Source organism: Equus caballus, chromosome 8, assembly GCF_041296265.1.
Source record: "Equus caballus isolate H_3958 breed thoroughbred chromosome 8, TB-T2T, whole genome shotgun sequence".
Taxonomy (NCBI): domain Eukaryota; kingdom Metazoa; phylum Chordata; class Mammalia; order Perissodactyla; family Equidae; genus Equus; species Equus caballus.
The window spans coordinates 47775249-47847337 of record NC_091691.1 but is presented as its reverse complement, the minus strand read 5'-3'; the positions used below and the strand labels follow the sequence as shown (position 1 = coordinate 47847337).

The 72089-nt window shown below is 41.0% G+C and overlaps 1 long non-coding RNA gene across 1 annotated transcript; it reads right to left on the bottom strand.

Annotated features, from left to right (window-relative positions):
- Nucleotides 1–43728: 43728 nt before the first annotated feature.
- On the bottom strand, nt 43729–53821 carry LOC138915261 (uncharacterized). Its single transcript, XR_011420950.1, has 3 exons — nt 53433–53821; nt 45905–45963; nt 43729–44011 (listed from the first exon to the last, which is right to left on the bottom strand). It is a non-coding gene; the product is annotated as an uncharacterized lncRNA (long non-coding RNA).
- Between the last annotated feature and the right edge of the window lie 18268 nt (nt 53822–72089).

The window sequence follows — 72089 nt, the reverse complement described above, 5'->3', positions numbered from 1 at the left end:
TAGGCAAAAGGTTTCTAGATACAGCTCTAAGATCATGATCAATAAGGAAAAAGATTGATAATACGGACTTCATCAAAATTAAAATCTTTTGCTTTGAGAAAGTCACTGCTAATAGAATAAAAAGACAAGCTACTGACTGGGTGAAAATATTTGAAAATCACATATCTGATGAAGGACTTGCATCTAGAATATATAAAGAGCTCTCAAAACTCAATAATTAGGAAAGAAACACTCAATTATATAAACTGGCAAAAAAATTTTAACACTTCACTAAACAAGATATGTGGGCAGCAAATAAGTACACAGAAGGAAGTTCAATTTCAGTAGTCAGAGGGAAATGCAAATTAAAGCCATAACGAGACACTGCTACATACTTAGTAGAATGGCTAAAAAACAAACAAACCTGACAATGCCAAGTGCTGGTGAGCATTCAGAACAACTGGAACTATTATATATTGCTGCTGGGAGGCAAACTGGTACAGCCATTCTGGAAAAACTGGCAATTTCTTATAAAGCTATATATACATTTACCATGTGACCCAGCAGTTTAACCTAGAGAAATGAAAGGTTATATTCACACAAAAACCTGTACGTGAATATTTATAGCAGCACTATTCACAACGACCAAAACCTGGAAACAAGCCAAATGTCCTTTACTGGGTGAATGGATAAACAAATTGTGGTACCTCCATACAATTGAAATACTTACTCAGCAATAAAGATAATGAACTATTGACACATGTAACAACACGGATGAAGCTCGATGATGCTAAGTTAGAAAAGCCAGACTCAAAAGGCTGCCGGCTGCAGGATTCCATTTATATGACATTCTAGAAGAGGCCAAGCTGTAGACATGGAAGACAGATGAGAAGGGTTCTAGGCAAGATGATCGATGTCCGTGATTGCCTGGGATGTTCTGGTTTATATCTGTTATCCTGTCTGTATGCCGGAGTCTATGTCTTCTTACTTTCTCTATTTATATATTTATCTATCTTCTTCCCTTTAAGTCTTTGAAATTTTGTTTGAATCCCCCGTTCACGCAGGATAAACATACCCACTCCTTGAATGTCCCGAGAGAAACAACTCACGTGTGTCTGGTAGACTCTACTAAATATTTTGGGCGTATGGGGAGTAGGGAAGAGTTTACTCTGTAGCAATACAGATTACTTAAAACAGAATATTAGATAGCCCTCTAACGCAGTGGTTCTCAACTAGGGGTGATGTTGCCTCCTAGGGACATTTGGCAGTGACTGGAGACATTTTTGACTGTCACACATTTTTGGTTGTCACAAGCGCTACTAGCATCCGAGTAGAGACCAAAGATGCTGCTAAACGTCCTACAGTGTGCAGGATAGCCCTGCTCCTCAACAATGAGGTATCCAACCCAAAATTTCGATAGTGCCTTTGTTGGGAAACCCTGCTTTAAGATATCTAAAAGTCCTTGGGCCGTATTCCATGATGCTTAACAATTCCCTCTGATTCCTTTCTACTATTCCCTCTTCATTGCTCACTCTTATCCCAAATTCCCATTTATTTCTAATATGGGACACTTTGGCTATTCCCTTTTTTTCTCATTATCCAACAGATTATGTTTTCAGGCTCATACGTCCACCCTAAGAAGTTTAATAAGATATCTTCCTAACTAAAAACAATACAATCTCTAAGAATTTTGTTGCCATTTGTTAAGATAATAATCATTTTCGGTTTGTTACACACCCACAGAGTTATACTTGGGTTAATACAGTGGATATTCTTTAGCCACATGCTTTTTTCACTTAATAGAGTATCATGAATATTTTCCCATTGCTTACCTAATATGATGCTGTCTGCCAAATATTTCTGGTTCTCCCTCCTTCTAAGCACATATTAGGACCACACCTTCTGACACCCTTGTGATGAGTGGGGCCATGTGCCTAGTTTTGGTCAATGAGTTGAGAGTGGAGGTGACACAACTTCCAGGCCAGAGTGTTTACTTGCTTATTTGACACCCCTCAGAGCTCTTCATTTCCTTGTGGTGAGGTGAGTAGCAGTGTTTGAGATGGGGCTCCTCCATCAGCCTGACTATCTGAGAGACCATGATGAAAAGAGACCCTTGTTGATGTGATGTACATGTGGCATGAGAAGGAAATAGGCTCTTAATTAATTAATTAATATATTTTATTTTTTTCTTAAAATGCCCAAAATGCCTTTTTTTCACTTGTGGGAAGGATTTGACCTGAGCTAACATCTGTTGCCAATCTTCCACTTATCCTTCTAGTTCTTCTGTGTGAGCTGCCACCAGAGCATGGCTACTGACAGACGAGTGGTGTGCTTCCACGCCCAGGAACTGAACCTGGACTGCCAAAGCGGAGTGCCAAAGCGGCTATCAGGGCTGGATGACTACTTTTGCTATTTTAAACCATTAGGAGTTGGGAGCTATTTGTTTCTGCAGTGTAGTATGGCCTATCCTGATTGATACATCTGATACCCAATCATCACTTCTGTTCAGAGGCTTACTCCTCATCATCAGATGCAGGTAACTATATCCAAGACCAAGGGGGTTCATCCTCATTGGTCTACACCAATACTCTCCAATGATTACTTTAGGGGTAGCCATATGATTCACTTCTGAGATGTAATGGGAGGTCTGCTGGGGGCTCCTGAGAAGGAACTTCACAGCCATCTTCAAACAGTGAAGGAGAGCGCCCTGAGGCAAATCTGACACACCAAGGAGGGCAGAGCAGAGTGGTGGGAAGAAACTGGTCCTGGCTGACATTACTGAGGTTTGGGACCAGCCAACCCTGAAACTTTCCCTCCCTCTGGACTTCCTGATATGTGTGTTAATAAAAGTCCTTATTTTAAAAAGTCAATTTCAGTCAGTGTTTTATGTTACTTGAAACTGAAATCATCCTAAGTGATATATCGTTAGGTTGACTTCAGTAATGTTATTTTAATTGTCTGTAGGGCATGTCTAGACTGTAATATATTTAATTAATGTCCTGTGACTTAACAGTTAGGTAGTTTTCCATTTCCAGCCACTGTAGCATAAAGAGGGTCCCTTTCTGCAAATAGTGTCAAATGAATGTTGCAAGCATTTTTTTGCTTTCTAAGAGAAGGAGGCCTGCCTCCCTTTGAACCAGATCTTCATTCTTCCACTCATTTATATTTATTGAATACCTACCATGCTGGAGGCATGGGATAGCACAGCAATTTAACACTGGCAGGATCCTAGTCCTCTCATAGCTCATGAGAGCTTGTATTCCTTTGATTTGGTAAAACCAGCCAACAGTCCTTTGGTTACACAGTTGTGAATCTAATTCCCACCCACTGGTTCTGGGAGAAAGGATGACAGAAAGTGTAGTGGGCTGAGAGAGTAAGTGTTTTGATTAGTAATATAAGGTAAACATATGTTTTAGTGTGAAGAGTTATGGCTCCAGACTCTAACTTCTTAGGGAAATCCACAATTTTGCATGAATGAATTTAAATTACCTGTTTCTTTAAATTATTTCTTTGTTTTTAAAACCACTTTATTGAGATCTAATTGACATACAAAAAACTGTAGATATTTAATGTATTCAACTTGATGCGTCTAGAGATAAGTATACACCCATGAAACCATCATCACGATCAATGCCGTAAACTTATCCATCACCTCCATAAGTTTCCTCTCACCCCACAAATCAAAACCACAGTGAGATATCACCTCACACCTGTTAGGGTGGCTATTATGAAAAAATTTTTTAAAAGGACAAGCACTGATGAGGATGCAGTGAAAAGGGAACCCTCTTACACTGTTGGCGGGAATGCACAATGGTGCAGCCACTATGGAAAACCATATGGAAGTTCCTCAAAAAATTAAAAATAAAATTACTATGTGATCTAGTAATCCTACTTCTGGGTATATTTCCAAAGGAATTGAAATCTGGATCCTGAAGAGATATCTGCACGCCCATGTTCACTGCAATATTATTGACAACAGCCAAGATGTGGAAACAACCTAATTGCCTATCAACAGATGAATGGATAAAGAAAATGTGATGTAGCATATATATAACATGGAGAACCTGGATATCTGGGAATGGTTTGCAGTTCACCTTCTTGTTTGCTGTATGGTGTTGGACAAGCCACTACCCGACTCTGAGTCCCAATATCCTCATTAACCAAATGTAGAGATAAAAATGGAATCATTTACTTCATTGGGTTATTTTGAAAAACGGCATCATAATGTATGTGAAAGAGCATTATTAACCGGGAGACATATCAATTTTACTTTTTGTTTGTTTTCTGCAGTTAGTTAAGGGGAAAATACTTTGAAAGTTGAGTTTCCAGACATTAGTTGTAAAAAACAACAAATTTCTATTTTTAATACACAATAATACATAATCAGTGTTGAAAAATGAAAACACCAAACACACGCATGCTCGCTCGCACACACATACCCCCCCAGTGTCAGAGTGTCTGCCCAGGGTCTCACTGACACCACGCTGCCCTCGGCTCTAGTCAATGGAAGTCAGTGACACTGCACATGCTCTCTTTCTATGGAGAATAATCTATCGTCATTATCCTTTAGGCGTTCTTTCCTTCTGATTGTTCTTAGGAAATCCTTCTCTACTCAGGTTGTATAGTCACCCATATTTTATTTAGAAGTTTGGGGATTTCTTTTACAAACATTTAGTTATTAGTCCATCTGGAATTAATTTGCTATAGGATGGGAGAGATGTATCATATTTTTGCAAATCGTGATTCGTTTGCAAAATCAATATCTTTGCAAATGACACTCAACACCATTTACCGAATGACCCAGCCTTTCATCACTGATTTGAGTTGCAAACTTTCCCATGTTCTAAGCTCCTAAATATATCTGGGGATGTTTCTAGATGAGCTATATATTCCACTGAATTGTCTCTCCTTTGCTCAATCACTATCGCATATTTTAATTAACTTTATAGAAGGTTTTAACGTCTAATAAGTGAGGCCCTTCTCCAATATCAGTTGAGTTTCTAGCACACGTGTTGTTTCTGAAGATCTTTACAATCCTCTTATTCTCATATTCTAGACACCCACGAAAATGTAGAAAAATCTCCAAACTTTCAACAGTATAAAAATTTAAAGTGACAGACAATATAATGCCAGAAGCAGGATCTAAAATTTCTAAATTCTAAGGAAATTGGAGCTGGATTTAGAAAATCTCCCGAAGATTCCACTTGAAAGATTGCCTGGCTTTGCTGCCTCTGAGCATCCTCTGAATATGCACACCCCTATTATTGCAGTTAGTTTGCATTTTATTTTTTTTTAAATATTGGCTTCCCCAGCAGAGTATGCACTCACTTAGGGCAGGGGCTGTTTCTTAGATATCTTTTGTCCCTGTGCCCAGTGATCAAGACTGTGAATGTTTAAAAAACGTTTAGTGAATTAATTAGCAGTACACAAAACTCTTCTGTTCTGCAATTTCATGGCTGTGCTTTTCCTCTGTCTTTGCTGCAGTACAGGGTCCAAGGACACCTGAGGCTCCACCGGCCCGCCTAGCTGTGCCTACGCGTTGCGTAATGAGGTTTTATATTTGCACGACCCCACGCTGTCGCAGGCTTTCACAGGCCTTTGCTCATGGGTTCTCTGCTGGTTTCCTTCTTCCGTGTCTTTCTTCTTGACATTCTAGCATGTTGGAATTGTATAGTATCCCTAAAATAATATGTGTCTTGACCAAGGGTAGCCACTCCTTGACCTTATCTCTGTCCTTCCCCTGATTCTGAATTCTCCTGGTAGACTGGTGGGCAGGTGGGCAGGTTAGCAGGTAAAGCTAATCCAATTCCGTTTCATCAGGGGTCTCCCACAGTCCAGCTTCTTTTCCTCCATTTCAGAAAGATGCCTTGGGGCTGGCCCCGTGGCTGAGTTGTTTGCTTTGGCGGCCTAGGGTTTCATGGGTTCAGATCCTGGGTGTGGACATGGCACCGATCATCAGGCCATTGTGAGTTGGCATCCCACATGCCACAACTAGAAGGACCCACGACTAAAATATACAACTATGTCCTGGGGAGATTTGGGGAGAAAAAGCAGAAAGAAAAAAAAAAGATGCCTCTCCTCTGCCACCTGGCACACAGTAGGCCCTCAACACGTGTTGAATTCTTCCATTTCCACACCCTCTATTCAGCTTCCCTCTCCCAATGATAGAGTATGAAAAACAAAAGGCCTCGTGTAGTCTGTTAACATTTTCAAAAGAAAACTCCAGTGCTGCTATGGGGCCATGAGTTCAAGGGAAAAAATGGTCACAAGCTGCTTCAGCTTCTATGCTCAGGTGGGATTGATGCCCTGAAATGACCTTATCTAGGCCAGCGTGCCCACCCTGCTTTTTGTAGAAGGTACAGGATGGGACCTTCATAATGACTAAAGTTCGCAGGCTCTGGCAGAGATCAGGAAGTTGGTGTGAGTTGATGCCCATGGTGAGGAGGCCAGGAATAATATGCTTTTCTTTTGAAGTTGATCTCCCTGGGCTTACTTTAAAATGTCATTGGCAGCTCACCTCTTATAGTTTCTGGGTACCCACATATGTGAAATGAAGAACCAAGGTTTTCTCTGGAACCACAGGACTAACTGGTCAGACGGGTCGTGGAAACCCTCTGATTATGGATGGATGGCTGCAGGATGCCCCGATGGAGAGTGACTTAGCCCCATGTCGGTACAGGCTGCTCATTGTGGTCAGCTGAACTCTGGGATTACCATGCTTTTAAAGAAAGTAAAGCGGTGTGTTTGAGTTCTCTCTCTACTGCCTTTCTCAGTTTTTTCATAGCAGTTTCATTTGGCTGAAAGTGGAACTTAAGAGAATTCCTAAACCTACCAGCATGAGACCACCTTGAGGCTGCAGATAGTTTCGGGGCCTCTTGTGCTCATGCTGATGACACCTCTGTCGGGACGCAGCCACCAGCCCGCCTGGAGATCTTGGAACCTCTGCCTCCCGCCTCCTGGGCCTGCTAATTCTCGTCCTCCCTTCAGGTGCTCCCTCCCTGAAGTGCTTCCAAGCATTCCCTGCTCCTCGTTAGATGAAGAGGCCGGGCCGGACCCGACTGGATCGTCATCTGCCCAGAGTGAGCCAGGAGACTGGGCCACCTTTTTGTTGTGTCCAGTTTCCTGCTTTGCTAGTTTTCCTGGCTTTTGTTTGCAATGGAAACCTTGGGTTGCTCAGCCTCTGGGGGAGTATTCTCTCTGGCCCTCACACCCTATTGGTTGTATTAAGAAGGAGCGGCATGGTGCATCACTTCCTCTTGGGCACATGGAGCAAGGCTTTTGACTGGGACAGGTACAGAGGGCTCAGGGGCCTGGGCTCAGTGACCTGGGGCTCACGTGCTGCCTTCTATTTAGGTATTGACCTTGGACCTCAGATCTTAGGAGGGTGCACCTGCTGTCTGAAGAGTGGTCCCACCTCAGACTGGGCAGGTCATCTTGTACCGAGCCCGCAGCTTTGCAGCAGAGGAGGAAGAGGGGGCACTGTGCTCTGGATGCCAGATTAATTTGGGCCGTCAGTGGGGTGACATGTTGTAGCCAGAGCTCCCTCTCTCTCACATGGGGACGGATAAGCGTTGAACGTGATGTGGTAGACACAGGCGTTTGTCCCTTCTTGCCCTGTAGGTAAGTTAGGAATCAATGTCCAAGAGCTTTTCATGATTCCCTGCTTGGGTCTGATTGTGTTCCCACTCTCCACAGATAAAAACAATGGGGCTCACCCGGTGCCCACCATCGTGTGCCATGGTCTCAGGTATTACCTTGTTTCCATATTGCAAACCATATCGTCTTACAAAACTTACAGCTCTGTAACTTGGGTAGTACTATTGCTCATTTTCCCTTTCCTTTCCTTTTTTAAATTTTTGCCATTAAAGAAACAGGCTCAGAGAGGTGCAGCAACTTGTCCATGGTCACAGAGCAGAACTTGGATCATATCACATACCTAGATCGTGGTCTATAAATACTTGCTGGTGATGAAATTTAATTTAAAGAAAAGTAAAAGACAGGTGACTTTGTGCTTTTATTCATTTGTTATTTATTTGTTTACTACCTTTCAGGAGCAAAGCATCAAGTTTTAGCATCATTCTAATTCATCATTCCTTGTAAGAGTTCTGTCTGTTTTAGCTTTTAATTTTTCTCTATCATCTCCCATCTCCATTTCTTTCTTCCCTAGAGGTACCACACTACTCTGTTTGGTACATGTTCTTGGGGGGGGTGTGTGTGTGCATATATATATATATTCTACATATTATATATATATATAATCTCCTTGAAAATATATATAGCTTTATTTTACATAGGGGTGCGTGTGAAATTGTATGCATAGCATTGTGCTATACACTTTATTCTATTTCCTTCTTTTTGCTCAATGGTTTTAAGTTCTCCATATGTTGCTTTATCTCCATCTAGCCCATTGCTTCTGAGCGCTGTGTTGTATTCCACAGAAAACATCCACATTCCCCTGATGATGGGTACCTGGACCACCCCTACCTCTCTGCTACACAAATAATGTAACGTTGGGCAACCTTGAACATGTGAGTTTCTCAGGGGGAAACATCAAGTCTCTGTACTTTCTGTGGCAGGTCAAAGCATGAAAGGAGAGCTGGGCAGCTGGAGATGGTGTAATATTTATTTTAAATGCAACCAATAGGAACTGGAGGACATCCCCCATTAAAGGGACTGCTCTACAAAGAGAACCATTAAAATGAATGTAAATCACAGTAGCTTCGGGGACAGTTTAATAACAATCTGCTTTTTTATTGGGTGAGCAGGAGATGTGCCAGCTTTCTCCTTACAGAGTCTTCTGGGTCTTTAGCAGAGAGATTCTATCTGAACCGCTACAGAGATTACCAAGGGCAGAGGGCTGCTCTGGGAGTAATGGCCATAAATCCAATTAGGAACTCACTTTCTCTTTTGCCATGGGCTCCATTTCCCCCAAACACAGAAGATAATTCACCACTCTGAAACCGGGTAAATCCTGGGGGCTCCCTGATATCATGCCACCAGGACACAAAGGTTTCTTGCACGGGAAAGGACTGGTTGACACACATTACACTAGTGACAGTGAAACCTCCAGGGCAGGGTGTGGACGGGGTGCCGGGTGGGTGGGCAGTGGCCTCGACAAACCTTATTCCGTCTACTTGAGATTCACTCTGAATAAAAATGTGTACCTGTCTTACTTGTGAAATAAGGAAATGGAAAAAAAAATTAGGGATCTCTAGAGAATTTTAGCAAGATTAGAGACCATAAGAATCCTACTTTTTACGGATGAGGAAACTAAGGCAGCGAGAGCACCAGGGAGCCTCCGAGATCCTGCTCCAGCGAGGAGGGCTGGTGCCGGGCTGGTGCCTGCGTCTGCGCACTCCTTGCCTGCGGTCCGGCCCTGCGGGTGTGGCCACAGGGGCTCCGGAGGCCCAGGGCTGAGCCAGAGGAGAAGGGTCTTGGATTCCAGACCCCTACTTGTTTGAGAACTTGCGTACTTAAGAAGATGGATTCTTTAATGCCTAGTCTTTATGATCCAAAGTAAAAAATTGAGATACCTGGGATAAAAATAAAATATGGGTCAGCTTAAGTTTGATTTTTTAAAATATTGCATTACTGCGTTACTTTTGTTTCCTCTGAGATTGAAAAGATGCACGTTGAGCACAGCTTATCTGAAGGATGGAAGCAGTCACACAGGGTTCTTTCTTTCTCTTCAAAGAGAGATATTTCTTGTGGGTGAGTAGTTCTGTTAAAATTAAGATGGAAATAAAATGCGAATGAATAAACCACACTTTGGCATGAGCTTATAGGAAAAAACACGAAGGATTTGGGTTTGAATCCAGACCTGTCATTTACTAGTAACCTTGAGTAAGTGATCTGACCCTTTTGAAGCTCTAGTTTTATCTTTAAAATAATATGAATAATATGTATTAACCAAGATATGATTAAATAAGATACCGTAAGTAGAGCTTTCACTACAATGCCTGGCACGCAGTAAGCTCTCAATGATGCCTGTTAGCATTTGCACAAGCGCATATTTATTGTTCCTGTTCTCTCTTGGATGACTCCAGGGATCAATGAGATGTTTGCTAGGTGCACGAATATCTTGAATTATTCAAAAGCAGAGCCTGAGACAAAGATTTGTGTACAGGATGTTTATTCAGAAGGAGATCCCAGGAAGTGCAGTGAGGAAGCGAGTCAGGGAAGAGAAGAAACCCAATAAATGTACCTCTGTGGGCAACCGGACACGATCCTGGGGACCTTCTGATGGACTGTGTGGAATACACTTTGAACAGCACAGGACGGGCACCAACAACGTCTCCTGTAACCACGTAAATGCAGTCTCTGATTAGGTTTTGAGTATGTGTTGCCAATGTGCTTAGAAAAATTTGTTGTTGCTGAGACTCAGACAACTGTCTCCATTAGCCGACTTTCTCTTTCTTTGGACAGAGCCTCTTGAGTACTGCATCTGCATTGCCAGCTCCTTCTCCGTGACCTGATGTAGGGCATGGTTTATGCTGCAAAATGTTTCAGCATGGTAAACACATCTGTGACACTAAGTTTGAATTCACACGTTTATCATTCCATTTAGAATTGAGGTAGGTTGTCTCTTAGACTCTAAGATTTACATGAAGGAGCTTCTGGAAATCATGGTCCTCTTTACAGAGAAGACCACTCATTGCAGAACACCACACAATTCTGATGTTTAATTCTTTTTTTTCCCCTCCCTGAAGCCCCAGTACATTGTTATATATCCTAGTTGTAGATCATTCTAATTCTTCTATGTGGGATGCTGCCACAGCATGGTTTGATGAGCAGTGTGTAGGTCCACACCCAGGATCCAAACTGACTAACCCTAGGCTGCTGAAGCAGAGCACACGAACTTAACTACTATGCCACTGGGCCAGCCCCTGATATATTTAATTCCAAAATGCAAATTGAAAAAATGATTGCAAGAAACATGACTATGTTATAAAATTATTAACATAGACATGCAAACACACATACATATCAATTAAATGTAATTGACTCTTTACGAGTTTCCACTAATACTTGTTTGCTAATTGATCATTGACTGGTTATCTGCTGGAATTTGCTAGCAGGTAAGCAATAATAGGCACCACAGGTGTAAGAAAAATATGTGGAGAGAAACGTTAAAGATCGATAAAATTTTACCCATTTTTATGTTAATCTGAGAATCCCTCATTCCCTTTCAGGGACAAAACCTTCCTGCCTAATTTATCAAACACTGGCATTTGAGACTCCATTTAAAAGGTCAGTTAGGGGGCTGGCCCTATGGTTGAGTAGTTAAGTTCGTGCGCTCTGCTTCGGCGGCCCAGGGTTTCACTGGTTCAAATCCTGGGCGCGGACATGGCACTGCTCATCAGGCCATGCTGAGACGGTGTCCCACATGCCACAACTGGAAGGACCCACAACTAAAAATACACAACTATGTAGCGAAGGGCTTTGGGGAGAAAAAGGAAAAATAAAAATCTTAAAAAAAAAGATCAGTTAAATCACTACAAAGCCAGTTTGGGGCAACGTTCCCATTATTCCAGGCTGTTTGGAAGTTTCCATGAGTGGCAGATCACATAGATTCTACCTTATAGCTGCTGTAAGAGCAAAAGGTGAGCTTCTGACCAGACTAGTGGGAAGATGCTTGACTCTTCTCTTGGGTCACTTGAAACTCTCTCTCTATGTGTACACACACACACGTGCATATTTTGTGTGTATATACACTGATTTATGTGTATATACCTGTATACATATACATATCCGTTCATATATATGCATACATATACATATAAAATATATTGTTTGTATTAGGAAAGTCTTATTTTAATATTTTGCTCTACATTAGGCAGTAAACAACTGAATATAACTAACACAACTACCTCTTTTGCTTACAATATTCCTTACTTCCAGATATCCATTTCTTAAAACTGGAATGCCTCCCACCATCTTTACCTAATGCCTAACTCAAATCTCATGTCCCCACAAAACCAGACCATCTTAGCCATCTGCGACTAAGCCCTCTCTTGAATTTTTTTTTTTTAAAGATTTTTTTTTTTCCTTTTTCTCCCCAAAGCCCCCCGGTACATAGTTGTATATTGTTCGTTGTGGGTCCTTCTAGTTGCGGCATGTGAGACGCTGCCTCAGCGTGGTCTGATGAGCAGTGCCATGTCCGCACCCAGGATTCGAACCAACGAAACACTGGGCCGCCTGCAGCGGAGCGTGCGAACTTAACCACTCGGCCATGGGGCCAGCCCCCCTCTCTTGAATTTTTATGATTCTTTTTATACTGCTCATTTGATGCTTAGTGCCACTTTATATTGTTAGTGATGGCTCTTTCACTCACACACACACAGACACACTCACATCCCTCCTGTCTTCCCTAACTAGACATTGTTTGAATTTTATCATTGTTTGTGCCCAACAAATGCCCCAAACGTAATGAACATTTGCAAATATATTAGAATCATGTAATCAGGCATTGCCCCCAATATTATTTTGTAGCCCGGCTCTACGAAACATCAGTGTTTCTCGAAATTGAATAATGTAAAGATCCCTTAAAGGAAAATAAATTTGTGCCTCTCTAGTGTTGCCTTAAAAATTTTAAATATTAGTTAAATGGGTTTAAGTATAAAACAAAGCATAAACTTCTTATAACTCTAATACAACCTTGAAACTAAAACAGTTTACAATTAGATGCAAATAAGCACAATATATTCAAATTCCCGTTAATTTGATGTGACAGATGATGCATTTTGCTGAAACTAAATTGCTGTTTGGAATGTGAATATGGTGCTGACTGCTATGTGGACGCTCTTTACAATTCAGCACGCCTGCACTGAGGTTTGCTGTGTGGCCATTCCATTTCCCCAGCCATTTTCTCTATTTGATTTGTACAATAACACACCATGTCATTTGAGCTTCATTTGGCACAAATACATCATTTACATCACAAATTTACATTACAAATACATCACAAATACATCATTATTAATTCCAACCTTTTGTCTTTTCTCGTTTACCTATAACAATGAATGTACTTTCTGGCATCAACATGGTCTTAAATACAGATTGTATGAAATCATGTGACAGTACTTTGTAATAAGGTGGTCATCCAAATGATAATGAGGATAATAATATTAATAGCTAATATTTACAGACTATTTACTATGTGCCAAACATTTTTCTGTATCTAGATTATCTCATGTAATTTTTGCATTAATCTCCTGAGAAAGATGCTATTATTAGCACTATTTTATAGATGGGAACCAGGGGCTCAGAGACATTCAATAGCATTCTTTTTTTTAATTTTATTTTTTACTTTTCCTTTTCCTCCCAAAGCCCCCAGTACATAGTTGTGTATTTTTAGTTATGGGTCTTTCTAGTTGTGACGTGTGGGATGCTGCCTCAGCATGGCTTGATGAGTGGTGCCATGTGCACGCCCAGCATTTGAACTGGCAAATCCCTGGGCCACCAAAGCAGAGCACGGGAACTTAACCACTCGGCCATGGGGCCGGCCCTCAATAGCATTCTTAAATCCATGCTGCTCATAAAGAATTTAAACCCATAAAGTCTGACTTCAGAATTTGAACATGATATTTATATTAACTTTATCACTAAAATGAACATGAAGTTAAAATTTGTTGTACAGAATCAACGAACTCCAATATTTGATATTCCCATAAACTCATAATACTTGATATTCTCATATAGCCATAATTCATCATATGCTCAGTAATCGTGTCTGTAGAATTTGTTTTAACCGCTAAGTACAAGTACAGTCATAACTAGCCAAAAGAGGAAAGAACTCAGCCTCATGTTCACAATCAGTGAAGTGCTTTTCTGATAAAAATGTGTAACTTAACTGTAGTGCTCAATAAATGTAATATAGTCAAAAGAATTGAACGATATGTGTTTCATACACTTCTGTTATACTGCCCAAACAATATCTTCATTCAGAAGCTCATTGATTCTCCCAATAATTAGCTTGAGTGCAAGCTCTTGAGGATAGCAGACAGTGGAGTTGACACACAAGCCAGAAAAAAACCTGTGAATCCACAGTTTAACCTGCAGTAGCTAAGTTCTTCTGAAATTGGAGTCTGAACTTTGCTTTCAGCTTATTGATTCAAGTTCTCCAAAATTCAGGATGTCCTCACCCAATTTGGGAAATATGCAGCCTGTTTTATTCCTTCTGATTGCCAAACCAAACCAAACAAACTCTTAAATATGATTTATTACTGGTGTCCTTCCTTGTTGAATTGACTGGTCCAGTCAGGAAAATGTTTGGATAAGAAAAGGATGTACCGTTAGTTTCACCCTCCACCCATTCCCACCCCAAATTCAGCAACATAGTACACGTGTGGTCAAATCTTTTGCTATACTTTAAAGAAATAATAGTGTGATTAACTTCTTAGTTTCCGTTTCTCAATTAAATAGGCAACTTAGGAAGGAGAAATAAGCCTGTGTTTTAGACCTGTCAGGAATAACGATCAATTTCCTCATAATACTACAAAAGATGTTGATTTCTCTGATCTATCAGTCATCTACTGCATTCCCAGCACATTGCATTGGCCAAGGTTGGACCCGATGAAGGACAAACAAGGTCTTTACCCTTAAGAATATCATACGCTTAATAGCATATATTGGAGTCATGCACGTCAACAAAAACAGCTACATTCGGAGTCTGGTTACTCTTCCTTCCATCTGAAAACAACTTGGTTAGGTAGAATTTGAGTTATTTCCCTCATGTAGACGAGGCTGTTAGGGAGGTGAACTCCAAGGTCATGTAGATGAGGCCATACAGGAGGTGAAGTCCAAGGTCACACAACTAATTACTGACTGAGCCAAATCTAAAAGTCGGGTTTCCGTGTCTCCAGTTCCTCCCACTAGACCAAGTTGTTTCTTCAGAGCAAGGCAGAAACAGCATTCTAGAAGGTATTTAGATTTATTTCTAAAGTTGATCTGGCTCCATCATGAATATTAAAAAAACACCTGATTTGTAATTGGAGCCTGCAGTATCACCCACAGCCTGAAGTTGATGATTTTGTTACCAGCTGCTGAAAACACTTCACTGGGAAGACGTGAAATTCCTGCAGGAAATGACTCCAGGCAGCTCTGAATAAGTAAGGAAATTAAATGACTAACTTCAATGTTTCCTGGTTTTTGTCTATCTTAATTAACAATTTATTTTGGTAAAGGAAAAATTGAACAAATTTCTAATAGTCAACATGTAAAACTTAATATTTGTTTAGAGTAAAAACATGACTCCCAGGTCTGCTTTTATTTAAAGAAGAGAAAAGCAGACTTTTGAATAATTTTCAGTAATCATATTTGTTAAATTGTCTCTCTTTTTTTAAAGAAAGAAACAATAATAGCATATGTGTGTGGGAAATATCAATTTCCTTCTTATAGTTCCCAAAGGTGCACTTGAGAAAAATGTGTTGATTATTAACAGGCTAATATTTTTGTGGTAATGTTATTACTGAACATGTACAATAATTGGAGTTTGGGGTTGACAGATTGCAGTCAGAGTATATTGCTGATTTCTATGTAATATTAAATATAGCATGGACCTAACTGAATGTTGTTTCTACTTATGATATATATTTTATGTGATTCTTATTTTGCCTTCATTCATATATTCAACAATATTTACTGAATGTCTGCTATGTGCCAGGCATTCTTCTAGGTGCTGAAAATACATGATAAATTAAACAAAGCTCTTGCTCCAGTGGAGTTTACATTCTACTTGAGGAAGACAGATGATTAACAAAAAGGCAGGGGAATATGTCAGGTGGTGGTAATTACCATGAGACAAAACAGAGTGAGATGAGCATGATGGAGGGGGCAGCTTTAGTTGGGTGGGCAGGGGATCAGAAAAGCCCTGAGTCAGTCTCTTTGTAGAAGTTTAATCACTTAAAATTTCTTAATTCATCATGGACAAGTATTGTTGGGGCATTCTGTCTTGTCCTGGACTCTACAAATGTTTAGGATAAACTTTTGAGTTCAAGGATGATGGAAGGCCAACATCAAGAAAGCAGATTTTTATATCCTTGTGACTTTTCTCTTTCTTTCCAGTTTTCTTTACTAAATGACAGTTCTTAGGAATGAAGAGAATGAGGCAAAATTAAGATTTTTATCACAGGGCTAGTTAACTTTAATGCCCAGCAAAGTTGTATGCAAACTTTTATTACTAATTTAGAGAGACCAGCTGTACTTTTAATGCAATTAACTAAAGGCAAATTCTATTTCTTATCTCTAGCATGACTATTAACAACAATAGGTGGTACCTTTGGTTGAACAATATAATATGCCAAGTACGGAACTTCATGTATGTTTTTTTCTTAGTCCCACAACAGCCCTACATATGGGTATGATTGTTCCTATCTTATAGGTAAGGACACTGGGACACAGGTATGTTAAATGTGTTCCCTGAGGTTCCAGAACTAATAATGCCATACATAGTTGGGGTGTTATGTCACTTCTGCCTGATCCCGTGCTTCTGGAAGGAATGAAGGAGATTATCTAATCTAACCTCCTCAATTTACATGTGGCTAACAAAGCCAGCTCTCATGACCTGCACAAGGTCACGGAGCCAGTGAGCTGGTGGCAGAGTTGGGACTAGCTCCAGTGGGAGCTCTTCCTATGATACTTGCTGCCTCCCCATGAAAGCTGTGGACTACGACTCACTGCCTTTTCACTAAATGTCCAGGTCAATGGATACCTACATGACCCCTTCCTCACACCGCACTTAAAAAACCATTTCCAGGTGGATCACAGATCTAAATAAGAAAGGCAAAACAGCAAAGCTTTTAGAAGAAAACATGGAAGAATATCTTCATAACCTTGGGGTAGGCAAAGAAGTGCTGACAACCATGAAGGTTAAAAATGGGTAAATTGAATTATGTTAAAATTAAGAATTTCTGTTCATCAAGGGATACCATTAAGGAAGTGAAAAGGAAAATCACAGAGGAAGAGAAGATATCTGAAATGCATACATCTGACAAAGGGCTCATATCCAGTGTGTGTGTGTATGTGTGTGTGTGGTTCATTTCTACAAAGAATGGCCAAAAAAGCAGCTAATCCAATAGAAAGATAGGTAAAAACCTTGAACACATACTTCACAAAAAAGGATATATTACTAGCTAATTAACATATGAAAGGGTGCTCAACATCATTAGTTATTAGGAAAATACAAATTAAATCCACAACTTGATACTGTTACAAACCCCCAAGGATGACCAAAATGAAAAAAATAAAATATTAAGTTGGACCATATGAAATTGCAATTTTTCCAGGTCAGAAATAGTCAAATATCAACCCTTTCATGTAGTTTAATCTAAACCAAGCATTGAGGAGGATGTGGAACTTCAGAACTTCAGACACTATTAGTGAAGTGTCAGTTGGCAGAACCCTTTGCAACCTGTTTGGCAGTATGGCAGTTAGCTATTGCTGTGTACAAAACTACACCAAAGCTTAGTGACTTAAAAAACCCACCAGTTATTGTTTCATACAAGTCTATGGCCCAGGTGGGCAGCTCTGCTGATCTGGGTCAGGCTCAGTCAATCTCCCCTGGGCTTGTTCATGCACCTATGGTCAGCTGGCAGGCTGGCTGGGGCTGGCTAGTAGGATGGCCTAGTCAAGGATGACTCTCCTCTCCTCCTCATGTCTCTCCCATCCTTCAGCAGGCTAGCCTGGACATGTGATCACAGAGAAGCAAGAGAGAAGGCAACAACAGGCAAGTGCTTTTATGAACTCTGCTTATAGCAAGTTTTCCACTGTCCTATTGGCCAAAGTGAGTCACATGACCAAGCCTAGAGTCACTGTGGGAGGGCAATGTGATGGCATGAACAAAGAGAAGCATGAAAACCTGAGCCAATGTTCAATAAGGCTGGACAGACATGTATATATCCTATATCTCAGCAATTTCCTTCTTAGGTATACATGCAACAGAAAGGTCTGCATATTCATCAAGAGGCATATACAAGAATGTTCATAGCAGCACTATTTATAATAGCCTCAAACTGAAAACAACTCAAATATCTATGTAGAGTGGATAAGCAAGCTGTGCTATATTCATGCAGTGGAATACTATATACAGCAGTGAGAATGAATGAACTACAGCAACATGCAGATAGGTAGATAGATAAAATATATGTATATAGGCAAGCAAACAGTAAAACGAATCTATGGTGTTAGAAGCCAGGCCTGTGGCTACCTCAAAGCAAGGTAATTACAGGAAAAGGGCAGGAAGGGTTTCTGTGGTTCTAGTCAATTCTATGTCTTGATCTGGGTACTGGTTACATAGTTGTGTTCATTTTGAGAACATTCATTGAGATGTACATTTAGGTTTTGTGCAGTTTTCTCTACGTATGCTTACATCAGTGCAATTTACATAAAAATCAGGGTTTTATTTGTTTTTTAATTTGTGTTCTGTTTTCCTATTGACAAACTCAGATATCTTTACTTCCATGTACTGTTTCCTCTGTGAAGGTGATTGCGTTTCAAAATTAACAAATGTCATCACTATGGCCACCACTTAGTTCAGTTCAATTCACTTCAACGTAATAAACATGGATTGAGAACCGAAAGCACTGTGTCAGCACGATGGAAGATGGAAGATAAATGAGGCCTCTTTGGTTGCTTTTCAGACCTCGATGAGCACCTGATCTTCTGGGGCACTGGTAAAATGTGCTGTTTCCTGGGCTCCCGCTCCAGAGATTCTGATTTCGTAGGTCTAGGGTGGAGCCTAGCATACAACATTGTTTATTAAGCACCATAGGTAAACTCGATGTAGGAAATCTTAGGATTACATTTTGACAAAAACTAGCAGGAACGAATGATCCAGTGTCAAAGAAATCTATGCATTAAAAAAAAAATACTAAAACAAGGTACAAACTATAATAGAGCTATAGAGAACATGTTCTTAGATGGAGGAATTATAATTTCTTGAAAGAAGTGGGGTTGAGTTAACTTTAACCTTGAAACAAGTAGGGCTTTTACAGGAAAGATTAGATTTGTTCAATAAAAACTATACCACGAGCCTACTGTATGCGAGACATTGTCCTCAGTACTGGGCATACGGTAGTGACACCACAGATGCAAGGCTGCCCCGTGGAGCTTATGTCCTAGTGAAGCCAGAGTCTTCCCCTTAGAAGAAGCAGTGTCCACAGGGGAGCACCAGGAAATAAGCCAGGAAAGGCAGAAAGGATCCAAATTGTAGAAGCTTTTTGGCATCTTAACAATATGTTTGCATTCTGAACTAAAATAGTTTCTTCCATTCACGGGTTTTATAATCTTCAGATATCCAAACTGTGTTCTCACCACCCTCTCCCCTTAGTGGATATCAGTCACACAGGGCATTTTAGCATCTCCATTTTCCTTGTTGTTTATGTTGACCTCTGGTTCCCCTCCAACTCCATCATATCTTTCTTGTTATTAGTCGTCTACAAACACATCCAGAGCACACTGGATAATCTCACAAGACTTATAGAATGACTGCCAATTATCTGTAATTCTACGACATAGAAACTTCTTCATAAGCATCTTGCAATAGTTTTGGGCTTGACTCCTCAAGACCTGTCCTGAACTCTTCTAATTTACCATCCACCGTCGCTCCTGGAGTTTGTGTGTGTGAGGGTGTTTACCACGTTCTAATGTCTGCTCGTCTACCAAACATCTCTATTTCAGGTGATGACTCCCATCCTTATCCCATCCTTATCTTGGCTGGCTATTTCCCCAGACCATTCTTAGTTTGTTATGTGGATGTTTGGGGGAGGGGTTTTGTTGATGTGAGAGATACCAGTTAATTAGGCATCATCTGAAAAAGCCATCAGCTCACAATTGAAGATAGTGATTCCTTCATCAGATGCATCAGCACAGATATTTCATTAACAGGAGTAACAATGCACTTGACACTTTTCCAAAGCTTGATGGAAAAAAAATAGTTCTTTATATTTAGTCTTCCACTCAGGTTTCTTTCCATGTGACGATGGGTATTTTTTCTCTTTCTTTCTTTTTTTTTTAAATTTTATTGGGGTAAGAACACTTAACATGAGATTTATCCTCGTAACAGATTTTAAAGTGTGGAGTATGGGATTGTTATCTATGGGCACAATGTTGTACAGCAGATCTCTGGAACTTATTCAGCTTGCGTAACTGAAATTTTATACCGGTTGATTAGCAGCTCCCCATTTCCCCAGGAAGCCCCGGGCAACCCCAGAACCACCATTCTATTCTTTGTTTCTATGATATTGACTATTTTAGATACTTAATATAAGTGGAATCTGTAGATTTAGTCCTTCTGTGACTTGCTTATTTCACTTAGCATATTGTCCTCATTCATGGACGTCCAGGTTCATCCATGTTGTCACATATTGTAGGATTTCCTTTCCTTTTAAGGCTAAATAATATTCCATTGTATGTATATACCATATTTTCTTTATCCATCCATTGATGAATGTTTATGTTGTTTCCACATCTTGGCTGTGAATAGTGCTGCAATGAACATGAGAGGACTAATATCTCTTTGAGGTCCTGATTTCAATTCTTTGGATAAATACCCAGAAGTGGGGTAGCTGGATCATATGGCAGTTCTATTTTTAATTTTTTGAGGAACCTCAATACTGTTTTTCGTAGCAGCTGCACCATTTTTACATTCCAACCAACACTGTCGGGGTGACCACCCACCTGAGCCCTGGGCCCCACTTCTCTCAGCTCCTTAAGGATCCCCTTTCTGCCTTACATGTTCAATCTCCCTCACCTACAGACGCCTCTGCTCTGCTTACAAACATGCATCTAGGGGTTGTTCCCTACCCTGTTATTTTCTTCAGCTCCCCGAGAACACGGGGAGTGCCTTACTCAGTGATGAGCCCCCTCACCAAATCACTCCCCACGTGCCTCCTGGCCCCAACTCAGTGTCTGTGCATAAGTGCCAATTAAGGGAGGAAGCCATGAAGCTGCCACTGTCTCTCACCTTCTCTCCATCTCTAAACCCACTGCCCCTGTTTCCTCATTTCTCCTGGCCTCCCCTGAATCCTGGCTTCCAGGTCGGGTTTCTCTCCTTGAGGTTGCTGCCCTGACACAGGCCTCAAGGGGTGCTGTGTCCTCTTCAACATCCCAGTCCAGATAAGGTCAGAAAATACTTTTTGTAATTCCCCACAGCACAACTAAGACCAATCAGAAACCTTTAAACAAGACAGGACTGGAGGTTTGAGGTAAACAGACTAAAGGAATACCCTGAAACCAAATTATCTGCCCAACACAGTAGGGCTTCCTCACAGACTTGCAGCTTAAGGATGCCTCCCTGCTAGTTCCCTATGGCGGAGAGCATCTTTCCTCTATCTAGGAGCTTCTTCAAGTCCTTCTTAAACTCCTCGTGAAGTCCAGACTCAAGAAAGTGGGACCAAGAGAGAGCTAGGAGTTCTTTCTCCTACTTGCTTTCTGACTTTCATTGTCTTCACTGACACCTGAACATCCACCCCATTCATGAGGCACTTGACCATGGCCCAAATAGGCCAAGCCCTTCTGAATACAACATAATAAACCCAAGCTCTGTAAGAGACACAGGCATAGCAACATGAGTATAATTTTGTTATAGAATCACTGTGGAAGACTACTGTTGACCACTTAATCACTAAATTCACTGGCATCCTCTTGGTTTTCCTTCTCCTTCATCTCACTGAGCCGTTGGACACCACCACTCCCATTTGACACTCTTTTCTCTGTTGACTTCTGTGATGCTACTCTCTTCCAGTTTTCCTCTAAACTCTCAGACTACTTTCTCCCAGTTTTTGCTGCCTTTACTTCCTCCTCTTCCATGTTGGCAATGCCCAAGATTGTATTCTTGGCCTTTTCTCTTCATCTCTCCAATTGTTCCCTCAACTGAATAGACATTTGTCCGCAGACCGCCCTATATGGTGTTGGAACATTGGAAGCGTTATTGAGTCTTCTCTATGAAGACACGGCTCCTTCCTCCACAGCACATCTTTCACCCGTGGAAAACTTACCCCTCAGACATCTCAAATACCACCTTAAAAAAGTACCCTTTTGAGCCAAGAACGTACGATGGAGAAAGGAAAGTCTCTTCAATAAATGGTGTTGGGAAAACTGGACAGCCACATGCAAAAGAATGAAAGTAGACCATTATATTACACTATACACAAAAATTAACTCAAAATGGATTAAAGACTTGAATGTAAGACCCAAAACCATAAAATTCCCGGAAGAAAATATAGTCAGTACACTGTTTGACATTGGTCTTAGCAGCCTCTTTTCGAATACCATGTCTACTCAGGCATGGGAAACAAAAGAAAAAATAAACAAATGGGACTACATCAGACTAAAGAGCTTCTGCAAGGCAAAGGAAACAATGAAAAATGAAAAGATAATGCACCAACTGGGAGAAAATATTTGCAAATCATATATCTGACAAGGGGTTAATTTTCAAAATGTACAAAGAACTCATACAACTCAGCACCAAAAGTCAAACAACCCAATCAAAAAACGAGCAGAGGATATGAACAGACATTTTTCCAAAGAAGATATACACATCCAACAGGCACATGAAAAGATGTTCAACATCACTAATTGTTAGGGAAATACAAATCAAAACTACGATGAGACACCACCTTACACCTATAGAATGGCTATAATTACCAAGACAAAAAATAACAAATGTTGGTGAGGACGTGGAGAAAAGTGGACACTCATACACTGCTGGTAGGAATGCAAACTGGTGCAGCCACAATGGAAAACAGTATGGAGATTTTTCAAAAAATTAAAAATAGAAATACCATATGACCCAGCTATCCCACTACTGGGTATTTATCCAAAGAACTTTAAATCAACAATTCAAAGAGACTTATGCACCCCTATGTTCATTACAGTATTATTCATAATAGCCAAGACATGGAAGCAACCCAAGTGGCCATCAACAGATGATTGAATAAAGAAGATGTGGTATATATATATATATATATATATATATATATATATACACACACACACACACAATGGAATACTACTTGGCCATAAAAAAGACAAAATTATCCCATTTCCAGTAACATAGAAGGACCTTGAGGGTATTATTTTAAGTGAAATAAGCCAGACAGAGAAAGACAAACACCATATGATTTCACTTGTATGTGGAAGATAAACTAACACATGCACACAGAGAACAGATTAGTGGTTACCAGAGGGGAAGGGGGCTGCAGAGTGGACATAAGGTGTAAAGGGGCACGTATATGGTGACAGACAAAAATTAGACTGTTGGTGGTGAGCGTGATGCAGTCTATACAGAAACTGATAAATAATAATATTCTCCTGAAATTGCACAATGATGTAAACCATTATGACCTCAATAAAATAATTGAGAAAAAAAATCTTTGGATGGGATAATGGAGAGTTTAATGCTTGTTTTTCGAAAGGGAGGTGTTATACCCTGAATTGTATGCTTCCCAAATTCACATGTCAAAGTTCTAACCGCCAGCACCTCAGAATGTGACTGCATTTGGAGACAGGGTCTCTAAAGAGGCAATTAGGTTAAAATGAGGTCATGAGGGCGGGGCCTAGTCCAAAAATAAAAATACCCTTTCCTTGTCCACCGTTCCCCACTCTAATGTCACTTCTTCCTTTGAATCCATAATGAATTTTAAACATTTTGTTTGAACAGCTCTTATGTGAAAGGCACAGTTCCAAGATGTTACAGCCTCGCCACATACCTATTGACTAGATATTATTATCTCCGCTTTACAGTAGAGACCAGGCCTCACTGAGGCCCAGCGACCTGCCCAGGGTCCCATGATTAGTAACTGGTGGGCCTGGAACTCTGAACACAAGACAGACACACAGCTTTATTTGCGCCTTCTTCGGGCACTTGCCTCACTCTGCCTTCTGTAGTTACTCTTGTAATTATTTAATTCCTTTGCATGCAAACTTTTGAGGAACTTTCTTATTTTTTCTTTCAGCTCCTGGCACTAAACTTATAATTCGGAATTTTGGAGATAGTCTCAATTTCAAATATTTTATCTCACTGTACAAATAAGTACTCTTGACCCAATTTGGGGCTTGTAAAGTATGTTCGGTGTATACAAATGCCTTGAACATTGCAGCAAATCAATAAATATCTGTAAAGTTGAATCGAATAATTTGGGCAAACAAGCCAGGCTTATTTCAGATTTGAGGGAGAGAGATAAAGAGAGTCAATGACCCCAATGCAAATATAGTGCTCTATTAAAACAACAAGCATAAATTTCAAGTGGTCACTAATTGCTAGCACCTGTGTATGTTTTGAAAGACTGATGTAACACAGAATAAGAAAGAACAGATTTCTGCATCATTTCACTTCCAACATCAGAACTGAGGGGAAAAAAGATCTGACCGTGGTCCAACTTTCCCTGTGACTGGCCTGTGACTTTGTTCTTACCGTGAAATTATTGCTCCCATGTCACTTCCCACTGTTTAATTCTCATCCTTTCCTTTCTGGAGGAGTGTATCTGCTAGTTCATAAGAAACACTAGTATTTTCTACTTACCACACTAGTATGCTCCTCCAAACCTGCATCTTAAGGGAAGTCTGTCTTTTTCTGGACCTTCTTAGAAATTGAAAATTAGAGGTATGACCTTATTTCCTCACTCAGTTTTAACACTGATTACCTTTTTCACTCCTTTCCTGATATCATAAAGAGAAGCCCCATGTTCTCATCAGTACCATTTCCCAAATCACCTGCTAGGATGGCAAAGGGTTAATCTCCTCAGTAGGATGTGACTCTTACTAATTGGAGACAGACCAGGGTGTGCTGTCTTATCATGACCTTTTCTTCTAGACCTTGGGCCTATTTCATTTCAGAGTTCAGTGTTGAACTTCTGGTATTAAATCTCAATGTGGAGTTCCATTCTTCAGATACCAAACCACGAGGGTCTGCTGCCCTGGGAGGATGCTTGTCATTTATTTGTAAATAGTTGTAGGGTTTTCTTCTTACCCTTCCACTCTACTTGCCTTTTAAATTCACATCGTTCTAAATTTCCCCCCATTTGAAGTGAGATCAGTTTTTGTCCTCATAGATGAATTGGAGAACAGTTCTCAGAAGGTCTGACAACGGCAGCAACAGATAAATTAAATGACACCACATCTTGTCACTCAGCAAAGCCGTTTACAGACAGAGCTATTTTGAAGCCATTAAAGCTGCTGTTCATCTCACACTTGCCATCTGCCTTCTGTTTCTGGACTCATCCATCGCCTCAGCTGAGAGATCAGCCTCAGCGGCCAGCTTCCCTCCAGCTCTCCCGTGACACTTGGGGAGACTCTTATGGGAAGAAGGCAATTTATTTTAGCTGAACGACCACATGGCTAACTATACACGGCAATTATACAAAGCAAATGTATCAACTTCTGCCACAGGAGGCAGGAGTTCCCTTTCTGGTCATTAATAATGAACACTCTTCAGTAAGTAGGAAAACATTTACCAAATAAAATGGCCTATTATAGATGATCCCCTAGGCAGCTGAGAAACAGTGTGGCCACCGAGGAAAGAGAGAATCCAACACAGCTGAACTGGCGCGCCACCGTGCTCGCTTGTCCTGGAAACATCTCCGAACCGGCAGAAGATGTGACCCATGGCTTTTTGTGCAGAAATGTCTAGTCTGAAAAGAAGTGGCCTGGTCTTCTCTACATTGCAATTCCATTGCTTCCTTTCCTGGCAGCTGCGTAATTGGGAATGCCGCGAAATAAAAGGAGGAGGAAGTAAATTAGAGCCGGGAAGTGTCAAGTTGATCTACTGCGGGCGGCACTGGGGGGCGGGAATGCCAGGCAAATTCAGATTTCTCCCCAAGCCGAGCCCCCTCTCACCACTTCACCCACCATTTAAATCGCTTGTTCCTCGCACTCCTGGAGCTCTCTGGAGGCTCCTGTTTGCTCTAATGCTTACGCTGTGACTCGGTCTACAGTCACTCATTCAGAATACTCCTTTGCAGCTGTTTTAATGAACAGAATCCCTGAAAAGGTGCTGACATTTTAATGCCTCCTATTGATACTTTATATTGAGACAAGCTTTGCACTGCATTTAAAGCCCTTGCAAATCCAAATACTCTGGGGTCTTAGGCACCTCACTCCACATGGGGGTGTAATTAAAAGAGACGTGGAACATGTGCACTTACACGCTGCTTTCATATTGAAGACAGCTGACCATTGCCTAATTAATTTTCAACACCCTTATGAGGTAGGTGTGTACTGCCCTTGCTTCACAGATGGATGGCTTCAGGCAGTGGAATGATAAAGCCCAAAGCCTCGGGGTAGAGATTGTGCCTTTGATGAATTCTGCAAAGGGCGGAATGGTGACATAGTAATGGTTAAAAAAAGCCATTAATAATAGTGTGATGAAACCTGTGGCTTCTCAGCTGGTTCAAAATACAACCTAACTCTCGTATTTTACAAAACCCCATTAAAAATTGGGTCTGCTTGATCATGGTTTTGTGATTTGAATGCATGTATGCATCCCTACCAATAAACCACAAAGGATGGGAAGATGAGAACTGACTTGGCAACTATACACTGCTTTTGCACTTCAAAGTCCTTTAAAAACTTTTGGAATGTTATCAAGTTTTAGAAAATGTAGTTGTGAAACACATTTATTGAGGGGCATTTATGTGCAAAGCACTGAGCTGGGGCTTAGTCTCTCTCCTCCTGGACTTACTGTTGAATGGGAAATAAAAACACATCAGGGGCCGGCTCCGTGGCGGAGTGGTTAAGTTTGTGCACTCCGCTGCGGCATCCCAGGGTTCGGATCCTGGGCGCGGACATGGCACTGCTCGTCAGGCAACGTTGAGGCGGCGTCCCACATCCCACAACTAGAAGGACCTGCAACTAAGATATACAACTATGTACACGGGGAGTTTGGGGAGATAAAGCAGACCAAAAAAAAAGGCATCAGCAATCACCATACAGAGTGATGGATGCAGGTAAGGGTAAGCAGTGTGTCATGGGAGTGGATTCACAGGAAGGGCACCTGATCCAGTCTTGGAGAGTAAGAAAGACTTCCCAGAGAAATCACATCAAAAGATATCTAAACTGATAGTTTAAGGCCTAGTAAAAATCAACCAGGGGAAGGAATGAGACTTGGCAATGGCATTTGGGCAGAGGGGCTGCCTTTTTAAAACTGTGGAGGAGAGAATGAACTGGAACATTAGTACGAACAGCTCAGTTGCTTTAAGCTGACTATATCTTGGTAGAAGCCACCCTCTCATCCCTCCACACCTTTAGAGATGAGGTCTCCTTCTAAAGGAGTCAGTCCAAGCGAGTGATCTGGGAAATGCGACTGCTGAGAACATGGGGCTTCTCTATGTGCTATCAGGAAAGAAGGAGTGTAAAAGGCAACTGGTGTTAAAATGGACTGAAGTAAGTTCATACCTCTAATTTTCAATTTCTAGAAATGTCTAGAAAAAGACGTACTTCCCATAAGAAGCAAGTCTAGAGGAGCCTACTAGAGTGGTGTAGAGTTCCCTTAATGGAAATTTAATTGATCATAAAGAGGGAGATCTTTGTGGTGATGCAATAGTTGCATTGTTTGTGGTATGGTTGCACTAGTCTATACATGTGGTAAAATGGCATAGACTATACAACTTATACCAATGTCAATTTCCTGGTTCTGATATGGTACTATAGTTATAGAAGATATAGCCATTGGGAGAAACTGGGGGACGGGAGACCTCTCTGCACTATCTTTGCAACTTGCTGTGAATCTACAGTTATTTCAAAAGAAAAAGAAAAAATCCCCATGGGGTATGATTTTTTAATCCATCAGATTGGAAAACATTTTAAAATTTGATAAAATTAACTTTTGGCTAAGTGCTAGAGAAGAGGCACAGTCATTCTGAAGGGTAATTAATAGCATCTACTACAAGTAAACACGCACGAGCTTCTAAGAGACTCCAGGTGTTTCATCTAAAGAAACGCCCATGTGCAAGGGAGAGAGACATACAAGGACTCACTGCAGCTCTGCTTCTAAGAGTGAAAACTTTGGACAGCCTAAATGTCCATCAAAAGTGTAATAGGATCAAAGACCTAAAGGTGAGAGCTGAAACCATGAGGCTTCTAGAGGAAAACGTAGGCAGTACACTCTTTGACATCAGTATTAAAAGGATCTTTTCAGACACCATGTCTTCTCAGAGAAGGGAAACAATAGAAAGAAAAAACAAATGGGACTTCATCAGACTAAAGAGCTTCTTCAAGGCAAATGAAAACAGGATTGAAACAAAAAAAAAACAACCCACTAACTGGGAAAAAATATTTGCAAGTCGTATATCTGACAAAGGCTTAATATCCATAATATATAAAGAACTCTCACAACTCAACAACAAAAAGTCAAACAACCCAATCAAAAAATGGGCTGGAGACATGAACAGACATTTCTCCAAAGAAGATATACTGATGGCCAATAGGCACATGAAAAGATGCTCATCATCGCTGATCATCAGGGAAATGCAAATCAAAACTACACTAAGATATCACCTTACACCCGTTAGAATGACAAAAATATCTAAATCTAATAGTAACAAATGTTGGAGAGGTTGTGGAGAAAAAGGAACCCTCATACACTGCTGGTGGGAATGCAAACTGGTGCAGCCACTACGGAAAACAGTATGGAGATTCCTCAAAAAATTAAAAATAGAACTACCATACGATCCAGCCATTCCACTACTGGGTATCTATCCAAAGAGCTTGAAGTCAGCAATTCCAAAAGTCCTATGCACCCCAATGTTCATTGCAGCATTATTTACAATAGCCAAGACGTGGAAGCAACCTAAGTGCCCATCAACAGATGAATGGATAAAGAAGATGTGATACATATACAATGGAATACTACTCAGCTGCAAAACAGAACAAAATCATTCCATTTGCAATAAGATAGATGGACCTTGAGGGAATTATGTTAAGTGAAATAAGCCAGTTAGACAAGGATAATCTGTGTATGACTCCACTCATATGAGGAATTTAAAAATGTGGACAAAGAGAACAGATTAGTGGCTACCAGGGGAAAGGTGGGGTGGGGGTGGGCACAAGGGGTGAAGTGGTGCACCTACAACACGAATGACAAACATTAATGTACAACTGAAATCACACAAAATTGTAACCTATCATTAACTCAGTAAAAAAAAGTGTAATAGTTAAGTAAATTATAGTATATTAATGTAACTAAACATAGCAGTTAAAATGAATTAATTATATTCATATGTAGCAGCATGATGAGATTTCAAAAACATGGTGTTAATGAAAAAAGCCAGTTATAAAATGACACGTATGAGATAATATGTTCAAAGCAAACACATAAAACAATACTATCTATTTTCTTTAGGAAAATATATATGGATATAAAGATATTAAAATCAAAGGTATAAAATACTTGACACAAAATCCTAACTGTGCTCCCATCTGGTGAGGAGCAGACGGGAGCACAAAGAGAATATATCCATCAGGTATCACTTGGGGGTTAAAATGAATATGACCTTGCAGTTATTTTTCAATTTTACTTTGCTTTTTGTTGTGCAAGTGGTTATCCAAAAACAGTGACTATTAATATGTTGATATTTTCCCCTTTTTTCTTTTTTTTAATTGTGGTAACATTGGTTTATAACATTATATAAATTTCAGGTGTACATCATTATATTTCAACTTCTGTGTAGATTACATCATGTTCACCACTCAAAGACTAACTCTGATCCAACACCACACACATGTGCCTAATCACCCAGTTTGGCCTCCTCCCTACCCACTTCCCCTCTGGAACCACCAATCCTACCTCTGTCTCTATGTGTTTCATTGTTGTTGTTTTTATCTTCTATTTATGAGTGAGATCATACGATACTTGACTTTGTCCCTCTGACTTATTTCACTTAGCATAATACCCCCAAGGTCCATCCATGTTGTCACAAATGGCCAGATTTCATCATTTTTTATGGCTGAGTAGTATTCAATTATGTATACATACCACATCTTCTTTATCCATTTGTCCCTGATGGGCACCTAGGTTGCTTACAAGTCTTGGTTATTGTGAATAATGCTGCAATGAACATAAGGGGGCATGTATCCTTACGCATTTGTGATTTCACGTTCTTTGGATAAATACCCAGCAGTGGAATAGCTAGATCATATGGTAGTTAGTAGTTCTATTCTTAATTTTTTAAGGAATCTCCATACTGTTTTCCTTAGTGGCTGCACCAGTTTGCACTCCCACCGGCTGTGTATGAAGATTCCCTTCTCTCCACATCCTCTCCAACACTTCTTGTTTCCTATCTTATTAATTATAGCCATTCTGATGGAATGAGGGGATATCATTGTAGTTTTTTTCTTTTTTAAAGATTTTATTTTTTTCCTTTTTCTCCCCAAAGCCCCCCGGTACATAGTTGTATATTCTTCGTTGTGGGTCTTTCTAGTTGTGGCATGTGGGATGCCGCCTCAGCGTGGTTTGATGAGCAGTGCCATGTCCGCGCCCAGGATTCGAACCAACGAAACACTGGTCCGCCTGCAGCGGAGCGCACGAACTTAACCACTCGGCCAGGGGGCCAGCCCCCGATATCATTGTAGTTTTGATTTGCATTTCTCTGATACTTAATGATGTTGAACATCTTTTCATGTGCCTGTTGGCCATCTGTATATCTTCTTTGCAGAAGTGTCCGTTCAGATCTTTTGCCCATGTTTTAATTGAGTTGTTTGGTTTTTTATTATTGAGATGTGTGAGTTCTTTATATATTGTGGATATTAACCCCTTATCAGATACATGGTTTGCAAATATCTTCTCCCAATTGTTAGGTTGTCTTTTCATTTTGTTGATGATTTCCTTTGCTGTTCAGAGGCTTTTTAGTTTGATGTAGTCCCATTTGTTTATTTTTTCCATTGTTTCCCTTGCCTGGTCAGACATGGTACTTGAAAATATACTGCTTATACTGATGTTGAAGAGTGTACTGTCTGTTTTCTTCTAGAAGTTTCTTGGTTTCAGGTCTTACATTCAAGTCTTTAATCCATTGATATTTTTCCTTTTGACTTTTTTCCTATGCATATTTTAACCTGGTTGTGATAATGCGTGTGTGTAGAATTTTGAATGCAGCATTTTCAGAAACTTGACATAAGCCTTATTTCATGGCATAAACACCACAAAAAGATTATAACAACCCCTACCATTTACTGAGCACCAGTTATTTGAAAAATTAGTGTCCTATGTGTATTACACATATTATTCCTGAATCACACCACAATCCTATAAATTGTTATTCTCTTCATGTTTTATGGATAAACTGAAGGTAAAACGGAGGCTTGAAGAGGTTAAGCAATTTGCCCAAGGTCACTCATTTGGCCAGAGCAAAAAGCCTGAACTTGTATCCAGGTGAGGGGCCTTCAAAGCTCATGCTAATACAACCAGTCTGTCAGTCTTCTTCCTGTGGGATAGTTTGATAAACGTTAAAGCTGGAACACTTCCACAAAGCCAACTGCGGAAATTCCCATGATTCCCTGACAATTAGCCAGACGGACCAAGGAGGTAGCTAGCCAGACTGCGTTTCATCATAGGGAAAAGGGGAATGTCAGCAAATTTTTCCCTTAAATGGCCAAAACTTGATAAATATCATTCTTCTAAAGTATCCATGATGCCACTGCTTACCTTAGGAGAGAGTTGAAGGAAATAGTGGATGCCTCCTGACAACACCCAATATCCCGGAGAGAAGATGGAATAGCCTCCACTGACAGACACCCCTCAGGGATGTTTGATGGATAGTCTTATGTTGCCTTCCAGGTCCTTCACCTAACGACAACAACAACAGGGATGCCGACAACATCAGCTAATACTTACATGGTACTTATGAGTATGTATGTGCCAAGCAGTGTTGGAAGCGCTGTTACATATAACTCATTTAATTCTCCATGTTGCTGACTTCCACATAGTACAAACAGGGATGAATGAAACAATAACATCATATGTTGTACAGTATCGTCAGAAGCAAGAACTTGGTCCTCAAACACTGGCAGAATTTTGAAAAATTGGCCAAGTTCTCATGTCAGCACACAGGCTCCTCTGAAAGCCGTGCACAGGTAACGGCCATCCACAGGCCTCCAGGGGAGAAATGATGACACTGGGGTTCTGATGTGTGACTTCAGGGCCATAATCTCTGCCTCTGCTGAGAGCGGGCTGTGCTAATCTCCGTCTGTGCAGGCTGAGAGGCAGCCGTGATATTAATACTTATTGCCCCATTTAGCATTTGAGCCTGGATGGTAATTATGAATGATCTTTAACTGGGACACAGATAAATCGCTGATCTCAAGGCAGGGGTCAGTCCTGTGGGTCCACGTGGTGCTTCCACTACTGAGTTGGGGAAACTGGCCAATCTGATGCTGCATGTCTTATCTATCCTGTTTATGATTTAATTCCACACAAGTGCTGACTGTTAGCAATGTTCTCCTTGCCCTGAGGAAATAATTCTGCAAAAAGAGCAAGAAGGAGCAAGCCAAAGTACTCTTTCAGTCTCACCTGTCTTCTTGGAGCAAATAGAAACGTATTTTCTATCCCTTGAGAATGGTCTTCTGAGAAACAAAAACTCTATTTCCAAATAGTAGTTGACCCATAATTGGCCCCATTTATCCTTTCGAGATGTTAAATATCACGTCTTTTCTCCACTGAACAAGTGAGAGGATTAGTGCCTTGCCCTCCCTTACACAATCGAACATCAGCTCCAGGAGGTCTTTGACCCCAAGGCCAGACCATTCAGCTAAAGTCAAGTGGAAGGCTGAGCAAAGATCTAACTTTACTTCAGTAGTACTTAGACAGCCAGGACAGGTCACAGGGACCAGAATTCCATCAGGACCAGAATTCCTTTGGCATCTCAATCAGTAAGTATCTCCGTGAATGTTCTGGAAGAGTAATTCGCACTCCAGAAGAGCATGCCCCCAGAACAAGCATACCAGAATTTCAGGGATGGGGAGACAGTAGGCAAGTTGATTTCATGATGCAGTTTTATAAATGAAAAACGAAAGAAGATGCTTATTGATTTCATACATGCAGAGGAGTAATCAAAATCAGTCTCTTTGAGGATAGAAGGACATTTCTGTTTTTTCAAAAACAGGGTGTTAGTTCGAAAAATATTGCTCTGAAGTTTAAACTTTCAAGTCCAGATTGACGCTGGATATGTAGGAAGCTCAGAGATTAGGCATGCAAGCTTTGGAGCCAGACTGTCTGGGTTCAAATCCTGGTTCTACATCAGTGTGATATTGGCAAGTTGCCTTAAACTTTCTAAACCTCCATTTCCTCGCTTGTAAAGTGAAGATGTAGTAATAAGACCTCACCATGAGATGTCTTGGGAATTAAATGATATGATCTATGTTAAGTATGTAGAAAAGTGTTGGACACATAGGAATGCTCACTAAAACCCTTGCAAGTAACCTGGTCTATCTGTGAGATAAATCTAAACCCTCGCACGAATAAATAATTAACCCCAGGCCAATAACACATTCAAAATCGTTAATGAAAATTGATTTTCCTTCTCTGTAGGGCTGCTTCTCTCTGCTGCCCCACAATTCCATTTGCAGAGTCAGCCACAATTCATAGTGTTTTAATTCATTTCTACCCAGGGTCTTCTTTTTCCTGAATGAAGCTAGCCCGTATGATTTTTTTTTCTTTCTAAATATTTGACTTGGTCAGCCTGTACGTGACGAGGGGGTGGGTGATTTCAGCCAGGTAAGTTTGAAGACAGCAGTTCTCATAATGGGATGCTTGGCTCGCTAGAAGAGACTACAAGGAGAGGACTGCCGAGCCCCTGTGGCTGAAACAAGGGCTCTGCCAACTGACTTCATGGATGGATGGGAGCAAGAGGAGGAGTCTGTCGGCAGCCAGTTAAATGCCTTTCCAGGAACATGGTGGAAACTGATTAAATATATATGCAATCACATGGAGTGATAGAGGGAACCTGGGGGATGGCTCCAGCCGTTAGAACACCAAACACCAATGGGGGCTCCCTAGTGGTTGTGAAGGAAGTTCATTTTTCTGGCACGAGCTCTCAAAGAATGAAATCCTTGAGAGGAAGAACTATTTGTATTCCATTCAGATTTCATTTAACCTTTTCTTTTGGAAGTCCCAGTAAGCAAAGGCACATTTGTCAAGGCTTCAGGATGAATGAGGAAAGCTTTTGTGCATTAAACTTGCAGATATTCAGAAGGACTTACTGGAAAGGCGGCGCTGGGCTGTGAGGAGGAAGATGTCCACTGCAACTGGCCAGGCAGTGGGGGCCTCAGCTGTTATCCCCTCCAGTGAGCAATTTCCTAACTGTGCATAATCCTCCAATCAATTGATCTGAACATGAATCTCCCTAGTAATTAGCTGCAATGGATATTGCTGGTCAGAATATTTATTTTTCCTCACATTCTTCAGAGTATGTGACTTACAGGTCAAATACCACAAAGTTATAGAAGAAGTTTAACTAACACATTTCATTTAACCAACTAATACTGTTGTGAAACATTTTGTATTCTCTCGAGTCTAACATGCTGTTGATAGTAGCAACATAGATTTAATACACAGCGTTTTGGGGGAAAAGAAAACCATCACAAGAAGACACATTCCAATTTTCGAAATGTTAACTCGTGGGGAAATTTACAATACGGAGTTGAAATTTGGGCTGTCAGACCCCCGTGAGCGCTTGTAGACACTGAGAATCCTGGTGACCTCAGTCTGCAGAGCCCGTTCATCTCGCTGTGACTGGGATGCTTCTTGGGCGCTGGCATCTGCGCTTAGCGTTGCACGTTTCCCAGGACGACTCAACCTGAGCTGGTCTTGGAGGCAACCTGGAAGACCACCTTGGTTCCACCTCCCCTCCGACCCCTCTGCTTGTCCAGGCTGACAGTGGCGGCGGTCTGCCAGCCCTCTCCATTCCTAAACCCTTCCTTGGCAGGGTCTCCAGAAGACACAAGAATTCAGTCCTCCCTCTACCTCAGGCCACCTTTCTGCTTCTCACCTATCAGGTTTCTCGTCTTGACCAGCATCAGTTCCCACCTTCAGTGAACTCTCTAAACTCCTCTCTGCCTGTTCAGTCCTCAATTCCTGTCATTCTCTATATTACATCCTGTACTATACTCCCAATATACTTCAATTTTTACCCAGGAAATGTATTCTTCCTCTCTCAAACCAAAGAATTCTGGGGTTTTCCATGTTTGGAACAGCATTCTAAAGCACCACCAATACTACCACATCAAGAACTAGCATTTATTGAGCACTTACTGTGTGCCAGGCACTGCACCATGTGTGTATGATCTCATAATTCACTACAGCAATCCTCTGAGGCAGACACTATTACTATCCTCTGTTACAAACAAGGACAATGGAGCCTAGTGGGTAGGTCACTTCCAGGTTGATACAGCTAGAAGAGGAAAGGGAAGACTGCTCGTGGTCTGCCCGGCTGCACGGAGCAAGCTCATAACCAGCACTCTGTGTGGCTTCTCCTTTGGCTAGAGGTCTGAAGCTCTGGTAAAATAGCCCCCATGACTGGGCTCCTTGATTAGATGGAGGGGTGAAGGAGAGAGAGGAGTTGAGGATGAAGCTCGAGTTGCTATCTTGGATAACTGGGTAGACAGTGGCACCTTTCATCCATGTTGGAAACCCAGGAGAAGATTTGCGAATATTTTGGCGTCTACCCTCTCCACTGTGTCCTGTCATCTTCTTGAAGAACTTCAAAGTCCAACTCACAGACTGGTCCCACTCTCCAGCCAATCATTTTCTTGACCTCTTTGTCCAGTGGCCTTCACTCGGGCTCCATTTCAGCCATCTGCCCTTTTGCCTATGCTTGTTCCTTGCATCCCTCAGAACTCCCCCATATAAGAAATCACGCAAACAACCCACTTTCTGTCTGCCTCCAGGTCCTGTCAGCACTCTCACTCCACGTGCTTGCACCGCTTGTGATCTTCTGTCTCTGTAAGACCACCAAGCCTTCAGCTTGTCTTTCTTCTCCACATGTGTAAACTCTATCCTGTCTGACTTCTTTTCCAAACCAGCCGAACCCCCTGGATCATGTTTCCCATTTAGTGCTGCAGCCTCTCCTCATCCATGGCCTTGTCTCTCTTTGCCTCCTTGTTCCAGGCAAAGTAAGCAACTAGATATTTTTCTGATCCTAAGATCCTACCCACTGAAGAGGCAATAACCTTCAATAACAGGTTTTCAGAAGAAGGAAAACTCTCCCATGGCAAATGTCCACAGTAACTGTAAGAAATCCCTATTTCTGAAATGGTAAAAGTGGAAGCAGGTCTGTTTAGGACGAAGGGACCGTGACATTTTCAGTTCTGAGGATTGTACCAGCCTCCTCATCCCCAGGACTCAGCACGTGCTGCTCCCTTTGCCTGGAATAGAAATAGAATAGAAATAAAAGGATAAATTTTCTCATTTGTCCTTTTAACAAAACTACAAGATGGGTATTATCTCCATTTTATACAAGGGAAATAGTTTTAGAAACTTGAAGTTATTTTCTCTCTGAAGGTTACATAGGTAATAATGAAAGAATCAAGTCTCAAACATAGGCTTTCTAATTTCAATTCCTATTTTCCTTTTATTCTGCCATATGATAGGCTGATTCATAAATTCCTCCTTCTCCTCCAAGGCTCCATTATGGTACCTGTCATTAGAAACTTTCGCTGATGCCCTTTTCCAGATGCAGGCCGGACAGAATGCTCTCTTCTGGGCTTTCCTGGGACCCTGCACCTTCCTCCGGCTTAGCCCTCTCCACAGTGTTCGGAATGACTAGACATAGAGGCCTAGGCCATATTAATTCTGAATCTTTAGGACCAATTTGGGCTTGGTACCTGTACCCTTCAAACAATATTTGTGTCCCTTCCCCAAAGCCATTCAAGGTCCCCACAGGGCAGTGAAACTCAGTTTTATCTGTTTCAGGACTATTAGAACTTTAAGAACCACACAAATATTATTGTTCTTTTCAAGATCTTCAAAAGCTCCCAAGCCTTTGCTTTCAGGAACCCTTAAATATCCACCTTACAAAACTCTAATCAGTATTACAAATTAAATGGATGCTCTTTTGACCAAGATATGCTACAAATGGAGGTTTTTATACCACACCTGAATACCTATTAGCTGGGAAGGAGATGAATGTCTGAGTTGTTCAGTGTTTGGCCCTGGCTTTTTAAAAAGCCCAGAGTGAATGTTACTGGTACAAGCGAAGCCTTGATGATGGCCAAGTCTCCTGAGAGAGAAGCAGTGATAGGGGAGATGGGCTGAAGGAACTCTCTCCGTGTAATTCTTCCTTAGAACTGGCTGAAGAAGTGCTGGGTGACTCATGATCCCTGCCTTTGGCGGGTGCCAGAGCCTTGCCTGCTGGGCTTTCTGAGTTTCTGGCGAGGCATCCAGTGCGCCACGCAGGAAGTGAGATCATGATTGTTTTGGCAGTTTGGGGGGGCGTTTATCCGCTGGTAGCCGCTGAAGTTTATCAGTAGGTTTAGCCTTTGCACTTTGAAAAACTAACTATTATCTCAGCCACAATTTACAATAATAAAAAAGTCCATGGTAGAAAAACGTGCAGTAAGTAAAGATAAAGAGCAAACAAGGGAGAATCTGGTGTTCCTGTCCACACTGGCCTCAGAGTACACGTCATATCCACAGTCTGACATGGTCAGCAAGACAGCTCCTCTGGCATTCTCTCCCCTCTTTCTGGTGTTAGCTTCAAGTCTAGAAATTTTCTAGAGGGGGATTGGGAATAGAGAAAATAATGTTACATCTTTAGTTAATAATTTAGGTGCATTTGCTTCCTGAAGTGACCTGTCGGGGGGACACTTAGCTTTAGGGAGACCCTGTGTTCTCCATCCTGGAGGCCAGTTTCCTTCCTGTGAGCTATAATCAGAGCAGTTAAAAGATGGAACGGGCCTCCGCAGTAGTTGCTAGAACTGACTGGAAGGGCATGAGACTGCCAGTCAGGAGTCCTGCCTCAAGGCTTCCTCCACCAGAGGGATACCACCTGGCTTCGGATTTGGTTCCAAGTCTGAGCTTCTATAAGCCTAGGCATTATAATTACATAGAGCAACAGGACTATCCTGTAGCACTTTGCGTGGGAGGAGTCTCAAAGACTAAAGAAGCATGTAACCAAAAAAAAAAGTCATTGCAAATCTTAGTTTAAATATCTAAAGCGATGGGAAAGTGACCTTCTATTGCCATTGAAACGATCTAGGATTGGCTAAATACCTGAGTCACTATGATATTGGTAACTGGAAAACACACACACAGATGATGTTGAATAACTTGATAATTTACAATCATTCATCAAGCAAGTGGGAGACTTTTTATGCAAATACAACGGTTCTGGCTTGACTTCAAGTGTCTCTATTTTGTTTTTTTTAAATCTGGAATACATTATGGGGCTTTGAGCATGTTATAAACCCAAAGCATATATATATTTATAGTTTTCCGGATCTAAAAATTATTGTTAAAAGTGACTGAAGGTATGTAATATTGAAAGATAAAAGAAAAGCTTGATATAAAATGTGGACCTTACAAATCATCCTGTTACTTGACATTCTGTAAACCTGCTGTGAGTGAGCTGATCATGGCCCACAGCAGAATCAGGACACCCCAGAGGGACCTTGAATCTCTCAGTGGATCAGCTCTGCCCAGTCCAGGATTGACATCTCTCCTGCTGGCTCCCGTTGCAGCTGGTCAGAGTTGGCCCTTTACCCAGAGGCAGAAGGGAAGTTACTGACCATGTCTGTGGACAGTGCACATTAGTGGCTGTGGAGGCACATGTGGAGTCAGGCAAAGCAAGTTTAAGTCTCGTATCCACTTCTTGTTAGCTGTGTGACTTTGGGCGAGTTAATTAATCTCTCTAAACCCCAGTTACCCTGTGGGATTATTGTGAAGATTAAATATATCTACGGGTGGCAATTCACTACCTCCCTAACTTTCTCATCATCAGTCAGGCCCTCGTGCACTCACATGCTTCCTTTTCTGGCTTGATTTGTATGGTCCATCTTTAAAAGCAGCCTTGAATCCTTTTCCTTCTCTCCATTGTCCCAGCCTAGAAGACCCCCAGCTCAAGATGGACCCATAAAGCCACTGTTCAGGGTTTCATCCTAATTCTATTACCTCATGGGTGGGAGAAATCACGCAAATCTCACACTTTTCCACCCTCATCTGCCTCAGCTCTCAGCACCCTTTGACCCAGTTGGCCACTCCTTTCTTCTTGATTTCTTAACTTTAAAATACACCTTAACGTTCTTTGATTCATCCCTTAAATTAAAACTAGAGTTTTTTCCTTTTCAAAGGACTGTGATATTACTTTTCACGGAAGCAGGACACAGTGATTTACTGAAGAGCAAACCGCTCAGAGATTGGAAGCTCCCTCAAATTTTAGACAGAGCCTTTCTGACCCTGTCTCACGTAAAGGACCTATATTGTGACTGCAAATTCTAGAGTCTTAGAACTGTGGCTCCTGAGGACCTAAAGAAATTCAGAGTGTGAGGTCAGCAGTCCCTATACCCCTCTGTGTCAGCCTGAGAGTTGACCATCAGTTGACTCCCATCTCTTCATTACTCTGGAGGGTTGAGACTTGAGAAGTGGATTGATGGCACCAGTGAATCACAGGACTCGGAAAGACTTATAAATACCTGTTTGGTTTTCCTTCAGTTTCCATGAAGCTTTAAGTGGGTGAGGGTAGAGCAGGGGAATGCCCAGTCTCTAGGGTGTTGACGGACAAGGAGCAGACATGATTCATGGGCCTAGCCTCTCTGTGCGAGAAACTCACTGGGCCATCGCTAGCAACTGCCCTTTCACAAATGCTCTTCCAGTGCACTTTCTGTCTGCAAATGTCTGCATTCATTTGGAGAGTTCCGTTTTTTCAGTGTCTTTCACAGCTATTATAAATTCTAGCTCCAGGAAAGGGAGTGAGGGAATTCACGTCTTTGCCAGCAGTCCCAGAGGAAAATGAACCAGTCCTCAAAAATGAGTTACTCACAATGTAAATTGATTGAGCAAATAAAGGCTGAATGATAATGGGAAGAGTTCTCATAACCATAACAGACACTCGCCTCCATCTGGCCTCCTCATACCCACGTTGCTCCTCGCTCTAAATGAGGTTAATGGGAATTAATACATATGCATTAGGGAAAAGAGAGATCCTTGGGGACATGAGCTAAATATCAGCACAGTGCTCTTCTCTAGGTAGACAGTGGGGAGTTTGGGGAAGCACTGAGTAATGGTTGAAAGATAAATTACATATAGGCTAGCCAATATCTTGCCAGTTAAGCTTAGTCTGTTTCTGAATAAGACATTTCTGAGAAAAATGCTGGCCTCTAAGCAGTTCACACAGTTGTATTTTATTGTGCGGTTTCACAGGGCAATTTCCTTCCATGCTGACTTTCGTACAAATAGACGGTAGAAACATTTTTTTTAACTTACAAATAAAATGCCTCAAAATTGTATCTGCAGGAATAGCAGTCATTGAGGAGGGAAATCAGCCATCCTACAAGGCGATGCTTGATAAAGAATGCCCCTACAAGGTGTGATGTGCTGGGCCAGGCTGTGCATTTCTATCCTACCGTTAAGAGCGGAGGATTCCAGCAGAACTTCTTGCATACTATCTCTCTTATTCATATCAGTACTATCACTAGTCCACGCTATTAATTATTTATATAATGCTTGTATTGTGAAATATATATTATGTATTATGAGCGTTAGACAGCGGTTCTCTATGGCTTATATCACAGTACTCTATCAACCCCCTGTATAAACAACCTCTCTCATACATAGGCTTGCATGATTACCCTGATGAATTGATCTTGTTCAGACCCTGTGCACATATTAGAGTAATGCTTTATCACTAAATAGATATATACACACACTCCATATTCAGTGGTGTTAAAATAAATATTGTGACTTTGTGGAGAAAATGGCCTCATTGCATCAGATGGTCCTTATCAGCTATGCAGATAGGAGTGCACTGGCTTGTGGCTTGGTTGTCTTGTTGTTTGGGGTGCTTCCTTTTCTCATCTAACCCAGGAAGGGTTCTGTTCTTCATCAGATCAAAATCCCATGGGCTAGTCTAAATCTGTATGTACAGGAGAGATCTGAAAGTATCCTATCTCTTCAGTCAGTCTAGTCCGACTGAAGTTTTTACTCCATTGTTTAGCATTTATTGACCTCTTAGCAGTGTATTCTGAGCATGATGGAACATATTAAAGAATGATAATACTTTAAAGAATGTAAGCATGAATGGTTCAAGGTGAAAATTGTTCTTTTTTTAACAGCTTTATTGAAAAGTAATTCATATATCATCTAATTCACCCATTTAAGTGTACAATTCAATAGTTTTTAGTGTATTCAGAGTTGTGCAACCACCACAACAATTAATTTCAGAATATTTTATTACCCATAAAATAAATCTCATACTGATTAGCAATCACTCCCCAATCCTCTGTCCCCAAATCCCCAAGCCCCAGGCCACCACTGATCTACTCTCCATCTCTATGGATTTGCCTGATCTGGACCTTTCAGATAATCATACAATATGTGGTTTTTTGTGACTGGCTTTTTTTACTGGGCATAATGTTTTCAAGGTTCATCGATGGGGTAGCTTGTATCAATACTTCATTCCTGTTTGTTGAATAACATTCCATTATATGGATATACCACATTTTATTTATCCATTCATTAAGTGATAGACATTTGGGTAGTTTCCATGTTTTACTGCTATGAATAATGCTGCTGTGAACATTTGTGTACAAGTTTTTGTGTGCACATATGTTTTCATCTGTCTCGGGTGTACAGCTATGAGTGGAATCGCTGGGTCATAAGATAATTCTATGTTTAATCTTCTGAGGAACTGCCAGACTGCTCTCCAAAGAGACTGCTGCATTTTTCATCACCACTAGCAATATACAAGGTTGCAATTTTTCCACATCCTTGTCAACACTTGTTATTATCTTTTTGTACAGCCATCCTCATGAGTGTGAAGTGTTATCTCATTGTGGTTTTGATTTGCATCTCCCTAATGACTAATTATGTTGGTCATCTTTTCATGTGCTTATTGACTATTTGTATATCTTCTTTGAAGAAATGTCTATTCATATCCATTGGCCGTTTTTAAATTGGGTCTTTTTTTTGTTATTATTGAGTTTTAAGAGCTATTTATTTATTCTAGATACAAGTCCCCTTATCAGATACGTGATTTGCAAATTTTTCCTCCTATTCTGTGGGTTGTCTTTTCACTTTCTCAATGGTCTCCATTGAGTCACCAAAATTTTTAATTTTGATAGAATCTAATTCACCTAGTTTTTCTTTTGTCACTTGTGTTCTTGGTGTCATATATAAGAAGGCTTTGCGTAACCTCAAACCATGAAGATTTAATCCTATATTAACGTCTTATATTCCTTGTTGATCTTCTTTCTAGTTGTTCTATTATTGAGAGTGATGTATAGAAGTCTCCAATTATTACTTTTGAATTGTCTATTTCTCCTTTCAAGTCTGTCAGTTTTTGCTTTGTTTATTTTTGGGCTCTGTTGTTAGGTGCATATATACTTATAATTGTTATATCTTCTCGATGAATTGACTCTTTTATCATAATAAAATCTTCTTTGTCTCTAGTAACAATTTTTGTTCTAAAGCCTATTTTGTGTGGTATTAGTATAGCCACTCCAGCTTTCTTATGGTTGCTGTTTGCATGATATATCTTTTTGTATTCTTTTCCTTTGCATTCTGAATATATAAAGAACTCCTACAAAATAATAATAAGATGCTAAACAACCCATACGCATTCCCTATGACCCAGCAATTCTGCTCCTAAGTATATACCCAACAGAGATATGTGCATATATTCAAAAAATGACGTGCACTGGACTGTTTATAGAAGCAGTATTTGTAACGACCTCAAACTGAAAATAACCTAAATGCCTAACAACAGTAGAATGGGTAAGTAATTTTTGTCATATGCATACAATGGAATATTATGCTTCAGTGAGAATAAACTGTATGCAACCTCACACAATACTATGGCTGAATCTTATAACAGTGACTTAAACAAGATCAACACAAAAGAGTACATATGATGACTCCATTTAGATAATGTATAAAGACAGATAAAATTTAGTCTATGCTGTTGAAAGTCAGGATAATAGTTACCCTTAGGTGGAAGGGAGAGTTACTCTTACTCTAAGGTTACCTTAGTGGAAGGGAAAGTGAGGAGAGATGCTGGAGTGCTGATGTTGGTGTTTCTTGATCTGGGTGTTGGTTACTCAGGTGTGGTTATTTTTTGAAAATTAATTGATATGTGTACTTTTGTATACATATATTATACTTCAATATTTGCAAATATTGTAATATTTGCAAAGTTTTTTTAAAAGAGGACTATGACTTGAATAGAATATGGAGTGATTTGAATTTTCTTTAAAAATCTAGCATATACTGAAATCTGACAAAGATGGAACAAAATGTTTTCGACCAAGCTCACTTATGAATACAGAGAAAAAACACTAGCAAATCTAATTTAGCGTTATATTAAAAGAATAATGCTCTAGGAAACCATGAATGATTCAATATTGGGAAATCTAAAAATATCATTGATCACATCAATGGGTCAAAAGAGACAAACTTTATGTTCATCTTGACAAATGTCAAAGGCATTTAACAAAATTTAATATCCATTTCTGATAAAAAGTTAAATAAATTGCATATAGAATACTCCCTTAACAAGATTAAAAAGTTATCCCAAACCAATAGCTTACATCATACTTAAAAGCAAAACAATAGAGCAGTGTTTTCCAAATTTATTTTGTCAAGGAACATGATTTAAATCATAATACACCGAAGAACTACTAGTAAGAGCCTATGACATATACATAATACTATGTTAAGATGTGACTTTTCCTGTTGATTCAGAGTTTCAGCTGAGGCCCCCAAATCTGAGAACAAGTACAATAGTTGTTAAATATCTCCACATCCTGTACTCCTTGGAAGGTGCTAGACTGTGTTAGCAGGATGAGTTAAGAAACTATGGAATCCTCTGCCAGCATTAGGCCATCATTCCCCTCTAGGCTGTAAAAGAGAAGACAAACAATTCATCGTAAGTGAAGAGGGCTATGTTGACTATGTTTTGGAAATGGCTAGTGAGCCGTGTATCTTTCCCATGGAGGAAGGGAGGAGGGGTCTACAAGTCAAGAAACAAAGTTTGCAGAGTACCATTTGAAAAGCTTGACATGGATTCCCTGGTTAGAGAGAGACAAGAACTGATATCTGATTGACCCCTGAGAAGTTTAAAGGGAAGAGGCTGTGACTGGTCAGGAGCTCCAAGATTGCAAAGCCAAGGGAAGATACTGCATTGGAAAAAGCCTGACTTCTTGAGCTGAGCAAGGCAAAGAACATATGAGTTCCTCATGGGCCAAATGGAATGGGGCTGAAGTGTATCATCTTGAAGCGGACGCTGGACAAGCTGACTCCAAAGAAGAGAGAAACCTTTAGAAATCCTGGTGCTGGCCATTAGCAGTTAGAGGGAAGGATGCATAGGTGAGAGGTCCCAGCAATAGTCGTGGTGGGTTGCAGAGGAAGGAGCCCTGAAGAACTCACAGGAGGACACCAAGAAAGAATGCATCATCCTAAGGAGTCTACCAGATGCAGAGGGCATCTACTCCAGGTTACAAATGGACAAGCCAATTAAGACGTTTCTGTCTCTTGGCTGTCCTCTCTTCTCCTACCTTCCCCCAAACTCCTAGCTCATGCCCAAGCCTGGAGGGGTTTAACATAGCAACTTGCAAGTAGATGAGAGAGTGGAGTGGAGCCAGATATGGGCATTAAAGCTCTCGCCCCTCCACTGCAGACTTCCAAGTCACGGGAGAAAGGGAGATATTTTTACTCAGATGACAAATTGGAGATGTGCAATTATTTTACAGGATTGAACTTTCATTATCTGAAAAAGACCAGATAAACTATGAACATGCTTGATATTTAAGCCAGGAGTGGGGAAAAACAAGTCAAAGAACAGACTTGAAGGGCCAGTGGTGAGAAAGAGTAAGATCGCCCTTTCTTATACCCTATGCATTCTAGCTCATTCAACAAATTCAAAAGATATATGTGTATATATTTATGCATATACAAATACATAGCTTTTGCAAGAAATTATAAAAAAGTTGACATATGCATTTTAAAACATTGAAACAGAACTGAAATAAGCAAGACAGCTAGGGGAAACAAATTTTAGTTGTTAACTAAGCAAAAAATATATCAAAATAAATTGACGTCTTTTATTTTAGATTTTATGCTATTTAATAAGACCAAAATGATTAAAATACAAAAGCATTGCTTTTGTGTCTGTTTAGCTCACATCCAGTAAATATGGAAGCTATTGCTGCTGGATTGCATCCTCTACTCCTATATTTTGTTTTTATTGCAGTATTACATGAGAATCCCTTTTTTCACAGATACCATGAGTAGTAGAAGGAGGAAGATCACCAACAGCAAGATTTTCTTCCAAAATCTTCTGAGGCCCAGTGGGGTCTAATGGAGATGTTAGAGAATGTTCTATCTCACAATACACACCACACGTCCAGCGTATCTCTATGTACAGTGGAAGGAAACCCAAAGGGCAAATAACTTCATTGTACCTTTCTTACTACCTGATATCTACTTGTTCAAATTGGGTATTGTTTCTTCTTGAAGAGTTTTCATTTGTATCTTTAGAAACTACAGGGTGAGACAGATAACCTTGTGTTTGAAGTATGCTGCCTCTGGGCCTGTGTGATTAAGATGATTTGAAACCCATGAGACTGCTTTTCTTTTACAGCTGACTTCCTTCTTTGAGTCATGTTGAACTTCATTGTGTAAAGAGAATAATAGCTAATATTTGTTAATTGTTAAGTCTCAAACACTGGGCTAAATGTCTTACAAATATAGTTTAATTTAATGCTTGAAACTTCTGGTAGACACCATACTAACCATGGATGAGGACGCAGAGGACAGGAAAGTCATTTGTCCAACCAAACTCCACCGCTACTCTATATGTGCTCCAGGAAAACGAGAAAACAAACAAAACAAAACAAAACAACTTATTTAATAAACAATAATAATAATATACATAAATGTTTTTAACATAGATCAGTGACTATTAAATAGACCACAAGATAATAAATGAGGCTTGTGTATCAAGAGTAAAGATTAAAGATTATTTAGGCATTTGATGCCCTCTCATGCAACTTACTAGGGTTCTCAGATATCCATAGAGTTTTAAATTATTTCATTTTATTTTATTGTGGTAAGAGAATACTTAACACGAAATTTAACCACTTAACAGATTTTTAAGCATGAAATACAGTATTGTTACCTATAGGCACAATGTTGTACAGCAAATCTCTAGAATTTTTTCATATTGCATGACAAACTTTCTACCCATTGAACAATGACTTTCCATTTCCCCTTCCCCAAAGCCCCTGACAACTGCCGTTCTATGCTTTTCTTCTATGAGTTAGACTATTTTAGATTTCTCACGTAAGTGGAATCATGCAGTATTTGTCCTTCTGTGACTGGCTTATTTCACTTAGCATAATATCTTCAAGGTTCATCCATGATGTCACGTGTGTAGGATTTCCTTCATTTTTAAGGTTGAATAACATTCCACTGTATGTATATTCCATGTTTCTTAAATCCATTCGTCTGTCCATGGACATTTAGGTTGTTTCTACACCTTGGCTATTGCGAAGAGTGCCGCAATGAACATAGGAGGGCTAATATCTCTTCAGGATCTGGATTTCAATTCTTTTTTTTTTTTTGAGGAAGATTAGCCCTGAGCTAACTACTGCCAGTCCTCCTCTTTTTTGCTGAGGAAGCCTGGCCCTGAGCTAACATCCATGCCCATCTTCCTCTACTTTATATGTGGGACGCCTACCACAGCATGGCTTGCCACTCCGTGCCATGTCCACTCCCAGGATCCAAACCAGCGAACCCTGAGCTGCCAAAGCGGAACGTGCACACTTAACCGTTGTGCCACCGGGCCAGCCCCTGGATTTCAATTCTTTTAGATAAATACCCAGAAGTAGGGTTACTAGATCTTAAGGTAGTTCTATTTTTAACTTTTTGAGGAACCTCTATTCCACTTTCCATAGTGGCTGCACCATTTTGCATTGCCTTGTACAACAGTGTACAAGGGCTCCAATTTCTCCACATCCTGGCCAACACTTGCTGTCTTTTGTCTTTTTGGCAATAGCTATCCTGACAGGTGTGAGATGATATCTCATTGCATTTTGATTTCTTTTTTTCTTTGTTTTGAGGAAGATTAGCCCTGAGCTAACATCTTCTGTCAATCCTCCTCTTTTTTCTGAGGAAGACTGGCCCTGAGCTAACATCTTTGCCATTTATATGTGGGACAGCATGGCTTGACAAGCGGTGCGTAGGTCCGCACCTGGGACCCAAACCAGTGAACCACGGGCCCCTGAAGCAGAATGTGCCAACTTAACCACTGTGCTACTGGGCCGGCCCCTGTATTTTGATTTGCATTTCCCTGATGATTGGTGCATCTATTCATATATCTGTTGGCTATTTGTATGTTTTCTTTGGAGAAATATCTATTCAAGTCCTTTGCCCATTTTTTAATTGGGTTATTAGTTTCTTTGGTACCTAGTTGTTGGAGCTCCTTATTCTGGAAATTAGCCTCTTATCAGATATTTTCTCCCATTCCACAGGTTGCCTTTTCACTCTATTGATTGCTTCCTTTGTTGTACAGAAGGTTTTTTTAGTTCAATGTAGTCCCATGTGTCTATTTTTGCTTTTGTTGCCTGTGCTTTTGGTGTCATATTCAAGAAATTACCAAGATCAATGTCACGAAACTTTTCCCCTACATTTTCTTCTAGAAGTTTTACAGTTTCAGGTCTTACATTTAAGTCTTTAATCCATTTTGAGTTGATTTTTGTGTGTGGTTCAAGATAAGAGTCCAATTTCATTCTCTTGCATATCCAGTTTTCCCAACACCATTTGTTGAAGAGACTGTCCTTTCCCCATTGTGTATTCTTGACACCCTTGTTGAAGATCAGTTGATCACATATGCATGGATTTATTTCTGAGCTCTTTATTTGTACCACTGGCATATATGTCTGTCTTTATGACAGTACTACACAGTTTTGATAAGTGTAGCTTTGTAATTTGAAATCAGAAAGTGTGATGCTTCCAGCTTTGTTTTTCTTTCTCAGGATTGATTTGGCTATTTGTGGTCTATTTTGATTGCATATGAATTATAAAATTGTTTTTCTATTTCTGTAAAAATTGTCATTGGGATTTTTGTGGGTTTTTTTGTGCTTTTTTTTGCTGAGGAAGATTAGCCCTGAGCTAACATCTGTGCCAGTCCTCCTCCACTTCATATGTGGGTCATCACCACAGGATAGCTGATGAGTAGTGTAGGTCTGTGTCTGGGATCCAAACCTGTGAACCCAGACTGCTAAAGCAGAGTGCACCAAACTTTACCACACCACAGGGCTGGCCCCCTCTCACTGGGATTTTGGTAATGATTGCATTAAACCTATAGATTGCTTTGAATAGTCTGGACATTTTAACAATATTAAGTCTTCCAATCCGTGAATATGGGGTTTCTTTTCATTTTTTCATGCCTTTAATTTCTTTCATCAATGTTTTATAGTTTTCAGTGTGTGCCTTTCACTTCCTTAGTTAAGTTTATTCCTAACTGTTTTATTCTTTTTGATCCTACTTTAAATGGCATTATTTTCCTAACTTCCTTTTCAAAGTGTTTGTTATTAGTGTATAGAAACACAACTGATTTTTGTATGTTGATTTTGTTTCCTGAGACTTTCCTGAATTCATTTATTAGTCTGAGCAGGTTTTTTTGTTTTTATTTTTGTTTTGGTGTGGGGTCTTCAGGGTTTTCTATATACAATATCATGTCATCTGCAAACAGAGACAATTTTACTTTATTGAAGGCAAATCATTGCATAATTACCTATTACTTAATAATTCGTATAAATATATATTTAATATACATTATATTAACATATTTATTATATGATTATATTAAAACACATTTTGGAAGAGAAAATATTAGTACCTATTGTTATTTTTCTCTGAATCATTAGCATTTCTTATAAAATTAGTATTTAGCAGAGCAAGTTTGGGGCATACTGAACTAGAAGCATTTTCATTAAAGTCAGAAATAAAACAAGGATGACAAATAGAATAATCCTTATTTAAGTCTATTTTAGAGGTTTGAGCCTAGGTAATAATACAAGAAAGAGATCTGAGGATAGTAAATGTTATAACTGAGGAGGTAAAACTTATTATTTGTAAATATAGCATCTATTGCAAATCAAAGAAAAACATCTGAAAAACAATTAAAACCAACAAGGAAATTCAGAAAGTTGGCCTGTTGCAATGTCCCTGTTTAATAGCTTTCTACAATATCAGTAATAGCAGTTAGAACAAAAAGGAACACATTCACTAAAGTTCAGTTCACCTGCTTGAAGTTTCTTCTAGAATGTCTCAGACACTTTGAACTCAGCAAAGGTGTTTCGAACTCTACTAAACAAACTTGAGATCTTCCCCACAGAGTGGGACTTCCCCCATGCGCTCTATCTCAGTGCCTGACACCAACTTCTAAATATTTTAGAAAGAAGAAACACCAGCGTTGTCTTTGATACCTCCATCTACCTCATCTTTATGTTTAGTCCTTTACTAAGTCTGTCACTCTCCTCCCAGCTCCCCACTGAGTTCAAGCTGCCATCACCTCTCTCCGGGACCATTGCAATAGCCTCATGGGTATCTCACCATACCTGCTCATGCCACTTCTGATTTTTCTCCATCTTCTATCAAAGTAAACTTTTTGAAAAGCAAATCTCATCATGTGAGAGTCTGCTTAAAATTTTTCAGTGGCTTCCTATCATTCCTAGGTTAAACACCCAAATTCTCAAATGTACAACAGGACCTTACGTAGACTTCCTTTCCAAGTTCAACTTGCAACACACTCTGTACTCCAGCTACTGACGTCTTCCCCAGAAACTTGTACTCCTTTCCTACCTCACCTTTGCACATGACTTTTCCCTCTGCCTGGAAGACAGTTTCCTCTCTTCTTTGTAGCCTGCTCCTTCAGATGTCAATCGTCATGTCCTCAGAGAAACTTTCCTTGACCTTCCCAGTCAAATTTCCCTATTATATAATCTTAGAGTACTGTGTACCTTTCCTTTATAGCTCATATTACAGTTGAATTTTACATTAGTTATATGATATTTGATTACTGTACGTCCTCCACTTGACTATAAATGCTATGAGGACAGATACCATGTTTGTTTTTGTTTCCCATAGAATCATAGAATCATCCCATAGAATCATTTGATAATAATTGCATTAAACCTATAGATTGCTTTGGATAGTCTGGACATTTTAACAATATTAAGTCTTCCAATCCATGAATATGGGATATCTTATAGTCCCATATTCTTTTAGATAAATACCCAGAAGTGGGATTGCTGGATCACAAGGTAGTTCTATTTTTAACTTTTTGAGAAACCACCATACCATTTTCCATAGTGGTTGCACCACTTTGCATTGCCTTGTGTGACAGTGTACAAGGGCTTTAATTTGTCCACATCCTGGCCAACACGATACCTAGCAGAAGGCCTGCCACCAACTAGATTATTAAATATTTGTGCAGTAAATGTGTTTTCCTCTCCTTTTGGTATCCTTACCCAAATGAATACCCACCAAGCTAAAATCACATGGCTTTAGATGGTCATCTGAGCTGTTTTATTTGTCTTGGCTTTGTGTTAAAAACTAACTCTAATGACTATTCCAGTACTTTGTTATTTCACCAAAAGTCAGAACCAAAATATATTGGTATGCATTTTTGTATGTTGCATTTTGAGATGATTCTGTATTTTATTAATTGAAAGATCACTTAAATACCTTACTGGTATTAGAATAGTACTTGTCATGACAAATCTGTTTCCTCATGACTCAATCATATATAGAACTCTGTAATTCTCTAGAATCATAAAATGTTTTCAAATATTTATATAAAAGAAAATAATTTATAAGCTCATATGCCTTAGCACCAGAATGACCTGTGTTTGAATTTTGGCTCTGAAAATACCGACTGTGTGATCTTAGGCAAGAGGTAATTTTAATTTTCTTGGGCTCAGTTAATTCATCTAAAAAGTTGTGATAAAAATCTTCACTTGCTGAATGTGGAGAACAAATGAGATAATATTCATGAAAAAAGAAAGCTTAAATACATATTTATTATATATTATATATATTATACATTATGTATATATCTGAATAGTGTAGCACATATATTTAACTTAATACAAATAAAAGTAGATTGAAATTTCAAGAAATTCCAGGAGGTACTTGAAAAAGTAATTTTAAAGTTTGAAAAAATTGTTTATTCAATAAATTTTGATGGGATACTCGGCTATCAATTTGGCAGGCAGTCGATTTAATCTTTTTCTCAAATCATGCACCAAAACAAGTTCCAGATGAGTTAGCATTTACACGTAAAAAAGTGAACCATAGGGGCTGGCCCCGTGGCCGAGTGGTTAAGTTCGCGCACTCCACTGCAGGCGGCCCAGTGTTTCGTTGGTTCGAATCCTGGGCGCGGACATGGCACTGCTCATCAGACCACGCTGAGGCAGCGTCCCACATGCCACAACTAGAAGGACCCACAACGAAGAATACACAACTATGTCCCGGGGGGCGTTGGGGAGAAAAAGGAAAAAAATAAAATCTTTAAAAAAAAAAAAAAAGTGAACCATAAAAATTTTAAAAGAAAATTTAAGTGAATGGGAAGGCCATCAACAGCAGAAGCCACACATTTTTAAAAAGATGACACAAAAATGAACGCATTTCAAAAATACTGTAAACAACAATGAAAGTCCAACAAAAAACTCGAGGATAATTGCAACTTTCATAGCAGGGAAAGGATCAATATCTTTAGTACACACAGAAATTTTATAAATATTCCTGTGGACAAATTCTCAACAGTAAACCGCGCAGAGGACGTGAACAAGTGTGTCACAGAAGAAAGGTTACAAGTGACAATGGAAACGTTCCATTCCACTAGTCGTCATGAAAATGCACATTGAAAGCAACAGCAAAAGACCGATTCTTTCCAGCTGTGAGGACAGGCAATGGAGGAAATGGCCGTGCTGCAGGAACTGGGGGATGGAGAAGTGAGCAGGGTGGCGATGGAGGTGGGGATGGTGTTTTAGGCAGAGGGAAACTACAGAGCAAGGGCAAATCGCGCCAAGCTTGATCGGATATGATAAGCAGTTTGGTGAAGCTGGATATTTGGGTGTAGAAGAGACTAGAAAGACAGGGAGGAAGTTTTCAATGGTGGATTTTATTATTTTCCTGAGATGACATTGATTTTTGGGGTTTGGCCAAGAAAATACAAAAACCAACACCCCAAAACATGACATGCAATGAAAAAAACTACAGCAGTAAATATAAACCAATCAACACTCAGTTTCCCAGGAAATCCCATCATGAGAGGGATTCTTGTAGAGTTGTTACTAGAACATGAAAATTCTCACTGGCTTGAAGGAATGGTTTTGAACTCAAAAGGTAGTGGGTGGACTAGGCAATCCCCAAATTGTGTGGTTCTAACCGTGGAACACCTGATGCCGGGATCCTCAATCATTGTTCTCGGAGAGCAGAGAAGCCTCAGGCCACCCCGTTCAGTAGATCATTTTCTTTTCTGGCCATGTTTGGAAGTTACAACAGAACTCAAACGAATAAATGCCATTCATGAAAGAATTAATGTGCTTTAAAATTTCCTTTTCTTCAACATATTTTAGAGGACAACTTTATATTTGCAGAATCTATGAGGGAACCAGCAACTTCTAAAATTTTCCTGAAGGTGAGAAGTATGGGGGAGAGAGACAGATCACGACAGTGAAGAAAATAAATGACAATCACTGCAGAAATGTCAGTCCTGGAAAACTTCTCTCCCCGTCTGGCAGCACAGGAGTCTGCTGGACGTTTCTGGGTGGGTGTGCCCTCATGCCAGATAGCCCAGGGTCTGAGATGCAGTCAATTCTCAAGACAGGTTTCTGTGGCCACTGACAATCCCGTGCAGATATGGCCTGATTAATTTCCCTTCCAACAGTAGATCTTTGTTGCTTTTCCCCCAAGAGGCTTTACAATTACTTAGGTTAATTAACCTCCTAGGTATTCACGTCACTACAAGAAGAATCTCTTCTGACTCTTCTACAAATATGATTCCAAAATTCCTCAAAATTAGGATGTACCCCATTCATTAATAGCAGTTTTTCAGGTTCACAGTTTTGTCCCATTTTGGGAATTAAATTCAGCCTTGCAAAGAGGCATTCTCTCTTTTCAGTAAGGGGCCATGTTCTATGAGCACCAACATGTTTATATTGATGGTTTAAAGGCAAATTGGTCCTACACTTAGAAATGATCCCTAGCTAACAGCTTATTAAGAATATAGTAGTGACGATAAGCTACTCACCCTGAATTCTATCCGAAAGGTTTTTCGTGGAATTCTAATATGGTTCTGCCTCTCCAGACCCAGCACGGCAATATGGAATGACTGCTGAAAGAGCGATTTCAAAAGCACAGCTTTGCAGAAGAGTCCCTCTCACTTCTGTTGCACCTGCATAACCAGCCTGAAGATTAGAAGCAAATCTTGTTCTCTGTGGCTTCTCATCACTTGACAAGAATGTCGGATCCTCACTGACTTAAATCCAAGAGCGCTCCAGGGCAGGGCGCTCCTTCCCCTGGGCAGCTCTCAAGGTCTTAGACGCTGCTTGATGAATTGGTAGAACATTTTTGCAACTTTTGCAATCTGGTATTGATTTACTATCTTCATCTCAAAGTCTGCCAAATTATTATTTTATTGGGGAGGAAAATAGGGATACCACAAAGTGACACATATTCCTGAGAAACCTTGGCAGGCGGCCCCTTTCCAACCAGGAGACTGCAGTGGCCTCCATCTGTCTCTCCCAGAGGGACAACATGTACCAGGGGTTCCTTGCAGGGATATTTCAAGATAAAAGAAATGATTGTTCTTTCTTTATGTTCATTGAAAAAAAAAATCTGATATTCAGTTTCCCTAGTGTCCTAGGTCCGAGGATCTGTGGGGTTTTCCTGCCACCTATTCTGCAATGGTGAATGACAAGCGTTCATCTTGACATACTGTGTCATAACTATCTGGTTGGTTTGGTGACTCGTGGCAACAAGGTGAGGATGAACACTGACACTAGGCTCTCATGAGAAGTAGAGACAGAGGATGGTGAAGCTATGAGTGATTTTCAAAGCAGCCAGGTTTATGATAACTCCCACAATGGTTACTGTTGACAAGATGAACGGTGGCCTTCAAATGCTAGACAGGAGGGAGAACCAAGGGTGGTGATTACACAAGAACTTCTTTTGAGACTCCCATTGGAGACACCCACAAATTCCTCTGTAGGTGCTAGGGTTTTGCCAACAAGTGTGAGGGGCAACAGTTCAGGCAGTGAAGGAAGAGCACCCCTAGCAGGCTCTGATGGGACTGGTGCTGGCAACATCAAGAGAGGCGGGGAAGAGGAGTGGTCTTTTGGTTGGCAAACTCCAAAGGGCTCTGGGAGTGGGAGACTTCAGAGGAAAAATTCATCTTAAGATGGCCTAGTTTTTAAGTTTGGCACACTCTGCTTCAGCAGACTGGGTTCAGTTCCCAGGTGCGGACCTATACCACTAGGCAGCAGCCATGCTGTGGTGGTGACCCACATACGAAATAGAGGAAGACTGGCAACAGATGTTAGCTCAGGGACAATCTTCCTTAGGGGGGGAAAAAAGATGGAGGGGTAATAAGGATGTTGTAGAAAGGATTTTGAACTTAGAATCCAGGACCGCACTTGCAGTTCCCACTCTGCCTCTAACAGGCTGTGTGCATTTTGGCAAGCCTTGTCCACATTCTGAGTCCCAGTTGCAGCTTGAGGAAGTCGACTGATGTCAAGGTCTCCTTCAGGAATGATAATGCTATGACATCCCTGGAACTGACTGGAAGCTCTTAGTGCAAGGGTGTGGTACCAATGGAGCTACTAAAGAGGTTCTGATTGCTTGTAGAGTCTGCAAAGATGTCTTCAGTTGTAGGAATTAAAATATTATTCCTGTGCTTATCAAGTCAATGGCCCATTGGCTTTCTTTCAGTATCTTAATATATGCTAAACCCTTTCCCCACCTCAGGGCCTTTGCTCATGCTAGTCTTCCCACCTGGAATGCTCTTTACCCATGTCTGAGCCCAGTTAACTTTCAGCTTTCAGCTTATATGTCACTTCCTCAGATTAGATTTGGTGCCCAGTCAAAGGGTCCCAGAGCATCCACCTCTCTGCTTCCTAGCGCTTACCACAGTTATAATTCCATCCATACTTGTGTAATTATATAATTTTCTCTTTCCTATTAGACTAGAGCTCCATGAAGACAGCAGCCATTTTCTGTCTTATTTAATACAATTTACTTGAATAGCCAACACCTGTGACAAGAATATGGCAAGCACGCAATAGACATTTGTTCTAAACTGAACCTGTGGGAGCAATAATCACTTTTCTTGAGTACCTGCACATTTCAGGCCAAGAAAAGCCTTGGGTTTATCCACTCCCTTCCAAAGGAAACAACCACTGTGGTGAGATATTTGGACGAATAACGTCATTTGATGTTTTAGTTTGCACAGCACTAACGCTCCATTGCTGTGCTCTGCAACCAAAGTTCCTCATAACATCTTCCAGAGGCCAAAATTTTTCAAACATAGAGGATCAAGTCTGATGGATTGTAAGCTACTCCCCAAAGTTAGTTAGAACTTTGTGAAATTTCTTTATTAACAGCACTGGACTCATTCTCAGTCGACTTGGAAGTGTATTTCCTGCCTCTGAACAGCCAGCCACAGATTACTCAATAGATTTAAAATAATCTAATGAGACATGACATGAAATGAGTATCAAAAAGCAGCACGGCTAACTGGAAATGCTTGTTTTATGAAATTTTAGGTGTCAGTGGCTTAAAATATTGCTTATATGCAGGATTGGCATCTGAAGGTTTTACCCCCTGTGAAAAACTGTGAAGAGAGAAAACCCACTGTTCTGCTTAATAAAGCAACAAGGCTTATTCCTACCAGAAGCTTAGAGGGACCAACGGGGCTGAAGGGTTTTTGGAGAAGCGGAACTTTTGGTGCTAAGAGTGAAACAGTCCCTCGAAAATCAGGCTGGTTGGTCACCCTACCGCAGAGCACCGGCTGAGAAACCCTACCCTTGGGTTCTAGTCCCAGCCCCACCCACAGGTTAGTCCCGCTCAGGGCACCAGTTTGGAGTACTCTTTCCTTATCTGTAAAATGAAGCAATCAAATGATAACTGATGTTCCTGTCAGCTCTGAAACGAATGGCATCCAATATTCTGTGAGATGAGGAAGACAGCAGGGCAGCAATAGCGATGGTGGAGAAACTAGTGGGAGATGACAATCTTAACACTAGCATTTGAAGCCTTGGTGCCGTTAGAACCTCCCATTGGAGCACAGGAGAGTTGGGGTGGGTGTTCTGTGTGCAGAGAGCTGACAGAGTGCAGAGGCTCCGCTCACATTTGCTCATTTAATTAACTTACTCCTTGTAACAACTCAATGGGTTAGGTGGCTGTGATACTGTGATCATAGTAGGAACTGCGCACTTGGTCTTTGTCCGTGTTCCTGGCACAGAGCTCCCAAAACACTTGGGATTTCCTAAGTGACAAGAGTGGGAGAGTGTCTTTCATTATGTTAATAAGTTGACATTCGGGAAGACCCTAGGTAATCTAAGGAAGGGGATTGGTCACCAGAGGAACCAACTGTGTGATTAGAGTTTGGAACTTTTCCTTCCACCCCCTGACTTCCGAGAAGGGGCAAGAGATTGGAGCATGAGTTCAATCACCACTGGCCAATGATTTAGTCAGTCAACCCTCCATAATGGAGCCTCCATAAATATCCAAAAAAGACAGGGTTCAGAGAGCTTCTGGGTCAGTGAACGAGTGGAAGTTTGGGGAGAGTGGTATGCTCAGAGAATGTGGGAGCTCCACCCCTTCCCACATACCTTGCTCTAAGCATCTCTTCCATCTGGCTGTGCCTGAGTTATACCCTTTTGTAATAATCTGGTAAACGTAAGTGAATGTCTCTCTGAGTTCTGTGAGCTTCTCTGGTGGATTAATTGAACCCAAGGAGGGGGCAGTGGGAACCTCCCATCTATAGCTGTCGGTCAGAAGCACAGGTGACCACCTGCACTTGCAATTGGCATCTGAAGTGGGGTGGGGGGTAGTCTTGTGGGACTGAGCCCTTAACCTTTGGGATCTGATGTTATCTCCAGGTGGATAGTGTCAGAATTGAGTTGAACTGTAGGACACTCAGCTGGTATTGGAGAATTGCTTGGTGGTGTGAAAAGAACCCACACACTGGAATTAGTGCCAGAATTGGAGTGGTATTCTCATGACTCTCGTTTTATAGGTGAGAACATGAAGGAAAAAGAGGTTAAATAAAAGCTTGCTTGGGAGGTCATCCAAGGGATAAGTAGTGAACTGATAGTCAGTTCATATCGGCTCCACCTTTTTTTTTTTTTGCTGAGGAAGAGTCACCCTGAGCTAATATCTGTGCCAATCTTCCTCTATTTTTTAGTATGTGGGCCACCAGCACAGCATGGCTGCCAACAGGGTGGCGTAGGTCTGTGCCTGGGAACCAAACCTGGGCCACCAAAGTAGAGCATGCTGACCCTAACCGCTAGGCCACTGAGGCTGGCCCCAGCTCCACTTTTGGCCAGTGTTGCCTGAAAACTGGGAGCTCCTTCAGGGAAGGTTAGAGAGCAGAAGCCACATCTGCTGCACGTTCCCTTGGTGTTGAGTGACCACAACCACAATCCTCACAAACCAGTGCGGAGCTGCCTTGTGGCATGGGACCCAGCACTGGGTCTTGAATAAGAATGGCCCCAGCCCCAGGCCAGCCTGCGAAGGGTGTGTGTCCCAGCGTGCGCCCTGAGAAAAGATGAAATGCGAGAGAACATTTGAGACGACAGGCTCTTTCACACAGAGCTTAAACATTTTCAATCCAGAGTGTGACCTCACCACGGCTGTCGCCAGGCCCTGGCAAAATTAGGAGGCCAGGAGCACGTGCAATTTAACAGGCCAGCGCTCAAAAGCCCCAGCGTGGAAAGCTCCCCCCAGGAAAATCAGAGCAGGAGAGGGAAGCCCAAAGGAGGAAAGGCGCAAAGGCAGTCCTGCTGGCAGGGAGGAGATAAGGTTGGGGGTGGAGAAGGAGAAAGGTAATGTCAGCCAAAGGCAATAAACAGGCCTTCCACAAGTGCCTCAGAGCAGCTCTGGGAGGAGAAAGAAATAAGCCCATTAATAAACGAGAAGGGAAGGAAATGACTGCTTCAAGAATGTCTGGGGCACTCAACTATTTTTAAAATCTTTAGCAAGAAAACTAGAGAGGCCCTGCGTAAATAGCAGGGGCTCAGCATCGGCCTGACGGCCCTAAGAACCTGGCTGAGAGCGCCAAGTACCAGTGAGCCCTGCTTGTCAGACAGGCAAGATGCAGATGGCTGTGTCTTAAGGGACAGTCTGCCAAGCCAGTGACTTTCTCTCAGGGTGAAGATCACAGTGGCCTCGCCTTGGTTTGGATGCTCCACGCTGGACCCCTCTTACCAGCCCTGAGACCTCAGGCCGTTTTCTTACTCTCCCCTTGGAAGTTCCCTTATCTGTAACCCGAAGCTAAGAACAGCACTTACCGTGCGTGGGCGCTGGTTCTCGCGGGAATTCAAAGAGCAGACGAATGCTCCATAAATGGCAGCTACTTGCATTTACAGGCCCACGGTCTCTTCTCCTTAAAATCTCCAATCCAAAAAGATGAAAACCAAAAGCGTTTTGGTAACTCATTTGGCAAAAAAGACTGGTCTGATGTAAAGTCATTTGATAGCCAAAGCTAGCCTGAACTGATGGCAGACTATTTATATTTTACATTTACCCCACTTAGTGTGAATATGCCTATATTTAGCTACAGAAATATTAATGTGTTTGACTAGAGGGTGCCGCTCCAGACCCCAATGGGAAATGTTGTATAATATACAGTATATACACATTTGTTCTCTGAAATCTACAAAATTCTGACCCACGTTGGTTCCAAGGGTTTCAGAGAAGAGCTCATGGATCCACACCATGGTGAATCTCAGACCCTCCCCTCATTAGGAGTAGCACAGCTCTGGCGTGGAATCCTGACCTCACGGCCCAAGTAGAGGATATGTCTCAGGATAAATTCCCCTCAAATTCCGTGAGGGCTTGATTCCGCCAGCCCTGCTCAGGAAAATGGCAAGGAGGAGCCTAATTTATTAGCTGTTAATGTTGTTACGCAACAAACTTGATCTCCGAGTTGCAAAAACCCAGTTGGAAGAGGTAGAAACGTAAAGCGATCATAATGACTGAAGTGTTAAGCTCAGAAAATATACGAGTTTCATGGGAAGAAGTTTCTCGAAGCCAGAATGACACTAAAGCTCATGAAATTTTTTTTCAAGGAGTGCTACTTTTATTCAGCATTAAGTTTTTTTCCTACTGTGTCTTAATTTCAGTCCTTTCCATTTCAGCCAGGATTCTGAGCATAAGGTTGCGATAAGTAAACAGCAAGCCTCCGTGTCTGCGGCTTTCAAAGAACGAGGAGAACTGAAGCTCCAAGTTACAAGTGGAAATCTGGATATGCAGATAATAGTAAGGAATATGTTCTAACTGGGTGGTCAGGACTGAGGGGGTAAGGTGGATGAGTCTGGCAAGGGGACAGTAAGAGCGTGTTAACCAAGGAATCGGGCAGCGTGAACTCGGTAAACAGGAAAGAGGTGTGTAAGGAGAGGCAGGACCATCCTGCCGACTTTCCTGGGACTTCCCGCAGACAGGTGAGTGGGTGTGCGTGGACGCCTGTCTGTGTGCTACAGGCACACCTCACCAGTCCGTGTTCCATCCCTCACCAACCCTCTCTCTTCTTCCCCACGAACACGCTGGAACACCCACATTTCCACCCGCTGTGCTGAAGCAGGAAGTGCACTGGCAGCAACCCTGATGTGTGTTGGGCCTAGGACAGGGCAGAGGTGACTGTCACCCAAGCTCATCTCCAACACATTGCTGTGCCCACTTTCCCAGTTGCTAAGGAGGCCAGATTGCACAGTCGTTAGGAGTATGGTCCCAGTGCATGCTGGAGTGTGAATCCCAACCCTGTATAATCTTCGTCAAGTTACTTAATATCCCTGCATTCAGTTTGCCTTTCTGTAAAGTGAGATAATAGCCGTAGTACCTTACTCATGGGGTCCTGTGAGGATTAAATGAGAGAGTTCCTGTAAAGCTGTCCGTGGGACCTGGCACATACCATTTCTCCATCCGTGGGCTGCCTATCCTCTTGCGGCAGCTCTGGGGCTCCCAGACACGCTGAGCAGTGCATCTTGTGCACACATCTCCAGTTCCTGCTAAGACGATTGAACCCTAAATAAGAACAGCATTTTATTTTGAGGTCTCCCCGGCCAACGGCTGTTAATTTGGGAATTCATTACTTCTGAATCATATGAAGCCCCCAGTCCCCAGATCTCTCAGCTAAATTGCGCTGCTGCTTCCTACTTTTTCACTCACAGCAAACTCACTCCTGGCTCCCTTTTCTATTCTTGATCCAATTTGTCAGTTGTGACAGTGTCCAGGATAATCCCAGTTGTGCGGTTTTGCTTTGACGGGACTAACAGGGTGGAACCAGACTGCATTTACGGGCAACATGGCGGCACCACGTCTAAGAGGCCTGCCCTGTTGGGGTTCTTGCAAAGCTTCCAAGTTTTATTGGCAGAAAGGATTCCAAGAATCTTTTTTCAACCTCAGATAAGAAATTCTGGAAGAGAGACCATTCAAATGATACCCTTTAGAATTTGAAAAATGCTCACTTGCCTTTCTCCTACTTCTTGTGTTGAGAGATGTGTCTCTGAGTGTCAGAGCACCCGCCTTCAGTTCCTGCTCCCAGCGCAGTAGCATCATCAAAAGCGGGGAAGCATGGAAACATAAGGGGACGGGATCCAGTCGGGCCAGGGCTCTGCACCACTTCGGTCTTTGAAGCTGCCCTCCCAAGGCTGGTCAAGACCCAGCAAAGGGATTAAGTGACATGGCCTTTATCGCTTCTGGAGAATGTGGAGCTCTGAGTCCTAATTCTGAAAAGAGTCCTGGAATTACTTCAGTAAAATAAACATTAAGGATTAAAAGATAGAAGATGAGTATTAGGAGATATGAAAGAATAGATCTACGGAACACATATCATATATTTAACAAAAATAGGACATTTCGTCACTTTAGCAGTTATTAGGATGTCATCCAGAGATAATTAGAAGCTTTGTTAAGCACCTTCTGTGCCAGGCACAGTGGCAAGCCCTTTATGATATTGTTCTATTATGAATCTTGCAAGGTGAGTATTATGGCTGTTTGACCTGCCTCATACAGAAGAGAAAACTGAGCCCTGTCCAGCTCTGGTGATCTTGTGGTTAAGATTCAACCCTCTCACCGCTGTGGCCCTGGTTTGTTTCCTGATCAGGGAACCATACCACCTGTCTGTCGGTTGTCACACTGTGGTGGCTGCGCGTTGCTGTGATGCTGAAAGCTATGCCACTGGCATTTCAAATACCAGCAGGGTCACCCATGGTGGACAGGTGTCAGTGGAGCTTCTAGACTAAGACAGGATAGGAAGAAGGACCTGGCCACACAGTGCTGAAAAAATTGGCCATGAAAACCCTATGAACAGCAGTGGAGCACTCTGTAATATAGCCCTGGGAGGGAAGAGGGTGGCGCAGAAAGACAGGGCAGGGTTCCCTCTGCTGTGTACAGGGGCGCTAGGAGTCAGAGCTGACTCGGTGGCACTAATGGCAACATCAACAGTAAACGTGGAAATGTAACCAGATTTTCTTATTCCTTCTTTTTAAATTATGCTATCTCCTACTTCCTGATGATTCCCTTTTGCAACTTCTATTCATTTACTAACTTAATTATTCATTCGCTTACTTGTCTCTCTCTCTCTCTCTCTCTCACACACACACACACACACACACACACACACAGAGGAATTGCTAGTATACTCACTGCCCCTGAAGAACATACAGTGGAATCTGCTCAGTTTGCTACGAAGGGTAGATGCACACTTTTTGCCAAAGGATAAGAGCAAAAAGAAATCTGGGGGGAGAAGCAGTTTAGAGACGAAAGGAAGAGAAGCCATCTCAGCGGTGTAAGGCCTGCTCCAGACCCGTCGACACTGATTGCCACGGGGTGCTATCCCCACTGCTCGGAGGCTCACTGTGAACTCCTACGAGGAGGAACAGCTTCTCCGTGCGCAGGGTAGAGATGAATTTACTCTGTTTCTGGTGGCAGGGAGTCAGAGTCTGTCTGGTGCCATCACACACCTTCTGAGCCAGCAGGAACACTGCTCACGTGCGTTTTCTGAGAGAGGGCAGAACGGGGTTAGCGTGTTGCTTGACTGAGGGCATGATGACTGTCTACAAATATTTAAAGGGTGTAAATGAAGACTCGATTGCTTTAAAACATCTTGGTACTAACTTAGTTTACTAAAGAGGTGGGAGAAGAGTCTGGTGAGGCATTTCTGAGCCTCAGATGCCCAGATGCTTTGTACTGGGGGCCTGAAGGACGGAACTCAGCTGGAGAGGGCCTTGGGCCCTGAGTGGAGAGAGCCTGTGAAGATCGCATCCGTGAGGGGGAGACGAGGCCGCGGAAGACGCTGGCCTAGCTGATGGCCTCCACAGAGACTTCCTGAGGGAGGATGATTGCAATGTAAGGGCATTCTAGAACAGTGGAAAGTGGTCGTTAACACTCCACTGAGGAGAGAGAAGAAACAGAAGTACCTCAGTTCTAGGAAAAAGAGAGAGGGAGGGACTCCAGCCCAGGGAAGTAGAGGGTTGATTGTCCAGCCTGTAGATCCCAGAGACCTCACCTCATTGCCTTCTCCTATGACTGTCCACCTTTCCTCTGTGTCTGAGTTCTTTGGAATCTCCCACAGAAGTGTGGGATGAGAGCAGAGAAAAGGCCCTCAAAGCAATTAAATAGTATTCCTTTTTGGCAACGCTAGTGAAAGGCTCTCTAGATTAATTTAGCACTATTAATTATTATGAAGTTATTAAGGTTAAAGTTTCTTGGAACATTTATGGATATCATTTGTCCAGATAACACGTCCCAAGTTTATGTGGGTAATTGGACTTTGGAGATACACACACTAATTTGGGGGTGGGAGGATGGTGTTGTTGCATAACAAAATGGAAACATGTGGAAAGGAATTGTGTTAAATGTTATCATCCAAGATGAAGGCTAATTGTACAGAACCTAGATTTTTAATGCCCTTGGAGAGATGGTGAATTGATGAAGTCTTTTGACTTGAGTAAGTCACATCATTAAGAGATTATTTGTAACAGACTCAGCCACCAATTACAGGGCATTTAGAGCAGACCCCCCTCCCCCCCCAAAAAAACCCAAAACAAAACAAAAAAACCCTCCAGAGCAGATGGCATGAAGATGAAGAGAACTTCCCTTATGCCTTACGTAAGAGGTGGCTAATGATTTCTTTACAAACACTGAATAGTATAAGTCTGAAACAAGAGGCAAAATGTCTTAGTTTCATCCAAATGCTATAAATGAAGTTAAATGGGAACATACGGTCATTTCACATTTCTATAGGACTGTCTGTTTGCCAAAAGATTTATAATCACTTGTCCTTTAATATTCATAACATCCCTCTAAAGCACAATTTCCCCCATCCCGGGACTGTGAGGCTGTGGGGATGGTGGAAGAAATCCAAGAGGGTCATGGGGATTGGAGCTGTAGTATTTCAAACAGCTGTCTGGTGGCGACGCAAAACTGCAGGCTGGAGGAGGGAGGTATGGAGCTCCCAGCACCCTGAGTTTCATGGGCAAGTCTCCCCTTGAGACCTGGGCCCCTTCTCAGGACCAGGGCTGGCTCCATGCAAGCTCTGCCCACTTGCCTGTCCTCAGTAGCACCAGCTTGTGCTGGGGGCGTGTGACATAGAAAAGGCTTTGGGGACCTGTGATTGAGTCCTAGCTTTGGTCCTTACTTCCTGGCAAGTTTCTGGAAAGTTTCTTACCCTCTCCAAACCTTTGCAGAATACTACCTCCGCAAAATGTTGGATAATCATACATGCTAGGCAGAGTTGTTATAAAGACGACTAAGAGGAATCATGCAGTATTTGCCTTTCTGTGACTGGCTTATTTTGCTTGGCATAATATCCTCAAGTTTCATCCAAGTCATTGCATATTGCAGAATTTCATTCTTTTTAAAGGCTGTATAGTATTCCATTGTATGTATATACATTTTCTTTATCCATTCATCTGTTGATGGACATTTAGGTTGTTTTTATATCCAGGCTCTTGTGTATAGTGCTGCAATGAACATGGCAGTGCTAATATCTCGTTGCGATCCTGATTTCAATTCTTTTGGAGAACACCCAGAAGTGAGATTGCTGGATCACCTGGTAGTTCTATTTTCAGGTTTTTGAGGAACCTGAACTGTTTTCCTAGTGGCTTTCCCAGTTTAAATTCCCACCAACAGTGTGCAAAGGTTCTAATTTTTCTATACTTGTTGTCTTTTGTTTTTTAAATAGCCATCTGGACAGATGTGAGGTTATGTCTCATTTTTTAAATTTGTATTTCCCTGACAATTAGTACCTATAGTCACCAATAATGTATGGGTCAGTTAAAAATTTGTTAAGAGGGTAATTCTCATGAGAAGTGTTTTTATCAAAATAAAACAAAATAAAAAATAAAGTAAAAAATATTTACACAGATTAAAATAAAATATAAATTCTATTTAATGTATAAATTAAAAAAAAAAGAATGAGTAAGATATCGCATGCTTAGCACATTGTAATTACCATGATCCTGTGGTCTCTCCAGGTGCTTCTTTGATGTTTCATTAAACAAGCACAAGACTCTTTATTTGGAGGGCTGTCCTCTGAATCTCTCTGATGAAAACAAACAGGAGATACATACATATGTATCTATAGAAATAAGTATATAGTGTTATAAATATTTGAACATGTACTACATCAAATAAAACTTCATAAACCTCACACACTTCTTCCAATGACGACCTGTGGTTTGTTGCTTCCACCTGTCTTGCTAAGATAGGGCCCTGGAAATCCCACTTGACCTGTGCTCCTGCTTTTGTTCCTGAAAATCCCAGCTTTAGCAGAGGCTAGCAACTTTTATTTTCCAGGACGATCTATTTTCTTGGATGATGTAATTGAAATGTGATAAGATCTTTATTTTTTAAAAGACAATGGTAACTTCTTGTCTTAAATAGAAAACTTACACCTTCAGATGTGTTGGTGACCATTCCAACAGGATCCTGCTTTTCACAGAAGTTATCCCATTCTGGAAGCTTCTTCATGCTTTCTTATATTCCACGTCTTAGTCTTTAACTCAGATTGAAGAAGGAGGTTAAAGCTAGAGAATGCAATGACAGTGGTGATGATGGTGACACTTGCAGATCAACTGTAGTCTTTTATTTGGAGCATCACTATTCTAAAGGGAAGTGTCACGTGATCTGTCACATGATCAGAATTCCAGAAAACTGAGCAATCTGTTGACTTAGATACTCAGTAACAATTAAAAAGTTCATTAGTTAGTGTGTTGCTGAGTCAGGGGGAGGAGAGAGGTTTCCTTGTGTTCATCTCTGCTCATCTCTGCAGGAGAAACTAAAAGTTGTCTCTCATGTATAAAACCTTGCGTTTAAGGAGAATTCCTGCCAGCTTAGAATATAGCTCTGGCCCTCACTCCACATAAATTTATAGCAAATAGCTGATTCAGAAAGCCTCACCTCACTTAAAGATGAGTAATCAAAAAGTAACCAGCACAGTACCCATACATGAAAAATGGATGAAAGAAACCATAAAAACAAACAAATTAGAGTTGAAAAAGACTCACCAGAAAAATATCGTCACAAAACAGATGCAATGTGTGACCCAACATACTGTTATGAATTTAAAAATAAACAACAGGGTGAGGTAATCATCTTTTAAAAATAGAAGCTCAGCAAAAAACCCAGATATCCAATAGTTCTGGAAATATTTAGCAAGACAACAGGTGTTTGAGAGGAAAATGCAAAAGAATGAAAATTGACCACTTTCACATACCATATATAAAAAGAAACTCAAAATGGATTAAAAGTTAAATGTAAGACCTGAAGTCATAAAACTCCTAGTAGAAAACATGGGTAGTGATCTCTTTGACGTTGGTCTTAGCAACATTTTTTATTTTTTGGATCTGTCTCTTCAGGCAAGGGCAACAAAAGCAAAAATAAATAAATGAAACTACGTCAAACTAAAAAGCTTTTGCACAGCGAAGAAAACCACCAACAAAACTTACTGAATAGGAGAAGATATTTGCAAATGATATATCTGATAAGCGGTTAATATCCAAAATACATAAAGAACCCATACAACTCAATAACAAAAAAATCTGATTAAAAAGTGGGCAGAGGACCTGAATAGGCATTTTTCCAGAGAAGACATACAGATGGCCAACAGGTACATGAAAAGACGCTCAACATCACTAATCATCAGAGAAATACAAATCAAAACCACAATGAGATATCACCTCATACCTGTCAGAATGGCCATCATCAAAAAGACAACAAACAACAACTGTTGGCAAGCATGTGGATAAAAGGGAACCCTCGTGTGTACTGTTGATTGGAATGTAAATTGGTGCAACCACGATGGGAAACAGTATAGAGATTCCTCAAAAAATTAAAAATAGGATTACCATATAATCCAGAAATATCACTTCTGGGTATTTGTCTGAAGAAAATGAAAACATTAATTCAAAAAGATATATGCATCCCATGTTCATTGCAGCATTTTTTACAATAGCCAAGATATGGAAGCAACTAAGTGTCCATCAGTAGTTAAATGGATAAAGAAGATGTGGTATACATATACAATGGAATATTATTTAGCCATACAAAAGAATGAAATCCTCCCATTTGTGACAATGTGGATGGATCTAGAGGGAATATACTAAGTGAAATAAGCCAAACAGAGAAAGAAGAATACTGTATGATTTCCCTTATATGTAGAATATAAAAAATCAAAACAAAACAAATGAACAAACCAAACAAAAAAACAGGAAACAGACTCAAGGATACAGAGAAGAAATTGGTGGTTGCCAGAGGGGAAGAGGGTGGTATGAAGGGAGAAACAGGCTAGGGGAAAGGGGTACAAACACCCAGTCATAAAATCAATAAGCATGGAGATGTATGTACAGCACAGGGAATAGTCAACAATATTGTAATAACTTTATATAATGACAGATGGTTACTAGTCTTACTGGGGTGACCATTTCATAAAGTAAATACTTGTCAAATCACGATGTTGTACACCTGAAAAAAAAAGACAACAGATGAAACAAGAACTGGCAGAACTTAGCAAAGAAGACGATCTAGAAATAAAGACCACAATGGAGGCAGCAGAAAGGACATCAATTCTGCTGGAAACATGCCAAGTACTCAGAGGACAGGAAGGAGGAAAATGAATGAAATTAAACGGAAATAAACAAAAGTCAATAAAGGATTAGCAGGCAGGCAACAGATATGAAGGGCAGGTAACAAATAAAATATACCTCAAAAAGAAAACAGAAAGTGTGAAAGAGGAATATTTTAATAAACAAAAATTTAACACTTTCCATATATAAAATACTGGCCTGTTCAAATTGAAATAGGCTACTCTGTTGCAAGAAAAATTAAAACAGAATAATCAACATTGAGATATCCTAGAAAAGTTAGTAGACTTTAAAGATACAAAATAATCCTTTCAGCTTTCTGATAGCAAGATCAAGTCCTATAAAGAGACTTGAGAAAACTCAGGCTGGTCTTAGGTTTCACCATGGCAATACTCAGAAGAGTGAAAAGAGATTTGAACAATGTCTTCAACACACGACCAAAGAATTTTATACCTAGCCAAACCGTTTTCAAGTCAGAAAGCAAAAGACAAACATTTTAAGTATATAAAAACTGAGAACATTTTAAATCCCACGTATGAGACTTTAATTCTCTTTCATTGTACATTTTAGTGCAAACTGACATCAAATAATGTAACTGATAAAGTAAATTTAATTGATAAACAGAACTCTAAACCTTGAAGATATACTTTCCAAAGTTCTCTTGGAATTGTAAAAAAAAATTAACCCTATATACAAGGCCACAAAAAAACTTGAATAAATTTCAGAATGAGTGCAGAAGAGCTTCTCTGGTCACAAAGCCATTCATTTAGAAATTAATGATAAAATCAGGGAAAAATTCTTCTACCTGGAAATACTAAAATACTCTTTCTTGTACAACTCTGCCATCAGGGATAGATTTGAATAATATCTGAAAGATGAAAATAATTAAGTTAGCATATACTAGAACCTATATGATAGAGCTGAGGCAGAACTCTGAGGGAAATTTAAAAGTTTAATATTTGTGTTAATATAACCAAATGAGGAGATCTCAACAAGATGGCGGCGTAAGCAGACTCTGAACTCATCTCCTCCCACGAACACAACCAGGTTACAACTATTTTTGGAAAAATTACCCCGGATTGAAAACTGAAAACTGGATGAAAAGAACCCCCGCAATAAGGGACAGTCCTGACTGAGGTGGAAGAGGCAGAAATTCCTGCTGGAGAGGAAAATAGCCACCTTTGGGAGCAGCAGAGCTTCTCAGCTGGCCAGGCGGGAGCCACCCTAAGGTACGCAGCCCTCCCTGGAGGAGTGAGGTCAGGAGCAAGGGCGATGCTGCTATAAGCATCCTTCAGACTCAGCCCAACCAAGGGGGGGTGTCTTACTGTGTGGCTTTGCTGGCTATTGACTGCAGCAGAGACACCCCCAGAAAAGCTATGAGCCGAAAGCCAAAAAGACCTGGGCCTTAAAGGGCCCACACACAAATTCACTCACTGCAGCAACCTACAATCACCAGAGAGAAGGCTGACAGTCCCATGGCCTCTGGGGGCATCTCCATGAGAGGAGGGACCTCTCCAGAGACTGAGACATTGGTGGGAGCCATTGTTCTGAACTGGTCCAGGCATGCTGACAGAGACCCCAGAAGGCTAGGTGCCATTGAGGTTCATCCCTTGGCCTGTTAGCCCAGGGGTCTGCCATGCCCACTAGAGCACAGATTTAACTCAGTTCAGCCAGGGCAGGCAGCCGGCCCTAGGGACTGGCCCCACCTAACAGCAAGCCCTTAGGCTACTTTTCAGCCTGCATTGACTGGGTGCCTTGATCCTCTACAGGCAGGCAAGGGTGTCTGCCTCTGTGGGGCAGGGCCTGTGTGAGGACCAGGTGAAGTGTGGGGGGCATTGGTGGAGCAGTGGGGGCCTCTGCAGTGTGGCATCGGGGTACGCTCCAGGGGGTTGAGAAGTTTGCACAGACCAGGACTGTGCTGACAGTGTGTGTGGTCCTGTGGGGGGTGAGGCTTATCAGCAGCAGAAGACCTGTGCTTCACAAACAACCATGAAAAGTATCAGCCCCACCTTCCAAAGCCTGAAACAATTGAGTGCTCGTGCCTACACAGCCCCACTCAGCTGCACTCCTAAGAGAACTGACAACAGCCTTGTAGGCCTGATGCCTATCACAACGGTAAGCCCCTGAGCCTAGCAACCAGCTACACTAGGTACCAACCCAATTAGGAGGAAAACTGCAAGAGGAGTGTGCTGATAGACTTTGTAGCCAACAGTGCTGAGGCTCCCCAAACTGGATTCACAAACAGCTGGCCAGGAAAGGAAAGACTAGACTCCCTGGGTACGTGCAGTAACAGCAACCCTGCCACAGCAGAAGGACACAAGTAGCCCACAAAGGAGTCACTCCTGGACCTTCTGACTGGTGACAAGAGGAAAGAACACTGCTGGACTTCATAAGGCATCTCTTACATAAGGCCACTTCTCCAAGCTCAGGGACATAGCCGACTCACCTAATACATAGAAAAAAGCACAGAGAAAGAGGCATAATGAGGAGACAAAGGAATACTTTCCAAGCAAGGGAACAAGACAAAACCCAAGAAAAAGGACTAAATGAAACAGAAACAAGCAACCTGCTCAACAAAGAGTTGAAACAAAATATCATGAGGATGCTCATAGATATTGGGAGAAGACTGGATGAACACAGTGAGATCATCAGCAAAGAACTGGCAGATATTAAAAAAAACAATCAGAAATGAAGAATACAATACTGGAAATGAGAAATTCACTAGAGGGACTCAATAGCAGTGTAGAGGATGCAGAAGAATGGATCAGCGAGCTAGACGAAAGACTAGAGGGAACCACCCAAGCAGAACAGAAAAGAGAAAAAAGGATTAGACAGATTGAGAACAGTATGAGGGAACTCTGGGACAATATCAAGTGTGCTAACATTCAGATTATAGGTGTCCCAGAAGGAGAAGAGAGAGACAAAGGGGCAGAAAATTTACTTGAAGAAATAATAGATGAAAATTTTCCTAACCTGAGGAAGGAAACAGACATCCAAGTTCAGGAAGCACAGAGAGCTCCAAACAAGATAAGCCCAAAGAGGCCCACACCAAGACATATTATAATTAAAATGTCCAAAATTAAAGATAAAGAGAGAATCCTAAAAGCAGCAAGAGAAAGGCCACAAGTGACATACAAAGGGAAGCCCATCAGGCTATCTGCAGACTTCTCAGCTGAGACCCTACAGGCCAGAAGAGAATGGCACAACATATTTAAAGTGCTAAAAGGAAAAAACCTACAGCCAAGAATACTCTGTCCATCAAGGTTGTCATTCAGAATGGAAGGAGAGATAAAGAGCTTCCTAAACAAGCAAAAATTAAAGGAGTTTATCTCCAAGAAACCAGTTCTACAAGAAATGCTGAAGGGACTTATTTAACTGGGAAAGCAATGACCACAAATAGAGATTTAAAAAATTATCAACAAAACAAAACAACAACAAAAATAACCAGGCAATAAAATCACTTGTAAGGGTAAAAATATAGTAAAGGTAGCAGATCAACTACCTGTGAAGACAATATGAAGGTTAAAAGACAAATGAACTAAAATCACCTATTTCAATGATAAGAGGGTAATGGATAGACACACACTAAATAAGAGACTATGATTTCAAAAACATAAAATGTGGGAGGAGGGGAGTGAAAAAGTAGAGCTTTTAGAAAGAGGTCAATCTAAAGAGTCTATGGACTCGATATAGACTGTTATATACGTAGAATATTAAATAGGATCCTCATGGTAATCACAAATCAGAAACCCATTATTAGCAAGAAATAAAGTAAGACAAAATAAATCAAACATATTACTAAAGATAGCCATCAAACCACAAGGGAAGAGAGCAAGAGAAAAAGAAAGGAACAGAGAACTACTAAAACACCCAGAAAAAAAAAATGTAACAAAATGGCAATAAATACTAAACATCAATGGACTAAATGCTCCAATCAAATGCCATAGGGTGGCCAAGTGGATAAAAAAACAAAACCCATGTATATGCTGCATACAAGAGACACATTTCAGACCTAAAGGCACTCAAAACTGAAAGTGAAAGGATGGAAAAAGATATTCCATGCAAATGGCAAAGAAAAGAAAGAGAGGGTAGTAATACTTAGACAAAATAGACTTTAAAACAAAAACTGTAACAAGAGACAAAGACGGGCACTACATAATGATAAAGGGAACAATCCAACAAGAAAATATAACACTTGTAAATATCTATGCACCCAACATAAGAGCACCTAAATATATAAAGCAACTATTAACAGACATAAAAGGAGAAATAGACGGTAACATAATAATAGTAGGGGACTTTAACACTCCACTTACACCAATGGATAGATCATCCAAACAGAAGATCAATAAGGAAACACTGACCTTGAAGGACACATTAGACCAGATGGACTTAGTAGACATGTACAGAACATTCCATCCAAAAACCACAGAATACACCTTCTTTTCAAATGCGCATGAACATTCTCCAGGATTGATCACATATTAGGCCGCAAAACAAGTCTCAATAAATTTAAGAAGATCGAAATAATACCATGTATCTTTTCTGACCACAAACGTATGAAACTAGAAAACAACTACAGGAAGAAAATCAGAAAACCCATG